The sequence below is a fragment of the Borostomias antarcticus genome (assembly GCF_949987555.1).
Source record: "Borostomias antarcticus genome assembly, chromosome: 10".
In the NCBI taxonomy this organism is placed as follows: domain Eukaryota; kingdom Metazoa; phylum Chordata; class Actinopteri; order Stomiiformes; family Stomiidae; genus Borostomias; species Borostomias antarcticus.
In genome coordinates, this window is record NC_140243.1 from 23,521,281 (window position 1) to 23,584,413 (window position 63,133).

At 43.6% G+C, this 63,133-nt stretch overlaps 2 protein-coding genes across 2 annotated transcripts; both read right to left on the bottom strand.

The window, feature by feature from the left end:
* Positions 1–8,020: 8,020 nt before the first annotated feature.
* On the bottom strand, positions 8,021–45,943 carry LOC311313620 (dispanin subfamily A member 2b). Its single transcript, XM_084443789.1, has 2 exons — positions 45,416–45,943; positions 8,021–8,878 (listed from the first exon to the last, which is right to left on the bottom strand). The coding sequence occupies exons 1-2, from the start codon at positions 45,755–45,757 to the stop codon at positions 8,723–8,725; spliced, it is 498 nt and encodes a 165-aa protein (XP_084299915.1). The 5' UTR covers positions 45,758–45,943; the 3' UTR covers positions 8,021–8,722.
* A 2,973-nt stretch (positions 45,944–48,916) lies between these two features.
* Positions 48,917–58,632, bottom strand: fxyd3 (FXYD domain containing ion transport regulator 3). The gene is made up of 7 exons (XM_084443791.1): positions 58,507–58,632; positions 51,396–51,445; positions 50,608–50,640; positions 50,363–50,386; positions 50,176–50,250; positions 49,954–50,034; positions 48,917–49,248 (listed from the first exon to the last, which is right to left on the bottom strand). The coding sequence occupies exons 2-7, from the start codon at positions 51,427–51,429 to the stop codon at positions 49,229–49,231; spliced, it is 267 nt and encodes an 88-aa protein (XP_084299917.1). The 5' UTR covers positions 51,430–51,445; positions 58,507–58,632; the 3' UTR covers positions 48,917–49,228.
* Positions 58,633–63,133: the final 4,501 nt, after the last annotated feature.

The window sequence follows — 63,133 nt, forward strand, 5'->3', positions numbered from 1 at the left end:
GAATCCCAGCTCTGACTGTCCACATGTCGAAGTGTCCTTGAGCAAGACACCTAACCCCAAATTGCTCCCAATGAGGTTAGCACCTTGCATGGCAGCTGCCGCCATTGGTGTGTGAATGTGTGTGTGAATGGGTGAATGAGAGGCCATTGTAAAGCGCTTTGAGTACCGCTAAGGTGGAAAAGCGCTATATAAGTGCAGTCCATTTACCATTTACAGTTACAAGTTACTTGGGTATCAGTATAGTATAGGCTACTAGCCTACTTCTTTTTTTTTTTTTAAGCTATTTTGTAAAACTGATGAGGAGGCGAGGGGTGATTGTAATCACGCCTGGAATCCCCGTTACTATGAAAATGTAACTGTAATCTAGATTACATATTTTAAATTGTACTGTAACGGATTACAGTTACAGTTTTTTTGTAATCTGATTACGTAACGGCGTTACATGTAATCCGTTACTCCCCAACCCTGCAAATAACCCACTGTGTCCTGGGTCTACTTATTCACCACCTAAAGGGAAGTGCAAAACAGCAAGTCATGACCTTTATCCAGAAACAAAAGTTGAACCCATTGCAGCAAAATAGCTAACATTACAGGAATCATCAGTATAACTGCTTTAGCCACTGACCGCTACCATTAATGTTATGGAAGTTGCTGCTAGTTGTTGTGAGCCCATGAGCTTACTGGATATCCCGCTCTCATTGTGCTGGATTAGCATTGGAAGCATTGGAACTGATGTGTCCAGGTGACAAGACCCATCTTTATTTATCAGACATTACCGTCCTACCAGTCCCGCACAGAAACAAGCCAGCCAACACACATAAGCCAGGCTTGACCTGGCCTGGTTCTTCTTCTTTCTCCAATGTCCAGCAGGGAGACGCCGATGGTGAAGAAGGGTCGCTAAATGGGTTGTAGTTTTAGAGTTTAGGATATCCGACGAGAGGAGTTGAAACCGTGTGGGCGGCTGCTATGCTTGAGCGTTGAAAAACTCTGTTTACCATAGTTTCATATCATGTCATGTTTGGGGAGGGGTAATCTTCTTTTTACAGTGTAATTTTGCTTATACTGTACTGTACCTATACAAACAACCCTGTCTAAACATTACCAGAACAATATCACAAAACACCAAAATATCACAAAGATAATGACTGTGTCTACTTTCAACACAATAATATCAGCTAAAACAATGTACTTTTCTTTTCCATTTAATGATTGCTTTTAATTCTCTCTTTTTCGCATGATCCTTAACTTATAAACCAGAATATCCAACGATCACACTATTATTTTTATATATATATATGAAAATAGAGTCTGTTTTATTCCTGGAAAGCACTTCACACATTTGGATTATTTATACAGTGATTCTTAGTAAGCCTTAGTTCACTTCACACACATTTGTATCAACCATACAGTGAATCTTAATAACATTCAAGGTAACATACTTCCAGGTCTCTACTAAACCTTGGTTTTGCTGGTGAGGATTGAGACTGGAGATTCCAGGATGATCAGTCGAGCAATTCCACTTCTGACATCAAATTGTGATGGTTATCTGAAAATCAACTTGCCAGCTGTAATAGGGAAATTAAAATATATCTTTATCATTTCATGTCTGACACCACTGTAACCAGAACGTATGAGGATATGTGGGTTTATGAGAACATTTTTACATGAACACCCTTTCTCTCCTTTCTGTAAACCTCTCTGGTTAGCTGTTGTTTGTAAGGAAGGGGGTTGCTCAACCATTTTTATGACTTTTCTACTGTATGTCCTTGCAGCTGTTTCTTCATAAACAATGGTCTGGGGTCTTCACATACAGGTCAGCTCTCAACCCTCAACCCTCTCATATAATCAGTTGGTGGAGTTTTACATATTCATGTATATATATGACTAGTCATTTGGACATTCTTGACTTAACGGGACCAGCTGAAGATATGGCTCTATGCCATGGTCTTGACTCATGTTTACTACTCAAATTTCTTTGAGGAGTAAATTTAGTGTTTTTCCAGCTCTGCAAGGTGCGTTCTCTGTTGAAATTCTAGCTCAGGCCCAAAATGAACTAGAATAACAGTTTGAGCTAACTAACCAAGGAAAAAAACAGGGTTAGGGAGAGGGACTGGGCACCCCTGACAGGCGGTGGCAAAATTGTGAAGTTCTGAGGGCACGTTAAAGACAAAATATAGTGCTGGGGAGAAGACTGAAGGCCCCCGTCTGATGAAGTATGAATTAACATATGGCTGTGTTACCATCAAGGTGGAACGTTGTCGCATGTAAGTATGTTGGCACACCTTAGCCAGTTGATGGATGGTGGGTGGGCATGATGCAGCAGCAGGCTATTAGGACTTGTCCCCCGGCGGCGGCAGGCAGTCGAAGAAGTGTGCCTGGCGAAGGCTCTTGATGCGTTCCATCAGGGCACAGAGCATTGTTGATGGAGTCGCAACCTCAGATATTCTGCAGGAGACTAGGCAGCGCTGGCTGAGGCACCCTGAGGGGCTCCGCCAGCTCCGGGGGGGGGGGGGGTCGTTCTTCTCACTTCAGTCGGCACAAGCTGAATGTTTCTAGAAGGAGTTCAGTGGTAGCTGGTCCCTTTTATAGTGGGGCAACTGTTCTGATTGGGCACAGGTGCGTGTATGCTTTTATTTTTTCAATCAACGTAGCTAGCTGCAATTGGATACGCCAATAAGGAGCTTGCGCTGTAGGGTGGAGCTACATGAAATATAACTTTTTGTAAGTTTTGCCAAATTTTCGATTTGCAGAAAAATCCATCATGGTGGACATTATGGGTTCAAATGACAAATTTGTTCCCCATGAGGATAGACATAAGTGTTCCAAGTTTCCTAAAATTTCTTCCGACGAGGTGGAAATGCCAACATCGGGTGCTGAATTGCTTATTATAGCGCCACCTACTGGCAAAGTCGTGGTGACTCATCCTACTCATCCTAAAGGACCCTGTAGTGGCGGTTGCGGCTATGTTTTATAGCATTTTTGGTCCGGAACTTCAAGAGTTATTCAAGCATTTCTGGGAAAACCGTAAGAATACCAAGAACGTGACGGCTAACTGCCTTGTTACTGAGGTGATGGATGGCTCCTCTCCTGTCTCCTTGTCTTCTTCACCGTGGAATTTCGAGGTGGGATGCAAGGAACCAAATACTTGTGAATTGAGAAATTGAGTCAAAACACAGGTTAAATAATCTTACTGTAATAATAATCAGATCTATTTAACACGATTCTAACAGGGACAGTCAAAGTACAGTAAAGAGGATTACTGTATATTTCAATGTACCTGCCCCCATAAAGAATAAATAATTGAAAAAAGTGGAATCTGAGATGCACAGATGAATGTTCAATCATTTATCAATCATTCATTTAACTTTACGCTGGCTTTCCAGTGGAGTCTCCGTTGTTGAACGAGTGGCCATTCACAGTCCATTTTGACCTTAGACCTTGGATTTCATCTCATGTCTCTGTCTCTGTCTGTCTTTCTGTCGGCATACTGTAGCTTCTAAATATGGTGCTTCCTGTAGAACTTTGCAGGGGGGGATTTTTCTTTTGCAAGTGAAGAAAGGTGTTAGTTTCATATACGCATGAAGCTGTTTCTTCATAAACAATGGTCTGTGGTCTTCACATACAGATCAGCTGTTGACCTGTAGAACTGCCTCTCTGTTAACCCTCTCATATAATCAGTTGGTGGAGTTTTACATATTCATGTATGACTAGTCATTTGGACATTCTTGACTTAACGGGACCAGCTGAAGATATGGCTCTATGCCATGGTCTTGACTCATGTTTACTACTCAAATTTCTTTGAGGAGTAAATTTAGTGTTTTTCCAGCTCTGCAAGGTGCGTTCTCTGTTGAAATTCTAGCTCAGGCACAAAATGAACTAGAATAACTGTTTGAGCTAACTAACCAAGGAAAAAAACAGGGTTAGGGAGAGGGACTGGGCACCCCTGACAGGCGGTGGCAAAATTGTGAAGTTCTGAGGGCACGTTAAAGACAAAATATAGTGCTGGGGAGAAGACTGAAGGCCCCCGTCTGATGAAGTATGAATTAACATATGGCTGTGTTACCATTGTTACCATCAAGGTGGAACGTTGTCGCATGTAAGTATGTTGGCACACCTTAGCCAGTTGATGGATGGTGGGTGGGCATGATGCAGCAGCAGGCTATTAGGACTTGTCCCCCGGCGGCGGCAGGCAGTCGAAGAAGTGTGCCTGGCGAAGGCTCTTGATGCGTTCCATCAGGGCACAGAGCATTGTTGATGGAGTCGCAACCTCAGATATTCTGCAGGAGACTAGGCAGCGCTGGCTGAGGCACCCTGAGGGGCTCCGCCAGCTCCAGGGGGGGGGGGGGGTCGTTCTTCTCACTTCAGTCGGCACAAGCTGAACGTTTCTAGAAGGAGTTCAGTGGTAGCTGGTCCCTTTTATAGTGGGGCAACTGTTCTGATTGGGCACAGGTGCGTGTATGCTTTTATTTTTTCAATCAACGTAGCTAGCTGCAATTGGATACGCCAATAAGGAGCTTGCGCTGTGGGGTGGAGCTCCATGAAATATAACTTTTTGTAAGTTTTGCCAAATTTTCGATCTGCAGAAAAATCCATCATGGTGGACATTATGGGTTCAAATGACAAATTTGTTCCCCATGAGGATAGACATAAGTGTTCCAAGTTTCCTAAAATTTCTTCTGACGAGGTGGAAATGCCAACATCGGGTGCTGAATTGCTTATTATAGCGCCACCTACTGGCAAAGTCGTGGTGACTCATCCTACTCATCCTAAAGGACCCTGTAGCGGCGGTTGCGGCTATGTTTTATAGCATTTTTGGTCCAGAACTTCAAGAGTTATTCAAGCATTTCTGGGAAAACAGTAAGAATACCAAGAACGTGATGGCTAACTGCCTTGTTACTGAGGTGATGGATGGCTCCTCTCCTGTCTCCTTGTCTTCTTCACCGTGGCATTTCGAGGTGGGATGCAAGGAACCAAATACTTGTGAATTGAGAAATTGAGTCAAAACACAGGTTAAATAATCTTACTGTAATAATAATCAGATCTATTTAACACGATTCTAACAGGGACAGTAAAGAGGATTACTGTATATATCAATGTACCTGCCCCCATAAAGAATAAATAATTGAAAAAAGTTGAATCTGAGATGCACAGATGAATGTTCAATCATTTATCAATCATTCACTTAACTTTACGCTGGCTTTCCAGTGGAGTCTCCGTCTAGATCAATCGTCGTCCAAACCCCACTGCTTCTTCCCCCTGAAATGTTGGAAGCGTTTTCTATCCACACCAGTAGGTTCCTTCCAGCACCTCTATCTCCTGCTCCAAAGATAAGGACGGCTCTGCCAGGCGGGGCTTATATACGACCCCACCCTCTCTATACCTGCTGTCTCCACCCCAACATGGCACTGACGCTTGAGGTGGCACCAATGTCACCCCTGCCCAGGTCACTCACACACACACACACACACACACACACACACACACACACACACACACACACACACACACACACACACACACACACACACACACACACACACACACACACACACCACCTGGAGGGGTGCAGGCCCTGCTGTGTAAAGGCCCTACCCTACCTATCTAATCTCTACCAGCACATTTCTTGTAACTGATAAACTGTAGAGCTACTGTGAAGGTATATGTCAGCACAATGTCAATGAACACTTGCTTCTTGGAAGGTTAATACTGTATCTCCAAAGTCACTCCTAAACTCTGTTGCTCTGTCTGTAGTTATGGCCCATGCTGGAGCTGCTCCTGTTAACTCACGCACTCTCTCCAGCATTTTTCCTGACATTTACACTTCCACTTCATGTAGCATACGTATACTTTATGATCATAAGAATAGAGTAAACATAGGCTCCTATGCTCTTAAGTCTATTGAGGAGTAGACCTGTGAATTCAGAGGGTGAGAAATGGGGACAAAGGGCTGGTCTCCTATTAGACCTGTATCAGGGACTGTTATATTGCAGATACTCAATCAATCAATCAATCAATCAAAGCTTTATTTGTGTAGGCGGACTCCACCCTCCAGCCTCCAGTCCGATAACTCACAAAAATATCAATTCCCAAGGCTTGGCCATGGGTGTTACTTGAATTAATTCTGGGGTTTCCTGTTTCATAAACAACAATAAACATATAGACCTATATTTGCAAATAATTTATTGTCGGTCTAAAAACCGACGGCTCTCAAAGCTGTTTGGGTCACATATGCTTATTTCAGTATCACCTGCTACCTGTTGTACCCCATGCAGCCTGTTGAGTTATCACGTTGACTGTGTGATGGACACACATACAAGCATTCGTTTGGACTAGAGGATTGATCTTATAGCCTGATATCAGACAGGATTTTCAACTTGTTAGTCGTTACACTCCGTTAATTCAAAGGTCTGGATCTTTGTGTGTTTTTCCAATGCTTCGTTACAGGAAGTATATATGCAATAATAACCCTAGACCCTAAAACAACTCCTATATCCGTCTTCAGGTCAGATCTCAATTGACTGCAGACGTGGAATGAGCCAATATTGCCCCTCCTGGACAACTGACTGTGTTCAGCAGCAGATGGCAGCAGGAGCACATGAACACATCCTTACAGTATATGGTTCCTCATTCCTCGTACTCCTTCCATAATAGGTTGTAGAACCCTCATAGGATTTTCACACAGCCCCTGGGTTAAGAGTTTACCCTGGGATAACTTAGGCCCTTTTCACACATGTAGGCTTACACATTGTTAACCTAGGGTTAACAACCTAAGCCCAGGGTGGAATAGTTCTACTAGCCCTGGGTGGAATAGTTGAGAATTTTGGACGTTTGGTCATTATGTTGTTGATCCATGGAGACCTTTTTCAGATAATTCCATACTGTCCTCTGTGGGCATAGACATTATGCTAATGCTAGCACAAACCAATGATAAACAGCTAGCATCTACTACCAAACTCATTTAAACACTCCACAGTGCCCCCAAAGCAAATAAAAATATGACAGTCTTAAATCCTTTACTTTGTGCAGACCAACAAGTTGTAATGGCCGCCATACTTCCACAGAGAACATACAAAGTAAAGGATTCAATGGTACTATGACTTAAAACAATAAAGGCATGAACGCTCAAATTAACCCTGATAAGACTGTCATCATATTATATTTGCTTTGGGTGCACCGTGGAGTGTGGTAATGTGTATGCCCACAGAGAAGGACAGCAATGACATACAGTAGCTGAAAAAGGTCTCCATGGATCAACAACATAATGCCCAATAAATAGATGTCCAAAATTCTCAACTATCCCTTTAAATGTCCATAGGAACATGCGACTAATGTTTACTTTAACCCCATTTAACACAGGCACCCTTAAGTCCCGTGTTTAGTCGATTTTCAGGGGATAACTCCGCAAACTCAGGGCTAACCCTACTCTGGGGAAGGGCCAACTAGCCCTAGGTTAAAATCGGGGTTTGCCCACTTTGGAATGTGCCAGGATATAGCCATTGTGAAAACTTTCTTAGCCTGAGGCTAACAGCTTGCTTAGCCTGCGGCTGCTTTTAGCCCTGGGCTAAGTGCAGTGTGAAAAGCCTATCAGTCATACACAGTGTCAGGTTAATGGTCTCAATCAGGGGTTCTCAAGCTTTCTTCCCCAGAGCCCCCCTAACTTACACCTGATGGAATTTGCGTCCTGGTCTGGAAATCTGGTCTAAATGAATGTCTGTTTAGACAACAAACATGTGCGCGCGCACACACACACACACACACACACACACACACACACACACACAGTACTGTACTGTACTTCTAGCTACTCAAAAAGCTGCACACAATATCCTCGCATGCATGCACACACAAATGCACACACCTTCTTGACTAACTGACATTGACAATATTGGCATGCTTACTGTACATGCTACTGCTTGTTCAAACAATTTTGGTTTCTAGTTGCTTAGAGTGTGTCACTTCCTTGATACTCTTTGAACTTTACTCAATAACAAATTTGGTTTAGATACATACTGTAGATAGATGCTTTATTTATTGCCAAGGGGAAACTGTTGGAAATTGTTGTTTACATACATGTATATACTGTAGCAGGCCTGGGTCAAACGCTATTTGAAATAATTTCAAATATTCATTTATGCTTGTTTTTTTATCTTGCCTGGCACAAAGGAACAAATTAAAGTATTTCAAATGCTGTTTGACTGTATCTGACTATAAATGACATTACACAAGGCATATGAACATCTTCCAGTAAATCTACAAATGTGCACATAAAGGGATAGAACGTGACATGGAGGTGAGAAACGCTTACTATATATATATCAAGAATAATAAAATAAAATCTACATTTCAACTCTACTATTTCATGATACAAAGTATATATATTTGAGTTTCATGCTAATATGTTTTGTATGTGTCATGGAATAAAGCTGATGCAATGCAGTAAGTATTGAAATGGAAACATTAAACTCCTGGTTAGTCAGTGTTCACTAAATATCTCTAAAGGCACCATTACTGTATGTCATAGATATGCATTAGTAAAAAAGCAGGACATTATTAACATTGATTCACACAACAGCAAGATGATGATTTTCTTTGGGAGGTGGGAGAGCACAGATGGTGAGCAGTGTGTGTGTGTGTGTGTGTGTGTGTGTGTGTGTGTGTGTGTGTGTGTGTGTGTGTGTGTGTGTGTGTGTGCGTGCGTGTGTATAGCCAACAGGATGTTAAATCAGTGTTTTCTGTAGTCTTCGAGGAGCACAGACAAGACAATCCAGATGATGGCGATGGTGATGCCGATTCCCACGGCAGCGTGGTTCAGGTTCCTGGCCCGACGAGAGCTCTTCTGGGCCGCCTCCAAGTTCCCTGTGTTGTTAGCATCTCTGGTCTGTGTGTAGAGGACAGGGAGGGAGAGGATAGAGATGGGGGAGGGGAAGGGGGAGAGAGGAGGAAGAGACAGTATCCAGAGACGGAGAGAGAAAGAGAGAGAGGCGGAAGAAAAGAAGGGAGGGGAGAGCAGGGCAGGAGAAATGGAGAGAATGAGTCAGCATCTGTTTAAATGTGATTGCAGTTCATGTAGGGGTGGGTCGCAAATCTCTGGGACAGAAGCTTGGCAGCAGGCCAGATCCAGAGACCCTCAGATGGGCTACTGTCTCTGCTCCACCCATTCAGTCTAGACAGCTCTCACAACAGCTACAGAACTTACAGGATCAATATTACTGTACCTAGGGTGTGTGTGTGTGTGTGTGTGATTGTAAAAATATATACAGTATAGTGTGTGCAGCACGACTATTGTCAAGGTCCACCCAGGAAAACCTAGAAATAAGTAATTAATGGTGGAGCAAGATGAGAAACGAGCCAGGGACATTGATTGGTCAAGTGTGCTCCCCAAAACCATTGGCTGTAAAACCTGCCACAGGACTGGAGGTGGTAGAAAGTGTGATCGAAATGGAGGAAGACATGCCCATACAAGGGCAGCATCTATTTGAAAGCAGTGAGCGAGAGACTGAGAAAAAATAGAGAAATCTATAATGAGGCTGAGAATGAGAAATGTCCCAGCAGCTCATCATTGAATTGTAGAAAATGTTGGTTTCTTAAAGTCAAACCAAATACTGAACCCCTAAATGGGATGCTTCTCAATCGGGGGAGTAAGAGTACAGTATGATGCAAAGAGTAAATATGGTGTGGAACAACTGACTACTTGACTTAGTGACAAACCTGTTAACCTAAATAAGGGAAAGAAAACAATAGATTTATTCTTCCTAACTAAGGAATACTTTTTTGTTGTATGGGATTACTTTCATTGCTGAGACCTTCACATTATATGTGTGGTAAGAACTGTAAATTGATATTTTTAAGTATACTCAGATACTGCAGGAATCATGTGGATAATACTTAGTACTTAGGGAACTGTCTAATAAGCAGTGTTATGTCTAATGAGCAGTGTTTCTCAAACCTTTCAGCCCACAACCCCCAAAATGATGTTGCCAGACACTCGCGACCCACACACACACCAATATAGGCCCCACAAATAGCATACATCCCCTAGATAATAACATAAAAAACGAATAGGTTTCTGAAGGAAATATGTGTGCTTGCTGAAAGCAGGATAGCTTAGATAACTTAAATAGTACTAATACTACTATTAATGCAAGTATATCAAAATTAGATAAAGCATGAAGGGCATCTAAATGAGTATAAAGCATGACAAGTAAATTTTTAAAGCATCAATAAGCTTGTCATTATGAATGTTTCAATGTTTGAATCTAGTTTCTAACTTAATAGAGAGAAAGAATGGAAGGTAAAATGGTATCTATGACTATAAAGCATCAATAAGCTTGTCATTGTGAATGTTTCAAAATGTGTATATCGTAGCTGGCTGAAAAATTATGGATTAGGGACTGAAAGTACAGTATATAGCCTTAATAGTACTAAATAATATTAAGAGTTGAAACGTATATGAGTAGTTAAGGCTAGACAAAACACATTGAGATCGAGAAAGACAGAAAATTATAAATGGTATCTGCCAGTAAAATGCGCTATGTGGACACAGCCCCTAAGAGGAGATATATGGCAAAAAAAAGTGTGCGGGAGAGGAATAATATTGTAAGTAGGCGGCCTTAGCAAGAGATGGAGGAAAACATGCAGACTTATAGTGATAGATCGACTACCAGCCAAAGGGTAAAGTCAGTTGAGGGCCTGTCTGTGCTAAGAGTAACCCTTTGTTAGCTCTTAAACTCAAGTCACTGAGAGCAGGGGGCCAGGCTAATGTTAGCAGCACAGAGACAGAGAAAGTGAGGAAATACTTTGACTCACTCAGGCACAATTCCAGTTACTTGATTGTATTTATAAATGGCACACAGCCCTGTGTGACGCCCCACCCTTCACCCTGGACTTCTTGGCTCCATGTTTTTTATTGTCTTTTCGTGTCGTTTCTTGTTTATGTTCCCCTGCTCCAGTCCCAGTCCTCCCAGCTCACTCCTGCACCCTAGTCCCCCTCTAGTACTCTCACTCCTGTACCCTAGTCCCACTCTAGTACTCTCACTCCTGCACCCTAGTCCCCCTCTAGTACTCTCACTCCTGCACCCTAGTCCCCCTCTAGTTCTCTCAGTCCTGCACCCTAGTACCCCTCTAGTACTCTCACTCCTGCACCCTAGTCCCCCTCTAGTACTCTCACTCCTGCACCCTAGTCCCCCTCTAGTTCTCTCAGTCCTGCACCCTAGTACCCCTCTAGTACTCTCACTCCTGCACCCTAGTACCCCTCTAGTTCTCTCACTCCTGCACCCTAGTCCCCCTCTAGTTCTCTCACTCCTGCACCCTAGTCCCCCTCTAGTTCTCTCAATCCTGCACCCTAGTCCCCCTCTAGTTCTCTCAGTCCTGCACCCTAGTCCACCTCTAGTTCTCTCACTCCTGCAGCCTAGTTTCCCTCAGTCCCTCTCTGCGTAGTTCCCCTCTGGCTCCCATGTGTTTTCCCTTCCCTGCCAGCGTCTCTGTTTGCGCTTGTTCTTTCAGTTAACCCTTCACTGTCTTCCCCCTCTTGTGTGATTGTTTGCACCTGTGTCTCATTATGTTTGCACTACCTGCACCTTTTTTTCCCTTCATTAGCTTCTCCTTTGCCTCAGTTTGTTTATTTCTGGTCAGTCCATTGTTTTATTCTGTGTGTATTCTTGCTGTTTACTGTTTTTTTCTCTGATGGATTTACGTTTTGTTTTCTGGATTAAACCTACATGTAACTTTCTTCACATGCCTCGAGCGTCCTGCATTTGGGTCCTGCCTCTGCTGCTACACACATCTAGTCATGACGCTGATGAACATGTATAGAGCTGGCTGTATCAAGAAATGTTCATCTGAATATGTGTAAGCCTGGGTCTAATTAGTTGTATGCGTGCGTGACTCCTCTTTGACCGTACGAGGTACGAAGGGGTTCGGGAGGATCTAGGGAGAGGACGTGTCTCCACCGGACAGATTTACATGTGACCTAGGTCAAGGGTGACATTCTCACATGTGGTGTACCAACACCGACTGTTTAGATACTGGGGCGTCAGGCGCCTCATCCTATCTTCAGTGCAAGGCCGTATTACGAGAAGCGAGAGAGAGAGCTTTGTCTAGAAGGAAGGAGGGGGGTGAGACCCCCCCCCCCCTTCTCCAAAGGTTAAAACCACTATTCAGTTTGCATGTGCTTCGATTTGGGTTCAGCCAGCATCCAGACAGGTCATCTGTACATTAGACATCGCCATGCTCTTTTGTATGTTATACCTTCTGGAATAAACCGCTTTTGCTTATACTCAAATCCCGTGTTGGAGAGATTCATTTGGAACACCTCACAAAGGAGACACTGGACTGTGTGGTATATTAGAGATTGGGGGTCAGTCTTTTATTGGAAACGAGAAAACACAACGCAGAGCTAATCAAGGACAATAATAAAAGACAAAGAGATTCAACAACGCCATGGGGTGTTTCTTACACATCAAATTCAAACACTTCACGCAGCAATCACGGCATAGTAATTAGTTAATATCAGGCGATATTAGCGACTGCAAATACATTTTTCTATTTTATTTCTTTATTATTTGAAGATCTCTTGAAACTCATTCCATGCTCTAGGAGCAAAATAACTAAAAGCTGTTTTTCCCAGCTCGGTTTTGACTCGAGGGACCTCAACTATGTTTCTCCCACAGAGTTGAAGGGCCCATATTGCATGGAGTACTCAGTTCCTTTAAACTCCCATAAACCCTTTCAATGGAGCTTTCGGTCACTAGGACAATGACTTCTTGGTCCAAGTAAACTGCACTATAAACTGTGGTGTTATTGTTTGAGGGAGGAAGAGAAAGAAGGAAATGTATGTTGGAAATGGATTTTGGTGCAAGGTGTGCCTAGTGACACAACAGTAGGCCACTGACAACTGATGTGGTCGCTTGCTCAGAAAGGACGTTTGAGGCACTGGTGAACAGCCAGCAAGCATCTACAGTATATAGAAATAGCTGCAAGGGGCAATGAGACTGCACTTAGAAGTGCTAACTTTGTCATGCCACAAATCACCCAATTTCAAACGATTTCTCCTTATCACCCCTGATGTAGAGAACACCCAAGAGTAAATGTGTGCGATGACGACTGAATTGGGTAAAGGGTTCATGAGAAGATGAGTACTATATTAGCATTAGCAATTAGCTTCGTGCCATAATGGTTAAACTCCAAATGTCTGTAATTTTCTTGTTTTGAGATATCTGCAAACGCATGGTTTCAAGTCCCAGTCCGTTTCAAATCTCTAGATCATTGTCGTACAAGGTTATAAGCACTTGAATTTTGTGGCCTTTTTTCTTTTGTGCAAAAATACCTCTCCATCTTAGATTTCCTAGCTGTTAACACTGTATAGGGAGACATACACCACACACATAGGCTATACATGTGGAATTTAAGACTGATCAGACTTTTATGAGAATACACTTTTTGTAGGTTTTGCCAAGTTTTCAACCTGCAAAAAAAATCCACCATGGCGGAGATGATGGGTTCCTGAGGCAAATTTGTTCCCCATGAGGAAAGACATACGTGTAAGTTCCATAAATGTTTTTCCAATGGGGTGGAAATGCCAGCATTGTGTACTAAATTGCTTATTATAGCTCCACCTATGAGAGAATCATGGTGACCCTTTGGTCTGTAGTTTGGACCTGGTGATTTATAGCATTTATGGTCCAGGACTTCCAGGAGCATTTCCAGGAAAAACAATAAAACCGAGAAGAACAGTAGGGCTCCTACGATGTAAGCCAAGACATGCACCTGTGAGACACACCCCCCCAGTCAACATGCATGGTATTGTAGAGAAGAATATGTCTTGTCTTTGATGTTTCTGAATGTATTTCAAAGCATCCTCTCAATACATTGAGTTTTACATGTGAACCTCAGAAGGGTGTGTTGATGACTTATTGACTTCACATAAGAAGGGGGGAGCAGAGAACACCAACAGACTGCAAAATGCACAGCTATAATAATAATAATAATAATAATAATAATAATAATAACTTTCATTTATATAGCGCCTTTAGTTGTCATGGTGGAATGTGGGGCTCTGGAGAGAGCAGATAGAGACAGAGAGCTAGCCAACGTCTGCCTATCTGCCTGTCTGCCAATCAATCTGTCACCCAGCCAGTGGATCTGACTGCGGTTCGGTCACGTGGCCTTGATACAGTTAGCTAAATTGGGATCTGGACATCTTAAGAAGAGTGAAAGAGAAAAGAAGAGAGTGTTTGAGCCTGTGTTTGTATGTGCCTGGGTATTTAGTGTGCCTTCCTGTGTGTGTTCTTTGATGTGTTTGTGTGTGTGCCCTTGTGAACTGTATGTGTGTATTGAATCAATCAATCAATCAATCAATCAATCATCAATCAACCAATCAACCAATCAATCAATCAATCAATCAATCAATCAATCAATCAATCAAACAAACAAACAAACAAACAAACTGAATTTATATAGATAAAAAAGGTGGTAGGTTCAAGGTCATTGGTTCCAGACCAGACAGAGCTACTGAACCTACCCTCTCCAGGGCTGCCAGATGGGGCAGACCCTGTGCTTCATAGCTGTGAAAGACAGCAGAGCAAAAATCTAAGAATTTCTAATCTAAGAATTTCACTCGCTGATGTGACAAGCTATCACAATTATTATATTACTATTATAAATGCAACTCCAAGTGCTGAACATAAAAAGTAGCAATAAGAGTAAGTTATATGAAAATAATTATTTAAAAATAAATAAAAACATGAACATGAATGAAAATAGCTGAAGCCTGTGTTGGGGTGGCATGGTCGCGGGAGAGGGCCCAGACTGCTATTATAAACTTCAGGATTACTGGCATCTGTTGGGTTCTTTTGTGTGTGTTTAGTGTGTGTGTGTGTGTGTGTGTGTGTGTGGGTCTGTGTGTGTGGAAGGTCAAGTTAAAACACTGCTAGCTAGAGCGGGACAGGGAGTACAGCCTCCCTCCCACAGCACTGGGCTGCATTCCATTCTAGAAAATTGCTCCCCTGCTGCCCTCGGTCACTCACCCTTCAAATAAGACCTGAGAAGACTAGAATTGTTGTTCCTTGTTCCCACCATCTTGTTCCCACATTTGTTCCCAATCCTACCAGCTCTGTGATGGGTGGTGGGTGAGGGCACATGGGAGGGAACAGCTTTCCAAATGGCACACGTCTCTGGGGTGTTTTCATTATTTTCTTAAAGGGCACCGCACATGCTAAATCAATTTTGTAATGTGTTACATGTGTTGTAATCATATACATGTTGGTCTCTGGTGGTCCTACCAATGTACAAAAGTTGATATCAAACAACCCAGTCGTTTGTTTATGGTTCGCACACTTTCTCCTGTCCTGGAAGCTCCACCCTTCAACAAGCCATTCGGATTTTCAGAGTTTTCCGTCCAGAGTCTTGTCGTTTCAGAGTCTTGTCCCAACTCTTTGTGAAGAAATTGGCACCCCTCCCTCGCCCCTCCCCCTCCATCTCATTTGTCAATGGGGCTTTCACAGGAATCCATTCAGACAGATGAAATAAGATAGCTCAGGGGTGAAATGTGATTTTTTTTTCTGCATAGGACATTAAAATTCACTTTTCTGAGACCCCATAAACCGATTTTAGATAGGTAAAAACAGCATATGCGATGCCCTTTAATAATGGAATTAATCATTTTCTTTCGTACACATCAAATAAAACAAAGTTTAATTATGTTATCTTCAAAGTAGGGTTAATCATCTTTTTAACACTATACTGTAGATATTTATACTTGGCACCTGTAGGACCTACAGTGTGCTATTTAGAGATTATGTAAAACAATAGCATATATCATAAATGGAAATAAATCACGGTAATATTATTCCAAAAAGCAATAACTAAAATGATGCCATTTCCTGTAGAACGTTCACAAACTTTTACAAGTTCACAAAGATTTTAAAGGCCCATGGAAGCCCTTTACTGCCCTCCCTAGTTGCCCCTGACGCAGTCCTGGCAGCTCAGTGGAGGCTGGTGGATGACGGAACATGGGAGGGACCAGCTTACTGGAATGCGACGTCAGGGTGCCCAGGGGTGCTCACATAACTGCTTTGTTCACTGTGGGCCCGTTGTTTTCCTATCCTCGGTTTGGTCTGCTAGTGTTCTCCTACACATCCCTCTGTAGTCAGCTAAACATTTTGTACCGCTCCGTGTAGAATTGCCATTGAGGGGTTTTATATTTGCCTGATATCAGACAGAATTGTCAACTCATTACACTCAATTTCCAGAATCAGTCAACTCGGTGTAGTGGGCAGATTCAAAGGTCTGGTTCAATATGACAGCGCTTGAATGCATTTTCGGACAAAGTGGGCCAAAGTGCACACGCACGCACACACACACACACACACACACACACACACACACACACACACAATATTGTACCATACTTTAGTAAACCATACTGTATCATATCTTAGTAGTAAAGTACAGTATAGTATAGTATACAGTAGTATAGTATAGTATAGTATAGTATAGTATAGTGTAGTATAGTATAGTATAGTATAGTGTGGTCTAGTGATAGTCAGTCAGTGTACATTACAGTCATCAATCAGTCAGGGTTTACAGGCAGCTGGACCAATGACACACTAATTGATTTGTATTGAAATAACGCTTGTAGGCTGTAGATTGTGAACTAGAGAAGTGATAGAGAGGTGAATGGAGAGGAGACACTATGTGAAGGTAAATTCTGAGATCAAGTTGGTATGTGGGGATCTGTGCGTCTCCGTGAAGCTTGTCCCTGACTGAGTGAGTATTCAGTTTCAGCTGGACCTGTCTCTGAGAAAGCTCAGCTCTAGGGAGTAACATGAAGAGGCCAAGTATGTGTGTGTGTGTGTGTGTGTGTGTGTACTGTATGTGTAATTGTGTGTGAATGTCTATGGCGTGTAAAACCCCTTTTTATACTGGACAAAAAACTCACCAACACCTAACACCTAGCTTTTGTCTTCATTGTGAAAGGGTACACTCGGCATTCAGTCCCATGACTAATGACTCTGCAAAGCCTTTTTTTCATATCAAAATTACCCAGATAGCAAGCAGATCTGGGCCATATACAGGCCAGATCTGGCCCTTGTGGCTTAGTTCCGGCCCATATATGGCCCAGAATCATTACACATCCGCTTGCTATCTGGGTAGTGCCTTTAAACAGGCTTTTAAAACTCAGGACTACCGGTAAGAACCACGCGACAAATACATGATTGACACCTTTCACTTTTCCAGTGGACAAATATGCCTTTCTGTTGTGTAACGTTTGACAGCAGACAGAACTAATACTAGGCCTATCTTTGAGATATTATTTGATAGATATATCAGAAAGAATGAATACTAGGCCTAGGATCTTTGAGATAGTATGGCATACATACTGTACTCTAGTAAAACACAAAAACAAATACTATCTTTGAAAAAAAAAAAATCTCAAACGAAACTAATACTATCTTTGGAGAGAAAAAAAACATCTTAAACTTCTCTCACATTTCCTCCACTGTTCTCTACCGATACAACAAAGCAACAAAGCAGTTTTCCTTCCTGGATCCGCTGACCTGTTTATCTGTAGCAGCATCTATGACCTGATCTGACACACCACATGGCTGAGCTCTATGTGATCCTGGATATCCTTTCATAACTTTGACTCTGCTTCGGTGCCCTGCCCTTCCGTCTCCTACTCTCATGCTCCTGTATCTGCTATCCAGATGGTACAGTACGCAGGGCTTTTGCTGAGCTCCGGGAAGCCCAGCAGTGAACCATCAGGACACAGTGTACTAGATACAACTCAAGACTCACAATCATTTATTAATGTTCTATTATCCATTCTATACAATATAACTAACTAACCAATATGTTGGTGTGATCTTCAAACTCGTTAAGTGTATATTCAAATAAATGTTATTGTGCTTTGTAGTAGAACTTGATAAGTGTAATCAACGAGTGCACAGATGAATGAACAGAACACATCTACAGCCTACTTTTTTCCGATATCGCAAATCCATTTGGTATTTGTTAAAGAGCACTGTGACCTTGGATAGTTTAATTTATGACTTTTCAACTAACTGATGGTAGGTGTGATTAGGTGTGTCAGTGCACAACTACATAATACATTAGTTTAATGTTGCCACCATACAAATGAGATGACTCATTTGAAATTACCCATTTAAAATTACACAGATTCACTTACCACAGCTGCTGTACACGGCACTTGTGACATGATCACATGGTTGGTTTTGCATTGCAATCATAACTAAATTACATGTTATTACAGTACAACAGGCCACAAGCAATATTTGGTGTGGCACTGTATGTAAAGCTACTGTAGCTGCAGTAACTAATGAACTATCTTTGTAGCAACATAAACTAGTAGCCTACCAGTACATGGGATTTTATGTTCTAATTAGGGCTGTCAATCGATGAAAAGTGTAATTGAATTAATTACATGATCTAGATATTTCAAGATATTTCAATTAAAATACATTACATTATTGTGGCAGACAAGTAAGTCATTGAATATACATTACAAAAGGTGGCTTTAGAAGTCAATATATTGTTTTATTAAATTATTTTTTTCAATATCTTGTTATGTCTTCTCTGTGTAAGGGTATCAATCAATCTGAGTAACATATTCGGCTTACGCCAATACATCATTCATTTTCTTTTCATCGTGATACAGCTGGTGGATTTTTTGAGGTGATAAGTCACATAAAGTAGAATTGCTCTGATAGTACACACAATCTTTCTTGCAGAGTATGTATATCCCTATTTTATATATATATATATATATATATATATATATATATATATATATATATATATATATATATATATATATATATATATATATTTCCATTAAGTGTTCCATCTGGGCCTTTTTTGCATGTAAACTTTCCATTCAGATGGTCAAGTAAAGTTTGTTCATCAGCTTCCATGTGTTCCATCGTGTCTGTTAAGGTAATAACACATTGTGCGATGTACAACGTAGCCTACGGGGTGTGGTGAAATCGATTAATTTGTGTTAAACTTGTAACATTATTTTTTCTTGTAATTATTTGATTATTTAACGTGTTAAATTGAGAGTTCTAGTTCTAATAATGACATGGGGCTGCAACACAATTTTCCTCCAGACAACTACCAGAGACTGATGACAATATTTGTGAGATCATCTCCAGACAGAGGACAACTGGAGGAGGCTGTTGATGAGCTGATGTCATCACGGTCGGAGATAGAGTGTGCTTTCAGACGTCCTATCAAGGGCACAGCTCACAGCTCCCATGCAGCCTGTCTCAATCACACTGACATACTATGGACATCTTAGACACTTACACAATCCCCATCCCCATGGAAATTACATTTATCCGGCCAGATAACCATAAAGATAATGTCCAGATAATGGTTATTTATAGCACCTATTTCAGAAGCGACAGCTTCCTCTATCCTGAACTAAGATTCCTAGATTTCTAATGAAAATACATGAATGGCTTCGTTCTATATGCTTCCTAGACCGGTGATATCATGCAATGACAGTCTTACTGAACCAGTATCAAATGACTGACTATTTTATTTAATCATTTTACCATCACTTCCTGCTTATGTTCAGGACACTACGGATGTGCTCAACAAGATCAAGCAGCTGGAAAACCAAGGCACAGAGACTTTTCTAGCCACTCTGGGTGATGAATCATTGTACACAACCAAACACAAACAGGGCCTAGCAGCACTGAAATACTTTTTAAATGCTCGGCCAGAATGCTGCCCAATAATTTCCTATAGTAACTAACAGAATGGACTTTGACAACATTTTTATTTTTCAAGTGTTTAAACAGACCAAATGGTGTGGGGGCTTGCTATAGTTCTTCTTATGCAGCACTATACCTGAGTAAATGGGAACATGTCTTTGTGTTTAACCATGAAAGAAATAGTTTTCTTAAGCACTTATTTGGTGGGGACAGTACGGTGTCTGTTTGTTTTGGTCTGGATCAGAGGCAGAGCTACAAGCTTTACATAACTTCTTTGAATGATATTAACCCTAACGTCAAGCTACTGTATAGATTACTGCAAGGAGAGCATAGCCTACATTTTTTTTAGATCGTACAATCTCTAAAGAAAATCAAGTGACTTGGCATACCTCTATATTTAGGAAACAAGACAGAAACACCATACTACATGCGAGGAGCTTTCATCTTACGTGGCTCAAAGAGAATGTGCCTTATGCGGGTGTGGAGAACGTATGGCCAAGAAAAGGAGTTTCATTGTTGTTCGTTATTTCATTATTTGTTCAATGTGTATGTAGAACCCTCAAGTTAAGGAAGGCTACTGGGTCTACTGTACTGTTTTCCTCTTCTGTAACACAAGAGGAACAGATTTACAAACAGGGGTTACTTTCTCGCCTGAAAAAATATTACATGTGACATATTAACAGTCAGGAGAGGCAAGATTATATTTAGCCTGCTTTGAAATACCTGTTATCACTACCAGCTGGTGAGAAATGCCTTCTGGGATACTTTGCTGGAAGTAGTATAAATTGTATGTATACTACATGTAAAGTATGTACTTTGTAAGAGCAGCTGTAGTACGTACTAATAGTAAAAAGAGAAAGTATGCACCAGTCTGCTTTATAAAGCAATGCAGATAAAGCATGCTCAAAGGCACAAAGTAAACCCAGAAACTCCTTAGTTCAAAGCGCACACATTAGTTGGCCCGGCTAATTATTCCTTCTGGTACATACAGTACCGTCCAATGTGGCAATGTACAAATTGACCTACAGTACATCTAACCCTATTGCCTAGGGACAACAGACTTACTGCCCACTAGGACCAATCAACTACTGGTTAACTAGAATGAACTACCCAACAAAGGTTTTTCCTTAGAGTAGAAGTGGAGTACTTAAAGCAGTTCCTATGAAAGAAAGCATATGCATTCCCTGGATCAGAGCCATATATCTAAATATCCACGTTGACTGAGATCTAGGCTTCTATCAGACAAGTGAATATTCTCCACTCAATGTCAAGGGACACTCCATGACACCTCATGCACACCTTATCATATAATGCCTCCTCTCAGTTATCTGCCTCTCTCATTGGTCAACAGAGACCATTCAGGCATGTTCCCATGGGTCAAGAGACCTACCAGGTCCAGTGGCCTGTTAGACTTTAGAACAGACTGGAATGTAACAATGTTAACCACTAATGAATCGTGAAAAAAATGGTAAACGTATAAGTCCAAAATAAGCATAAGACACTACATGTACCAACAATACAAACTAAGGGAATTGATAGTGCAGATAACTCTCTCAGAGAAAACCACGGCTTCCAGGAAATTCTGCATACCAAACGCCTGACTAATTCAACTGGTCACTGGCCATGGGGCCCACGCAGGGTGCCGGACAAGAGTATTCGAGCAACTCTCTCTTTCTACTAACACTAACAGAGAGTTATTAGAAACAGAGAGAGAGAGAGAGAGAGAGAGAGAGAGAGAGATAATGCCACCACAATATAAGTTATGTCAATAGCAGCTGTTGGTAGTACGTGTGGGAAGCCTATGAATGTGACCGATGATCCATATATAGAAACTAACTAGCCTATATGAATGTGACCGATGATCCACATGAAATCCCACCAGGACAACCGTATTGAATCTGGGTGCCTTGAACTCTTTGGATACTCTCTCTCCCTCTCCGTTTCTCTCTCTCTCTCTCTCTCTCGCACACACACACGTGCACGCACACATGCGCGTGCGCACACACACACACACACACACACATCTGTAAATAACCTCTTTCTCTCTCTGACTTGGGCCTCTTGTCCGCTGTGCTAAAAAGGCCTCTCTGTTTATGTGAAAGTGAAGATTCCAGTTACTGCCCCCGCCCCTACCCATTTCCTCTCACTCCCTCCCTCTAGTCTAGCTCCAAACTCCTAGGCCTGGGTTACACGATGTCAACACAAGAACGAGAATGGCAATGAGAACGACAATGACCTCCAAGTTACACGTAACATTTTATCAGCGTTGCCAGAAGTTATCGGGTCACATGGAAACGGGTATCACAGCACCATTCGCAACACTGGGCATGCGCATACCTGTTGTAAACAGACCCTGACAGTTATCTATGCTCTATCTATACTTTGTTCCTAAATAAACTTTTCGAATGCATTTATTTAGGGCTGCCTGTCTTCAACCAAAGAAAACCTTGGTCAGCCTGTTCTCAGGCCTTAATTTCCTTAGTTAGTAATTAACTAGGCCTGAATTGTTATTCAGGATACTTTGTATTAGTTCCTCTGCAATAATACAAATCCTGAGACGGATTTCGTACACGGTAATGTACCAGTCTAGCAATGCGTTGGCCCGGGTTCGGCTTTTGATAGAAAATTTTTTTTTGCTGTTTTTGCTGCTTTCTTATCTATTAATTTTTTATCAACTTACACATTCAAGCGTGGAAACCTCTCTGAAAACACTTTAGTCTTTGCTTCTTCTTCTAGGCAACATTCATTTTTATCGCGGGTTCGAGCCACGAGGAAGATGTTGATTTTTCTTTAGAGCAGGGCTTAAATATGAAATTATTTTTCAATCGGTTCGCTCTGAGCAGAACCAGAATATTTAACGTTTCCGTTCTCGTGTTCTGCCACCAACATAGCGTTCCTGAACTGGTTAATAGGTCGGAGCCTTGCTTTAGACAACGTTGGCTCTTTGTTACAATGAGGAATCAAGTAAGCTTTTGATATCAGCTTAGATATCAACTTTATTTATTTGCGTTGCAACCAATATTATCTTATGTTTCTATGCATGTTAAACAAAATAATATCTGAGGATTACACAAAAATTATCAGAATGATTTTCACGAAACTTGATGGAGGGGTGTAGCATAAGCCAATTTAGAACCCATCCCAGAGACAGGGACACTGGGCTAGTGCCCCTCTACCCCTCCCAGAGGCATGGACACTGGACTAGTGCCCCTCTACCCCTCCCAGAGGCATGGACACTAGGCTAGTGCCCCTCTACCCCTCCCAGAGGCATGGACACTGAGCTAGTGCCCCTCTACCCCTCCCAGAGGCATGGACACTGGGCTAGTGCCCCTCTACCCCTCCCAGAGGCATGGACACTGGGCTAGTGCCCCTCTACCCCTCCCAGAGGCATGGACACTGGGCTAGTGCCCCTCTACCCCTCCCAGAGGCATGGACACTGGGCTAGTGCCCCTCTACCCCTCCCAGAGGCATGGACACTGGGCTAGTGCCCCTCTACCTCTCCCAGAGGCATGGACACTGGGCTAGTGCCTGTCCTTTTTACCCTCCAGAGGAATGAACACACAACTTCCAACCTTTACCCCTTGCCTTATAGGTCAGATCCTGTCCCAACCCCAACCCCTATTCGAACCCCAACCCACATAGGGACTGGAAGAAGGACACCAAAACCAACCCGCCAATCTCCACTGCACAAGTAGAGTAGTGGTCAGATCCTGTCCCAGCCTTATAGGTCAGATCCTGTCCCAACCCTTATTCTAACCCCAATTAATGTTATGGAAGCTGCTGCTAGTTGTTGTGAGCTCATGTGCTAACTGGTGATCCCACTCTTATTTTGCTGTATTAACATTGGAAGCATTGGAACTGATGTGTCCAGGCGACAAGACCTATCTTAATTTATCAGACATTATTTTATGTCATTTCAATTTACAGCTATTTCAGTGGTATGACTAGCTTCCGTCCTACCAGTCCTGAACAGAAACAAGCCAGCCACGCACATAAGCCACGCTGGACCTGGCCTGGTTAAATCTGAGATAATGATATTAGTTACTCATACTAGCCCATATGATGCTGTGTCAATAGCCAATGCATTATTGCAATAGGGTGTGTCAAACGTTATGTGCTCATACTGTAGTAGCAGGCTATAATGTTACATGTGCTCAGAGGCTTGCGGTCTGACATAATTATATGGGGTGAACTTCACTCGATATGCAGTAGAGTAGAAAATAATACAGGTCTGAAAGGGCTCATAGTGTGTAGCCTACACTGTACAACCAGTTCAAATTATTGTTGTCAATGAGAGGTTATTCTCCATGGTTATATAACGACACTAATCAACTCCAAACTGATCAAAAGCAGTTAGCTAGATTCTGTAGGCCAAGATAAATCCAATGATGTCCACCTCTTGATATTTGGTGAATTTTATTTTAATAATTTTATTCAACAACTGTACATGATTAGGGTAAACACTGATAATAATAATTTAATAACAACAACAATAATCATCATCATAATAAGAAAATGGTCATAATATCATCATGAGTTGTGCATGTATCTTATTTTGTTTGCTTGTAAGTTAAGGGGAGAGGGGAGACCAGCAGGGCAAGCGTCGGGCAGGGGAGAGGGGAGACCAGCAGGGCAAGCGTCGGGCAGGGGAGAGGGGAGACCAGCAGGGCAAGCGTCGGGCAGGGGAGAGGGGAGACCAGCAGGGCAAGCGTCGGGCAGGGGAGAGGGGAGACCAGCAGGGCAAGCGTCGGGCAGGGGAGACCAGCAGGGCAAGCGTCGGGCAGGGGAGAGGGGAGACCAGCAGGGCAAGCGTCGGGCAGGGGAGACCAGCAGGGCAAGCGTCGGGCAGGGGAGAGGGGAGACCAGCAGGGCAAGCGTCGGGCAGGGGAGAGGGGAGACCAGCAGGGCAAGCGTCGGGCAGGGGAGAGGGGAGACCAGCAGGGCAAGCGTCGGGCAGGGGAGACCAGCAGGGCAAGCGTCGGGCAGGGGAGAGGGGAGACCAGCAGGGCAAGCGTCGGGCAGGGGAGAGGGGAGACCAGCAGGGCAAGCGTCGGGCAGGGGAGAGGGGAGACCAGCAGGGCAAGCGTCGGGCAGGGGAGAGGGGAACTTGGGAGTGGAACTCAACAACAGGAGAGAGCTGTAGCTGTTAGTATCCCCTAAGTCACAGAAAAACAGCCAGAGCAGGTGGAGACTTTAATATAAATTGCAGTTTTTGGAAAGAATATCGGTCAAAAATATTGGTAATCGGTGGACTAGGACCAAAAATCGGAATCGGATCCAAAATCTGGTATCGGTCGGGCTCTACTTTACATGTGCAGTTAGACTCCATGATTTTGTCCTAATGAATTTCAATCTGGAGTTTGTGAGGCGTCCGAGCCTTCCGCATAGATTGCCAACACCTACAACAATCAACTAGCATGTTGTCATCTGCTCCGTCCTTGTGTAAAATAGTTCAGGCCTTTATGTAGAACTATCTTAGACAAAGCAGTGGCATTTGGCAAATAACATACAGCAATATTGTCAGGAATCCTTGAGAGAATCATCAGGTACAGTATCTCCTGTTCAGTGGACATTTTATGAACTTGCTCCAAAGCTTGTGGGACATAGCAACAGTAACTGGGGGGGAGGGGAGGGGGACTTGCTGCCTGAATAGGGAAGGTCTATTAGGAAACATGTAGTCTATTAGTAGAATAGTAGAATCTTGGTCAGACAAGAGTAATTCGACCAAGCAATCACATTAAATCCAACTATCACATTCTGGTCTTTAAAATGATGTTGTGTTTTAATGTAACTGTACAATAGCCGAACAGGCATCATCGTTATCAAACCGAGATCGCCTACGCCTGCTTAAAGAGCTATATATCTATCTTACACGAGGGATCCTGGAAAATGAGAATGAAAACACACATCGCAGCGTCCTCGAAACTTCACAGGTTTTCCCCCAGTGTCTGAATGTAAGAACCCTTCCTGGCAGTTCCCTCTCTCCTTATAATAAAAGGTTAATTTGATTTGAAAATGTATTATTAGCCATGTTCAGCAGCTTCAATTTCCAATGCAGGCTGCCACCGGCTCCAGTTGACTGGTTGTGGGCGGTGCATTGTGGTCACAAAATTAGCAAATTTTGTGACAGCTTGACACTAGCAAAAAGCACTAACAAAAGATCACCACCCTCTTGACTATTGAAAGTGCTAAGGTACCAGAAAAAACGCTTTTGAAACCTCAGGTTCATGCTAGTTTCTTTAATACAAAGCCAAGCTTTCAGTCACGAGACCTTCATCAGAACAAAGCCTTAAGATTCCAACTGCGTTTTCAAGCAGACATAACAAAACATGCCGCCCTTGATGCGAGATCAGCTGCTCAGCTCAACACTTGCCGTCCATGAGTGCTGCTCTGCCCTCCTCCACTGGGGTTGCTTCTATGTGTCATGCGCGTCGCTAAAGCGGCACTTTTGTCCGACTTGGGACTGCTTGAGGTGAAATGTGGTACCTTTAGAAAAGTCTTTAGAAACGGAATAAAGGGTGCGTTAAGTAGCTGAGTGCTCAGTGAGCGATCAGTGATCAGAATTCACTTCACGCCAATACAGATTTTGGTACCACCTACCTAAGGTGACCAAAGAATATTGGTATTTCTGTTTTCCAACATGTCTGTAGTTTATATTTTGGTATGATAACCATGCCTATCTAGTAGCTTAATGCTGGATCAAAATACATTATCTCAACACACCCACACCCCAGTATCCCACCTTCACTACAATAGGCACTAGCACTAAAAACCTACCTCATGGAATTTAATTTCAAACCTTTATTTATACTCAGAAAGCACTGAGGTTTCCCTCATTTACAGGGTTGATGAGTTCACACAGATACACAAATATCAACAGAGCAAAATACAATATAGAATAATCAATGTTTAATCCACTGGAATTAGGAGTAATGTGAACTACAGTAACCTAAACATGCTAACAGAAGCCCTATATATGAGGAATGTAACAAACTGGACCAACTGGTAAAAGCAGCAGTGGGAGGAGTTGAGGTTAGATATGATCATTATGATCAAATGCAGTTCCTCATATCTAACATTGTGTCATACCTAAAAGTACCTCATGAGACATTCCGAAACCCAAAGGAATGAAAGGTCACAACAGGTGATGACAAGATCAAAAAGGAAGTAGAGAGGCTGGTATCTGGTTTCTATCTTCAGAAGTGTTTGTTTGAAAGCGAACCCATAGATACAGTATCTCCAACATAAAAAAAGAGAACAGGGGAATGGAGTTAAAATGATGAATCCTTCGTTTTATTGACACATAAGACAGACAGACAGGCACACAGTGCTTTGAAACGGGTTGCTCAGTTACGCTCAGACTGATCTGCTCAGAGCACAAGTCAGCAGTTTTGAACTATGATCTGTTTGAGCCAGACACCACATCATAATCATCATCATCACCTGAGCAAAAAAAAACAGGGGGCGCGTTTTGGCTTGGGAATCGTTGGGACGATTCACACATAATTGACAACAGGTGAAAAGTTCTTGTCTCCTAGCAACTCAGCGCTCGGTTAGAGCAGACCGTTAAGTGGTTTTAAAAACCGCTCAGCGCTCAGAGTGAGCATTCGCTCACTGAGTGCTCAGCTACTAAACGCACCCAAAGCTTCCCCACCATGTGGGCTGGAGCAAGTGGGGAAGCTTTATTTCGTTTCTAAAGACGTTCCTAGAGATCATATTACAGAGGCATGTGAAAACCACAACAATCCCTCGCTCTATGGAAGCACAACTAGCGATTCATTAAAATAGATTGATGAAAACAACCATTTCACGGCAGAAAATAATTTTTTTAAAAGCTGCATTCTCGGTGCCCCGTCCGCCGCCATTATATATATACTTGGCTCGCGCTGGATTTGAAATTTCCCCTACAGGCCTCCGAATTACACCAAAGTTATCTCGGTGAGTCAAACGTCTTATAATATGCCGTAAATAAGGTCCAGGTTGTCGAACCAGGCCAGGTCCAGCCTGGCTTATGTGTGTTGGCTGAATTGTTTCTGTGCGGGACTGGTAGGACGGTAATGTTTGATAAATAAAGATGGGTCTTGTCACCTGGACACATCAGTTCCAATGCTTCCAATGCTAATCCAGCACAATAAGAGCGGGATAGCCAGTTAGCTCATGGGCTCACAACAACTAGCAGCAGCTTCCATAACATTAATGGTAGCGGTCAGTGGCTAAAGCAGTTACACTGATGATAACATAAAGTCATCCCCACCAGGAACCCCGGTCTCATGGGTGGGAGTCCAATGCTCTCACCGCTACTCTACTTGTGCAGTGGAGATCGGCGGGTGGGTTTTGGTGTCCTTCTTCCAGTCCCTAGTGTGGGTTGGGGTTAGAATATGGGTTGGGGTTGGGACAGAATCTGATCTATAAGGCAAGGGGTAAAGGTTGGAGTGAAAGGATGAACATGTGGAGGTTTGGGGTATAGTCCCATAAAGTCATCCCCACCGGGTCTTCAACCCCAGTCTCCAGGGTGGGAGTCCAATGCTCTCACCACTACTCTACTTGTGCAGTGGAGATCCCCTTCTTGATTTTGTTGTGCTGGGACTACTGCCTCTTGTGGTGCCAACAGAGAAATGCAGGCCAACATTGTCCGCAGTAACGGAGGGAGGGAGTGATAACCGGACGAACGCTATACTAGGTGAGCTGGCTAACAGCCACGCACAAAAAAGCATCAATACATTCCTCCATCACCACCTAAAGCTGTGCCAGTCAACAGTCAGTCTAATCACTGAAAATACACCACATAGGCGTAGAGAGACTGGTGCATCACATCCTATACAAAAATGAATTACTATAGGATTTGAAGTGTCCTACTCCTATTGTGATGAGGACTGTCTGTCTATAATGCAGTAGCGTACCGTGGGGTCTTGCACAGGGTCTTCTCCGACATTATTACTCCCAATAACCCCCAACCCCCCCCCCCCCGCCCGCACACACCGTACACACACACGCAGATAGGGAGAGAAACTACGCACTAGGGGTCAGTAGAATCTGGTGGGTCCTAGAACCGGGTAAGCCAGGACAAACGAAGCACGCGCGCACAATTTTTTGGGGGGTGCGCTTTCAAAGCATGCCCTGATGTTGCCCTTTTCAGTCCTGTTGTCGCATGCTCGCTCATGCCAGACAACAGTCCTAACGCGTCTACGCGTTTCGCAACCCAGTTTAGCGATAGCACCATTGAGTTTAGGGTTAAGGAAGACCCTAACCCCTAACCTTAACCCTAACCTTAACCTTAAACCTACCCCCAACCCTAACCCTAACCCTAACCCTACACCTGACCCTCACCCTAACCCTAACCTTAACCCTAAACTCTATGGTGTTCTTGCGAAAAGTAATCTCGCCAACAGGACTGAGAAGGGCTAGCCCTGATGGGTTTCACAACACCAGAAGGGTGCTGAGCATTGGCATTTATATGTAAAAATATACAGGAAAACTATAGCCTGAGCTACTGATGTTTTTTTTAAACACATCAACAAAAGCCAATAATTTGAGAGCGAGCGAATGAGAGGGCAATATTTAGGCCGAAACAACCAAGCTTTTAGGGACACACTAAATAAACTACAGAGCCATTATATAACAACAATGGCCAAGCACCACGAAGAGAATGACAGGACGATAAAATACACCCCCTTAGGGCATAGCACTCAATAGCCTACTCCCCACTTCACTAATCAGTGTTTAGGCTACTAGCATACTAGGCGTATTAGCCCACCGCTCCAGGTCTTGATTTGGTCTTGATTTGATTTGGTCTTGACTTCCGTAAGCTAGAATCATTTTACCTGGCCTACAATGTTAAGTGAATAACGAGCTAGTAAGACCGGTGTCAACGGACCGTAACGTGGACTGTATTTTCATGAGGACTGTAGGGGGCGACGAGCACTACCAAAATGCTAAACACGGATGAAAATGAAGCGATGGCAGAATACAAGACGCATTTAAGTCAAAAACAGTCTGAAAGTCGATTTCAGGCTTCCCCTTATGGTGTCAGAACGATGGCTTATGATCAGGTTTTCAAATCAGGTTTTATTTGGATTTGTAGGCTATTTATCAAACTGAAATAGCCCTGCCAGTGCTAACCATCTCTGGGCTACTCTATTTAACATAATAACATTGCATTCTTAAGCCATCGTTCTGACACCATAAGGGGAAGCTTGTCAACGACATGCGACAACAGGTCCTTATCTCTCACATAGCAGCAAATTCACACACATTGGCAACATGATCAATCTGAAATGCATACGGTTGCGTGTCCACCAACAAGCTGTATTTTAGGGCACTATAGGGACGAGAAAATAACTTACCTGATATAAAATGGGCACCGCAAACGTGGCCATTTCTGATTATGTCCTCAGTCCCGTCCGTAGGCTAGGCTTAATGGCTTGTAGCCAAAGGCGACTCCAGTTCTGAAAAGGCCGGTTTCCACTTGAAACGAATAAAGTTTGCCACTAGAGCGTCGATTTGTATGGAGGGTGATTCGTGCCAAAATTAAATACACAGCGTATTGCTATTGCTTTTTCGACATGAGGTTTTGCACACCTCTCGAAATACAATATGGTTGTATTGTTTTTATTTTGGCACAAATATTCCTGACCGATATTAAAATACAAAGCATTTTTGTATTGTATTTATTATGACGTGTATTGTATTTCAATGTGCGTATTGTATTTCATTTTGGCACATATATATGGGGGTGATTCGTGCCAAAATGAAATACAATACACACTTTGAAATACAATACACACCTCGAAATACAATACGGTTGTATTGTTTTTATTTTGGCACAAATATTCCTGACCGACATTGAAATACAAAGCATTTTTGTATTGTACTCATGTTACATGTGTATTGTATTTCAATATCGTGTATTGTATTTCAATATGTGTATTGTATTTCATTTTGGCACGAATCACCCTCCATAGATTTGTAGCCTACACCCGTAGACGCAACAGCCAGACATATTGATGGTATATAAAATACTAGTCTTTGCACTAAAATACGGCTCGCTCTGAACTCGTCTGTCTCCCCCCGCTTCTGATTCAAGAATGCGCGTGCATACATAGCTGGGTCTATAATGAACAAATATGACCCACGGTCTATTTTAACAAGCCTCGGCGCTACCAATAAATAACTTATTTAGACGCGTTCTGTCCGAGTGAAATTATTTTTCCGAGGTAGTCTTCTTCTGTGGTGGTGGCGGTGCTTTGAAGCTTCAACCCAGCATTTGTTAAAATAGACCCTTTTGCTTAGGTAAGTGAAGGTTCATGTTTATCTGACACTTGTAAATATGAGCGCCTCTCCTAACTAGGCCGACACCGATTTATTTTGACGGCAAAGTGAATGGACCAGCAAAGGACTGTTGTCTGGCATGAGCGAGCTGAATGCGACAACTGGACTGAGAAGGGCTACATTTCAACCAGACATTCCAGTGAAACCAGGTAGTCAAAATAACTTACCTGATATAAAATGGGGACCGCAAACGCGGGTTTTTCTGATGATTTCCTCAGTCCAGTCCGTACGCTTAATAATAGCGATTTTGTCCGTCTTCCTCTGCTACTGTTTCAAGAATGCGCACGCATACTTGTGCTGACTAGGCTGTAAAAGGGTCTATAATTAACAAATATGACCCACGCTCGTTACATAACTTCTACAAGATCCAGTGACAAAATATGTCATGGTACCTTGGTATGTCCACACCAAGGATTGAACTCACAACCTTCTCGGTAATAGGCAGCGCACTATCCACTCTATCCACTCGGCCACCGCTGACCTGGGAAATCTGTGGAGTCTTTTTGTTTTGATGTTCTAGGACCACTGCCTCTTGTGGTAGCAAGGTAATAATAACAATTAAACGTTATTTGTATAGCACCTTTCATACAGATACATTCAGCTCAAAGTGCTTTACAACAGAGCATTTAAATTAAAGAATGTGAAATTTAATGATGCTTCATTCATAGACTATAGGAGAAAAACACTGAGCCCAGCCTGCTAAATCTGCTCAAAGACGCCACCTGGCGGTGGTGCATCACTAAAACGAAATAACACCAAAATCCCGCAAGATTTCCAACAGGATTTCCCTGGCAAATACCGCGAAGGTGAAATGCTGTAGGATGGAAAATGTCTTTACATTGTTACAGTAGTTGTACAATGTAAGAAGAAACAATCTGTCAGATAATGTCCGTGTAGTGATAATTCTTTCTTTCTCTCTTTCTCTTTATTCTTAAATTTTTAGTTAGCCTTTCTAACGATTCCAAATCAATTTAAATTCTCAATACTATTTAAGACAATTTGGTACCATTCTAAACTAAATAGTTTGACTGCTTCCATTAAGCACACAGGAAATGTACCTTTTCTCACTGGTCTAAAAAGCTGGGCAGATTCTTGACAGTGTGTATGCGTGCGTGTGTGTGTGAGTGTGCGCGCACATGCTTGGATATGCTGTGTGAGTGTGTCTGGTGTGTCGCCTGGTTGGGATAGAAGAGATAGAACACTATTTGCTAAAGTGGGATTGGATTCTGGACAGTGAGTGAGAATAGGCTTTCTGATCCTATGCCAGGCAGCCATTGTGGGACAAAGGTAGCTGACCTATGCCAGCTGACATGGGCGATTTTATAGGGGGGGCAGGGGGGGCAAGTGCCCCCCCTGATTGGCCAGCCCAACTCTGCTCAAATTCTAAAAAAAATATATATATATATATTCTTTTTTTTAACTAATTAACACAATTATTAAATACATAATTGTGGTTTGTACCAGTTTGTGTTAGGTCATCATTCATTTTAAAAGTGTATTTATTACTTAAACTAGGCTACCTTAATAAAAAAAAAAATCATAATCCACCAATGGCACAACTCGTCCGTCGACCTCAACTATTTCCAGTTTGATCTGTTACCGCAAAAAAATGAGATCTGACTGTACTGCTCAGTGCTCAACAAGCTACAACTAGACAACCTGCTCACAATGGCGAAAAGAGCTATAAAAACAATTGACCACTTCTTCATAAAAAAATAGAATAAAACTGGCAATGCTAATGAAGAAGCTACCACTCGAAATGACACCGCAGCAGGTGCAATCGAATGCAGAAGTGCTCCAGAGTCTATCGAAGCTAGCACTAGCAACGTCACCACATGGATGTATTAATAGAACGGCGAGGAAGCTAGGACCAGCAGGCAGTTGCAGTTTGATGTTGTGATGTTGGGTATGGCCTAGTGCTCGGTCATAAAGTCATATTGACATGCTTGTGGTGTCTAGATGAAGTTTGAAACTTTGTGCATATTGAATTGTCATACGGATTTCTTATTAGCATACTGTTCACAACTGGCATTCTTTGTAAATAGATGGGATGGGATGGCAGAACAGTTGTTTTTTTTTCTCACGTCAAAATGTTGCCCCCCCTACTCTCAGAGGGTAAAATCGCCTATGCCAGCTGAGACAGAGACAGAGGGAAAGAACGACAAAGGGATGAGAGAAACAGAGAGAGAGAGGATGAGAGAAAGACAGAGGACTGCCTGCGTGTGCAGAGCTGGGTCCACAGATATCCCAATCACATCTTTTCTATCCTGAGCTAGAACCAATCACATTGCTCCTCTCCTGATCTATAACCAATCACATTTCTCCTCTCCTGAGCTATAACCAATCACATATATCCTAGCCTGAGCTAGAACCAATCACATCTCTCCTCTCCTGAGCTAGAACCAATCACATCTCTCCTCTTCTGAGCTAGAACCAATCACATCTCTCCTTCCCTGAGCTAGAACCAATCACATCTCTCCTTCCCTGAGCTAAAACCAATTGATCATATCTCTTCTCTCTTGTGCCAGAGCCCAGGCGGCTGACAGATATAGCAACAACAGAAAGCTTTCAGGAGGCTCCATGCAACCTCTGGCCATGGCATTCCTTCCTTTATCATGATTAGCTGCAGAGCACTGTGAGATTAACCACCGCTAGCTTGTACATTAAGACCACTAACCACTGTGCATTAAGACCACTCATCTAATAGAATTAATGTGGAAAAATAGGTGATGGTAGAAAAAAAAAGCTTAGAACTAGTACATTTAAAATGAAATATGACATCTGACTTTACTCGGACAGGACTTTACTGTACATAGACGGATGTCTTTGTGATGCATTCCATTTCTCAATAGGCTCTGTGCACCAGCTCCACTACTTCCTGAAAGCCACTTGGCATCTTTATTTCCTGTCCTATATGATTGGATTAAGTGATTAATCAGGTGTGCGGCAGACCCAGCGCACACCTGATTGATCACTTAATCCAATTATATTGGACAGGAAATAAAGATGCCAAGTGACTTTCAGGAAGTAGTGGAGCTGGTGCACAGAGCCTATTGCTCTCACATGAGGTACAACATGTTCAGGGTCTCAGAAAGGATATGCCAACAGAAAAATGACTGTGTCAACATTGGACATTACGAAAAGGCATATCTACACAGGTGGTTTTCTGTAGTGAGGGGAGTGACCAGGTCACGTGCACCATTCACTCCCATGGCCTGCTCTGTCTGAGATCATTCCCATATAAGTACTTTGATCTCAGAGTTTTTTGGCTTTGGCCAGCAGAAATAGGATTGGCTTTGGTAACGCTTTATATTAACCTCCTTGTAATAAGCGTTAGTTAATAGATAACTAGAATGGCACTCGGAGAGCGCATTATCGTGGGCGGTGCCCTCAACTGTTGTAATCTTGGCTCTACTCTTAATGTCACTTTATTAAGTTTTACTATTTTTTCAGGTGAGAAAGTAGTGCAGATTCCCAATGAGGGAATTGCGGTGGCACGTAGCTCAGGAGGTAGAGCGGCTGGCTGGGGATCGCAAGGTCCCCAGTTCGATCCCAGCTTCCGGAGTGTGCCGTGAGTGAGCATGACACTGAATCCCAAAATCGCTCATGTGCGGCACGGTGGCACAGTACCTAGTACTGTCGCCTCACAGCAAGAACGTCTCCGGGTCTTTCTGTGCGGAGTTTGCATGTTCTCCCCGTGTTCGCAAGGGTTACCCTCATAAAAGAACCCAATATGAAAAATATGCAGAAGTACAGATCACTAACAGATTAACGCTGTCCGTCCCTGGCGAAAATGGACAAGAGCACTCGGTTGGCCCCCAGGCGCATCCCCTGCAGTCTGCCCAGTCTGCTCCGGGCTGCCCTTGGGGGTAGGACGACAGGATGGGTGAAGAGCAGAGAAAAACTTCATTGGTGGACACTTCTGTCACTGTGTGTGTGTGTGCCTCATCGCCGTGTGATAAAATAAACACTGTATGGCAAATAACGTTGTTTGTACGGTGAGTTTTTTGGAGATCGCTGGCCGTGTTTGCACAACAAACAAGCAGAGCAGTATCCTTCATGGTTAGCTGCTATTGAAACAGATGTTATCTAAGGACTAGGTGTAACCGATGTCAACTCATCTGCATTGTGTTTTCTAGGGCACCCTACTTTGCCCACACTTGGTCTTTATTAAGTTGATACAAATGCTGCTTTTGTTGTGTATTTTCATTGTCTACTGGCTAGCCATGGTCTAGAGATCAACGTCAGTCACTCACAAAGTCATTTACAGGCCGTGGGGGCTATTACAGGCCCTAAAGAGTGCACCAAAGCCCTGTGGTCTCTTATGCATTTATAATTTGGCTACCACATCATAATTTGGTGAATGGGCAAAATTCATACTAAAATGACACCTAGTTATACAACCCAACCTATTCATTCAAAATGCATTATCTATAATTAAAACCAGAGGCACCTGTTGTTGGTAAAAATAAAAAATAAAAATAAAATAAAAAACTTTACTTAAGTATTTAACATTCTCTCCACTTCTTGGGTCACTGAAAGTACACACAATAAGGACAGACAAAGACACACATGAGATAATGCTACCTGTGGGTGTCTGTTCTCCTCCTCTCTGCCCTGTGGGTGTCTGTTCTCCTCCTCCCTGCCCTGTCTGTTCTCCTCCTCTCTGCCCTGTCTGTTCTCCTCCTCCCTGCCCTGTCTGTTCTCCTCCTCTCTGCCCTGTCTGTTCTCCTCCTCTCTGCCCTGTCTGTTCTCCTCCTCTCTGTCCTGTCTGTTCTCCTCCTCTCTGTCCTTTGGGTGTCTGTTCTCCTCCTCTCTGTCCTGTGGGTGTCTGTTCTCCTCTCTGTCCTGTGGGTGTCTGTTCTCCTCCTCTCTGTCCTGTGGGTGTCTGTTCTCCTCCTCTCTGCCCTGTGGGTGTCTGTTCTCTTCCTCTGTCCTGTGGGTGTCTGTTATCCTCCTCTATGCCCTGTGGGTGTCTGTTCTCTTCCTCTGTCCTGTGGGTGTCTGTTCTCCTCCTCTCTGTCCTGTGGGTGTCTGTTCTCCTCCTCTCTGCCCTGTGGGTGTCTGTTCTCTTCCTCTGTCCTGTGGGTGTCTGTTATCCTCCTCTATGCCCTGTGGGTGTCTGTTCTCTTCCTCTGTCCTGTGGGTGTCTGTTATCCTCCTCTATGCCCTGTCTGTTCTCCTCCTCTGTCCTGTGAGTGTTTGTTCTCCTCCTCTCTGTCCTGTGGATGTCTGTTCTCCTTTCTGTCCTCATGGTCTCATTTTTCTTTTTACATAAAAGTCAAGGGTTTTCTGCCACAATCTTTTTGGCATCTTCGGCGCTACTGCCTGTCTGTTCTGTGAGAGGAGAGATTATAGAGAGAATAATCATACCTTATTCATCATTATATCACACTAGTATGTTGCTTGAAAATAATTTTGAATTAATTCAAGAATGCAGTTAATATGAAAGCAGGCTATGCAAAATGGTTGTGCATTAAAATCTTAATTGGTAATTTTCACTTCTTTCCAATTTAAAGGTGTCCAAGACATATTTAAGAACACATTAATTGTCCATTAAACTAGCAATCATATTACCTTCTAGTCTACATTTCAGCATGTAAAAGTTTGCAACCATCTGTCTGTTTAGAATGATACGTCAGCTCGCGCCTCCCGCTAAAACACCCCAGGCCCGACTGCCGAATGCCGAACTCAGCAGGCAAGGGAAATCGTTCATATAACAGTTTCAGCGAAACAACCGAACTAGAAACGTTACTATAAGAAATTATAATTCCGCAAAATTGTAGCATCTATCAAATGGATAATGTAAGAGTTAGAATAATAGAACAAATCGGAGATAGCCTCGCGTCACCAGTCTCTCCTCGGGGAGGAGAGCCTGGTATCTATTTACTTCACTGCCTTAAGCCCGCCCCATCATCCGGCTCAAGCCTGTAGAGCCCGCCTCCAACATCCGCTTGCTTTATTTTTCCTTAACCGGTAGTTCTCCTCGCATCTCCATTGCGAATGTTATCTACTCGAAACTTCACCATGTGCAGCCTACAGTAAAAACATTACAACAATTGTTCGTCATCCGGTCCAGACTGGATGATGATACGATGCGTCATCGCGCTTCCGCTCCAGACCAGCGGAACAACACCGAACGAGAAAGGCCCCAGACTAAATCTGAGATGAATAAATTCCCACTTGTCACATTTAGGCTACGTGTCAAAACGGTAGCTAAGCTAGCTAGCTAGCTATCATGGCATCCAGCCAGCTAGCCTCGAGTCTGGCACTGCAAATTATGCCTCTTTTGCGCTAGGGTTAATTTAACGTTACTAGCTTGCTAGCTACTTAGCTAGCACCAGAGTGTTTGGCTATCTTAGACTCAAGCCAGCAAGTCATGAAACTCTTCAATTAAGGAAACTGTTGTAACAACAATGCTGTAGTTAATGTTGTTCATGAAGCTTGATTTTCAGCAATAACTTCGTAAATTTCTTACCTCACGGCGGCACAGGCTCATCACTGCTGTTCTGTCACCAGGCTAGCGCACGCATCATGCTTTGAACAAGTAACATCAAACGTAAGTTCAAAGCAAAGCCGCCTGTACGTCCATGGGCAGAAGCGACTAAGTACTGTATGCAGGGGGGGGTAGGCTACCTTTGCCAAACATCAGACACTACTACCGGACATTTTCAACTCCCGACTGTACATTTATATTGTGACCTTTCTATGTATAAAAACATTTTGTTTTGCCAGAATAATTACCGAGGTCCGGACCTCGGTGACCTCATAGCTGGCTACGGCCCTGATTCTGGTCTACATAGCACCGGACTCCACCTGTCATATTTAGCAGCGTCAATAAAATGCATGGGACGATATTTGCCTGCTCATTCAGGGAACGCTGTATCCGGAGAAGGGCACACAGTTAGACCCGGCTTATCTGGGACAGCACTCTCGCTTATAAACCATTATTATATGATAAATTATACAAATATTATAGTATTGCAATCCTATAATGTTATACAACTGTAGATGTGAAGTAAATGATCTAATACAATGTTCTTAGTGCATCACATCCTGCCTGCTGCTGCGTCCCTCCACTCTCTTTCTCTCTCGGTTGCTGCTGCGTCCCTCCACTCTCTCTCTCTCTCTCTCTCTCGACTGCTGCTGTGTTTCATATATAAAAATAATTTGATGAAAAATTTAGATTTTCATTGGATTTTTAGACTGACATTCAACTCATAAATTGATATATCTGTCCATTAGGGGAGTCACAAAATACCAGACATTTAGTAGGCAATACTAATTGAGAAATTCCACAATCCTGGATACCCAATTCGATACCATAGTTGGAAAAAATAAATCCCATGTACATCAACAAACACTACTTTATTTAAAACACCCTCCAGCCAATATAGTGAGAGGAAAATTATGAGATTCCAGTTAGAAAGTATACGTTAGCTTATAACTGTAAAAAAACGGGCTGGCTAACCTCTAGATAACGTTACCTTATGAGTATTCAGTTTCTCCTATAATTGTAACAAGAACCCCTGTCAGGCTAAAACAATGTATTTATTTTTAAATCAAAACTTAGGACTTTAATATCACTGACGTTTTGTAGCATAAGTTAATGGGAATTTAATATGGTGAAAATTAGCACCACGTCTAGCACAGACTGGGTTTGACAAAGCTATAGCTAATAGCCCATCGGCTAGTATGCTGACACTAACGGTCGTTAGTTGTGAGGACGCCGTGATGTCCCATTCAATTAAATCTCTGGTGGGCAGCTAATGTATAATAATGTAATGACTGCTGCTATCCTAATGTTACAGGATGATAGAAACCGTCTTAACAGTTTGCTAGCTAGCTAGCTTATATCACCAGTTGATAATTTGCCACAATGGACAGACAAGTGATGTTAGCTAGGGTAACGTTAGCTAGCACCAACCTAGCTGGTTTTCATGTGGCTAATGCCTAATGTTAGCTACTTAGTTTACCAGTTACTAGCTAACCTAGCTAACGCTAACGTTACTTACAGTTGCGGAGAAAGAGCTCCTGATATCCCTCATCCTCTTCAGAGGGGGAGGCGACATTGTGGTGGATGTACCACTGTGATGCTGTCAGAATCACAACTGTATGGCTTGCTGTCACCGTCTGTCTGTAAGGCTGTTGGTCTTCATATCCAGTGAAAATGCAACAATCTATCTCAGCCAAATGAGCCAATCAAACGTGAGTTTAAAAAATATTTTAAAAATACTGGGATGGCACATTCACAGTGGAGGAAAGGGGTAGGCTAACGGTCTAATGTAACCACAAACATAATGCAAACTAACTCACTCAATGGTATGGCCAATTCTGTCCTTGCAAAGTATGGGAAGGCCATCTAAATGATCTAATATAACTGCACTCCAAAGATAATGCGAACAAGGTTGCTTAAAAGTTGGTAGGGACAATTTGGGCCTCCCAAAATGTTGGTAGGGACATGTCCCGACCGTCCATACGCAAACCTACGCCCTTGTATGAACCATCCAGACCCCTCAGGTCGTCTGGCACAGGTCTGCTTTCTGTCCCCAGAGTTAAAACAAAACATGGAGAAGCAGCGTTCAGTTTTTATGCCCCACATATCTGGAACAAACTTCCAGAAAACTGCAGGTCTTCTGCAACTCTTGGTTCTTTTAAAACAAGCCTGAAGACTTTTCTTTTTGCCACTGCTTTCTAAGAGGAGTTATGTTTATCTGTATACTGCACTGTAACTTTTATTCCTGTACTCTATTTGTCCTGCTTTTTGTTTTAAATTTCTATAATGACTTGCTTTTTGTTTTAAATCTTTTAATTTGTCCTGCCTTTTGTTTTAAATGTCTATAATGTCTTTTTGTTTTAATGCTTTTAATGTCTCATGTAAAGCACCTTGAATTGCCCTGTGGCTGAAATGTGCTATATAAATAAACTTGCCTTGCCTTGCCTTGGCGCTCGTTGATTAGTGGAAGGCAATGTGGCTGTTTGGGAGTGTCACTAGTTGGCCCGTTTGAGTGAAGAGAGAGAGAGATAATATAGAGCTAATATCCTCTCTCAGAGAGAGATTGTGTGTATGGATGTATGAGTGTGTGTGTCTGTGTGTGTGTGTGTGTGTGTGTGTGTGTGTGTGTGTGTGTGTGTGTGTGTGTGTGAGTAGGTGGTTTGGTGGATGAATAAATGTGTGTTTGTGTGGACAGGTGGTTGTGTATGTCTGTATGGGTAGGTGGTTGTGTGTGTGTGCGTGCATGTGTGTTTGTGTGTGTGAGTAGGTGGTTGTGTGTACGTCTATGTGTAGGTGGTTGCTTGTGTATCTGTGTGAGGTGGTTGTGTGTGTGCGTGCGTGTGTGTGTGTGTGAGGGTGTATGTGCATGTGTGTGTCTGTGTGAGTATGGTTGTGTGTGTCTGTGTGAGTAGGTGGTTGTGTGTGTGGGTAGGTAGTTGTGTGTGTGTGTGTGTGTGTGTGTGTGTGTGTGTGTGTGTGTGTAAGTACAGTAAGTGGTTGTGTGCATGTCTGTGTGTGAGTAGATGGTTGTGTGCGTGTGTCTGTGTGGTTGTGTGTGTGTGTGCCTGTGTGAGTAGGTGGTTGTGTGTGTGTGTGTGTGTGTGTGTGTGTGTGTGTGTGTGTGTGTGTGTGTGTGTGTGTGTGTGCGTGTGTGTCTGTGAGTAGGTGGTTCTGTGTATGGGGGGGTAGGTGGTTGTGCTTGTGTGTGGATAGGTGGCTGTGTGTGTGTGTGTGCGTGTGTGTGTGGATAAGTGGCTGTGTGTGTCTGTGTGAGTACTGTGGTTGTGTGCGTTTGTGTGCGTGTGTGTCTATGTGAGTAGATGGTTGTGTGTGTGTGTGTGTCTATGTGAGCAGATGGTTGTGTGCGTGTGTGTCTGTGTGAGTAGGTGTTTGTGTGTGTGTGCGTCTATGTGAGTAGGTGGTTGTGTGCGTGTGTGTCTGTGTGAGTAGGTGGTTGTGTGCATGTGTGTTTGTGTGCGTGTGTCTGTGAGTAGGTGGTTGTGTGTGTTTGTGTTTGTGTGCGTGTGTCTGTGTGAGTAGGTGGTTGTGTGCCTGTGTGTTTGTGTGCGTGTGTGTCTGTGTGAGTAGGTGGTTGTGTGTGTGTGTGTTTGTGTGCGTGTGTGTCTGTGTGAGTAGGTGGTTGTGTGCGTGTGTGAGTAGGTGGTTGTGTGCGTGTGTGTTTGTGTGCGTGTGTGTCTGTGTGAGTAGGTGGTTGTGTGCGTGTGTGTTTGTGTGCGTGTGTGTCTGTGTTAGTAGGTGGTTGTGTGTCTGTGTGAGTAGGTGGTTGTGTGCATGTTTGTCTGTGTGAGTAGGTGGTTGTGTGCGTGTGTGTCTGTGTGAGTAGGTGGTTGTGTGCGTGTGTCTGTGTGAGTAGGTGGTTGTGTGCGTGTGTGTTTGTGTGTGTGTGTGTCTGTGTGAGTAGGTGGTTGTGTGCGTGTGTGTCTGTGTGAGTAGGTGGTTGTGTGCGTGTGTGTCTGTGTGAGTAGGTGGTTGTGTGTCTGTGTGAGTAGGTGGTTGTGTGCGTGTGTAAGTAGGTGGTTGTGTGCGTGTGTGTTTGTGTGTGTGTGTGTCTGTGTGAGTAGGTGGTTGTGTGCGTGTGTGAGTAGGTGGTTGTGTGCGTGTGTGTTTGTGTGTGTGTGTGTCTGTGTGAGTAAGTGGTTGTGTGTGTTTGTGTGCGTGTGTGTCTGTGTGAGTAGGTGTTTGTGTGTGTGTGTGTCTATGTGAGTAGGTGGTTGTGTGCGTGTATGCTAAACAAACGTAGCCTAAACGCACTACCACCATTAAATGAAAGGAGCGCCAATCCAGAGCGCCGGACCCAATGTGAATCCAGCCTCTTACTGCCACCAATTACCATGTAAAATCTAAGGGATGAGGAACCTTTCATTTGAGCTGTTTTTTGGATGTTAGGCTTTTTAAAATTATTATTAGTATTTACATTTTATTTTTATACATTTATCTTATTTATATTTTATATAAACAATAGCCTACCTCACCTCAAAACCTTTTGAAAAGGTTTGAATACCTTACAGTTATTTGCGAAATTTATTAAAAGAAATGCTCAAAATGTAACTGTGTGTCTTTTCAGAATTTCAACCAACTTGATTATTCAACTTGGAGGCAAGTAACTCAATTACTTGTAACAGGTTGAGACGATTTCATTCGTTTTTCTGAAAGTTAAAAAATACATTGTATTCATACAACATGTTACTTTCAAGTTGTGTAAGATTTTGGCTCAAGCCAGGTTGAAAATATGAATTAATGCAAAATTGCAAGTAGAAATTATGATTTCATTATATCTGAAAACTTTCATTTGTTTTAATTCACTTTTTGATTTAACATTACTACATTATTTGCTTTGTTCAAACTGATTTTTTAATTTGAGAAAAAAAAAACTGTTAAAGCTGGCTAAAGATTCCCCAGGCAGAGCTGGTTGATGCTGCCAGGGAAAGGGATGTCTGGGGCCACCTGCTGGAACTGCTGCCTCCGCGACCCAAACCCGGATAAGCGGATGAAGATGGATGCAGTGTTTCCGCTGGTAAGGTTTTGCGCAAAATCCTTGCCGCCACAGCATACTGTACATTTGCTATACAAAAAATAATAACACAAATTGGGCTGTATACTGTATATTAAAGTCTTAAATAAAAAATCGTAAACTTTCTAAGTATTTCTGCCTAAATGCTCTTTCAAAACCATGATAATGTCGTGCACGCATTTTTTTTTTCAACAATAGCTTGGGCCGCGCGCTCTGCGAATGCTGCTTTCTGTGCTCAACTCAAAAGATTTGCGCGTGAAGGGATGTTTTCTTCAGCGAGCCTATTACAAAATAATATAGGCTAGTGTTTAACCAGTGTTTGAATTGGACCAAAATGTGCTGGTAGGCTATCTAGCCTACTCCTCAGTAGGGTACATAGCAGTTAAAAATATATTCATGTTTGTAATCAATAAGTGGACTCATACAGCGTAGAGCTAGATAACGTTCCAGTAAGAAAAGTCTGGACAGGTCCTGCCCATCTCTGGCCTATTTGGTCTTATCATTCGCTGATGACAACTGGCGGATCCTAAAGCATAGCCTAAAGCCTACATTTTACAATAATACAAATTAGGCTATATATAAATAAAACTTTCTAAATATTTCTGCCTAAATGCGCTTTCAAAACCACTGTCGCGACCACATTAGGACTATTTATTTTCAATAAAGAGCCTATAGGCCGCACGCTCTGTGCCGCTCCATGCTGCTCCTTTCTGAGGTGATCGGAAGACTCGAAGGGATTTTTTCTTCGGTGAGCGGCATGAGGTTACAACGAAAGATAGGTAGGCTATTGACGCTCAAATAGTGTTAACCAGTATTTGAATTGGGCCAAACACTGGTGCTGGCACCTAGACCTACTCCTCAAAATGCCTAGCCTACTGTCTAAAATACATTTATGTTAGTAATCTAAGTGCCATTATAGCTACAGTTAGACGTGCCGACAGCTCCTCCCCATCTCAAGCACGTTGGTAAAGCCTTTGGTTTTATAATTCCCTGATGACAACTAGTGGATCCTATAACCTAATATATCAATACAATTTTCCAGATGGGCATACGACGATTTTTGAAAAGGAAGAGAGAGGAGAATGATGAGACCAGTCAGGTAGGCTAGGTTATTGCCGGCTAGCCATGATTCACACCGGGGGATTAAGGAACAAGGCAAGCTACCTGTAGTAGGCTAACAGTTTTGCCCGCTTCCCAGGGACCAGTAAACTCTGTTCGGCAAGAGGAATGCCACATGCAGTTGTCTGATCGGACAAGTAAAAAATGAATATGATAAATTGGCCTTGTGTTGCTTACGTTACGTAACGTTATCTGAAAATACAGTTTGAGCCGAAGCGGAGCCTGCTCCATTTGAGCTACGTGCTGCTGTCTGTCCGTCCGTCAGTCAGCCCTTCAAGCGAGCGTTGTCAAGGAGACATACACCACAAGCGCGAGTAGGTTCTGCAACTTTCGTGCGAGTCAGGTGCAGCGCTGCCTGATGGATTGTGCGACAGTCTTTTTGGCTGGCTGAACTAACACTAGCTTGCGTTAATGTTCCTCCAGCATCCTAAAAAGTGCCAATCAAAATAACAGAAAACAGCAGCTGTTACCATTATAACAGCTGCTGTTATAATGGTAACCTACAATACATCTGATTAAAATATGTCTATAAACCATATGATTTATTAAGTGCCTGTGTGGTTACTGTTTTATCCCGTCCAGTTACATGTAATTAATTACATTTTAAGCTCTAGGACTTTACCAGCCTTACGAGATAGGTTAGGCCATCTTTATAGGCCTACTTATAGGAAGGGGACAGGAGAGAGGAACAAGGGAGGAAGAAGGGCGGTCTCCGATCCCCTGCTTTAGTTTCGAAATCGGGCTCTTTTTTCCACACACCACCACACCAAGAGATCAGTTCCACAGGAAACACTGCGGAAGCATTGAAACTGATGTGTCCAGGCGACAAGACCTACTGTATCTTAATTTATCAGACAATATTTCATGTCATTTCAATTCACAGCTATTTCAGGGCATGACTAACTTCCGTTCTACCAGTCCTGAACAGAAACAAGCCAGCCACGCACATAAGCCAGGCTGGACCTGGCCTGGTTTATCTAAAGACCCCCTTTTGGAAGATTGGGCTCATGTAGGGTTCTTTGTAAGGTAAAGGGATCCATCTAGAACAATAAATGACTCCCTTATGGTCCTAGTTAGCACCCCTGTTGCTAAGAGTGTAGTCTACATCGTTTATTTTTATTTTTACGTAGGACATAAAAATAATAAACACTTAATACAAAACACACACGTGAACCGCAATATTCAGAAGGGCGCTATTAGGCAATTCGGTGACATTATAGCCTACGTGTTGACTAATTTGATTGTAGTAGGCTACTATAGACATCGTGGCTGAATAGGCCTACTCTCATTATACTATTATGCCACTTCATTATGAATGCCATTATAGCCCTAAATGAACATAGGCTATGAATATAATTTTCTAAACAGAATTGCCACTTTTCCTCTAAACCGAGCTGCTGTCATCATACTCCCCCATAGCCCCTCTAAAATCTCTCTCTTTCTTTCTCTCACACTCATACGCGCGCGCACATACACGCACGCACGCACGCACACACACACACACACACACACACACACACACACACACACACACACACACACACACACACACACGGCCGCCAGAAGCACACTCGAGCCCAACAACATAGGCTACAACTTTTCAATGATATACCACAATCTCACAGTCTAGTCAACCCGTCTCAAAGGCTACTACCATATCAAGTTATGTTTTCATAATAACCAAAAAGTGATTCGACTTACCGAGATGGAGGAAACCAGCGCGGCGATTCCAATCGGCAAGCAGCAGCAAACCATGGTGAAGATGGAGTACCCCAGGTAATCTTTTACAGGGTTGGCTAGCGGGCCGCGGGTCACGTATACAGTCGTCGGCTGCACTGCAACGGTGTCCTGAGGCCCGGGCGACTGCCCTGGGAAATACTGCCCATACGGCGGCCCCGGGGCCCCATGGGGCGGAGGTGCGAAGCCTTGCACGCCAGCGTTGGGGTACTGGGGGTATTCTTGGTAGGAGGGAGGAGGGGGCTGCATCATCCCGGACTTCTCTCCGGAGTTCCAGCCTGGCGGGGGGGGGGCGCTTGGGTCCATAACGGTTATTACTGTTGTCTTCTTTATTAAAATAGAAAAGTAGACCTAAAGGCTAGATTTCTTTTCAGCTGGCGAGATTTCTTTGGATCCACTTGGTTTAGAAAGGTTTCTTTCTTGTTTTGCGTTTCCCTTTGACTCTGTTCACCGTAACGTCCCGTTTTCTGACTGTGTACCGCTCGCAGTGATTCTTGCTATGCCACTCTCTTCCTCTCTCCCTCTCTCTCTCGCTCTCTCTCCTCTCTCCCTCTCTCTCTCTCTCTCTCTCCTCTCTCCCTCTCTCTCTCGCTCTCTCTCTCCGCCGTCCGTCAGAAGTTGGGTGTGGTTTGGGTAGGGCGGAGTGAAATGAGAGCCCAACATCGGCCGGATATGAATAACAGTCTGGCGCCTCCGCACGGTGGCTCTAATAACCTACACTCATCATTGAATGGACATACAGTGTCATCCGTTATTATTGTTTTGTTTTTGTTTTTTAGCACGTAGGCCTACAATGAAACGCTTATCGTGAGAAGGTCTCAAGTAAGCATTAGCCTAAATAAAAATGATGGATGCTTGAATGCTTTATAGCCACTGCCAACTATCTAAACCCAATAGTGCTGCAGGTTAACAATTGTGCATTTTATGACTAAAGCGTGAAACTTTCAGCATAGGCCTATGATCTATACACCCCAAGGATTAATTTCAGACGTAGAACCACTTCAGGAGGGACCTTTTACGGCTGTTGGGGCCATTTTCCAAAATGGCCATCAAAATGGTGGGCGCTTCAGTCTATTTTGACTGACCCAAATGTGTTCGACTTCTGACAAGTTCCAGAAGTCCCTCTAGAAGTGGTTTCACATCTGAAAACAGACTTCATAGTGTGTAGAAACATGGTGTATAGAAACACTGGAGAAAGTTTCATGCTTTAGTCATAAAATGCACAATTAATATTATTAATGCACAATACCTTACATATGAGCGTATCTGCCGCACTATAACTGCTCCACTAAGGTGGCTTGAAAAATGGTCGCCATCTTGAAATTTCAAGTGGTGTCTTGTCAAGTGACCCATGGAGACAGCTCATCCCAATTTTCATGCTTGTATCACCACAGCACCAGCCATAAAAGGTCCCTCCTGAAGTGGTTCTATGTCTGAAATTAATCCTTGGGGTGTATAGATCATATGCTGAAAGCTTCATGCTTTAGTCATAAAATGCACAATACCTTCCATATATGAGCTTATCTGCAGCACTACAACCCCACTTCAAAGAACTGTCTATATGAGCTTGAACAGAAAGATTGTGGCTGACTCCTCCCACCCCGGTCACAATCTTTCCTCTGGCAGGAGGTTGCTGTCCATCAGGGCCAAGAACTCTTGCCACAAAAACAACTTCTTCCCCAAGGCAATCAGCCTCATCAAAAAGGCTCAACACCCCCCCCTCCCCCCTCCCTCGCTGCATGACTCTGTCCCCTTTGCACTAGTTGCATATAACAGCTGACTGTACTGTGCAGACTGTAAACCCACACTGAACACACACATCACAACGGCAAACACATTGTATATAACATCGTACATACCTGTACATTACACTCTGCACACACACTGTATACACACCACACTCCATTCTGCGTATAGTGTATTTTGCATACTTTATTGTATATATTGTGTTTTGTATTTGCACTGTCCTGTCTTTGCACTGCCTTGTCCTGCATCCTCTCTAATGTTGTCTCCATCAATGTATGCACCATCAACCTAAACAAACTCCTAGTATGTGTAAACTACCATAGCAATAAACAGATTTAACAGTAAATGGAAAAAATTATATTACATTACAGTCATTTAACTTTTATCCAAAGTGACTAATAATAATAGCATTTAACGTAGGAAAAGCCAATGTACTACTTCTTGCCAGAACTCACAAGTGCATCTCCTTTCTAAAACAGAAAATATGAATATGAATGAAATGTCCCGCTGTTGTCAGTACCACTGGATGTTGTTGCGTGCTGCCATTCTCTTGCATAGGCTACTGTTGTGATAAAAGCTGCATTACCTTTGCTCTTTCAAGATTCAAGAACACCCTCCAAATTATGTTTACTCATTGAGAGGAAGACATTTTGTTTCTTGATATTAGTTATTCAATCTGGTGATTGTTATTGGCTATAACTTCCAATTCAAAATGTGTGCACTATTCGGCCCTGTAGGCCTAGGCTAACCATGTTCACGTTTTTTCTTAGCTATCCATCCATTGAGGTGGGACATCATGAGTGGGTGATGTTCATTTTCATCATTATAGACATCAGATAAATGTCAGGCTTATTAGACCTGGTTACAGAAATAGAAGTGTCCCCTGTCTGTGTAACCCTCTTCACCCCAGTATACCTGGCTCTGCTCAGAGCTACACAGATGTGACGAGCCATATGCTTCAGATAACACCTGGCCAGGCCACTGACTGAGAGTGTGAGTGTGTGTACTGGGCCCTGGTTGGATAGGAAAACAGGTTGCAGACAGAACTGCATGATTGTGTTGTAGTCAAGACCAACTAAACCGAGACCAAATCATGTCCAAAGACCAAAGTGTATCGAGGCTGAGACAAGACCAAGACCTTGAGGGGTTGAGACCGAGTCAAGACCAGAACCAGACCAGTGCGAGTCCCACACTGCATGACACACTTACGATAAAACGTGGAACATGCAAACCATATAGGCACTCCTCAAATTGATCTGACAAGTTATTGGTTGCATTTGAAGCGGAAAGTTTTGCATAGACAACAAATAAATTAGACAATGCATAACCAATTGAGTGATATTCCTAATTCTGAGTATGAGTAAAATTTCGGTCAATTCCGAGACGAGACCTTTAAAAAGTGGTGTTGAGACCGTCCGACTACAACACTACTGCATGAAGAGCCATGTAGAAGATGAGGTTCTGACACACAGTAAGGAATGACACTGACAGATGGATTTATAGAAACACTTACTTTATCAAACAATGGTAGACACCACACACCAGCGACATTATCAATATTATTCTATGAAGCTCCCAATTGACAAGATGAGACTCATTAGTTTATAGTGTATATTCTTCTATAGTAACATGAGGGAGAGCATACTGCAGTCTAATAGCTACGACATCATGTATCCACTAGGTGGAGACAGAGAAGCTCATAAACATTGAAATGTAGTCATGGGTGAGTTGACACACTTTTTTTTTTTCTTTTTGGTTAACTTAAATACAAAGAACATCGAAACAAACATGTACTGGTTTGTGTGTGTGTGTGTGTGTGTGTGTGTGTGTGTGTGTGTGTGTGTGTGTGTGTGTGTGCTTGGCCAGGGCAAGTGATTGTGTTCAGGTAACCAAGTAAAGCAGTACAATACAGTGGAAGACAGCTCTTCTTCCTTATAATCAACAGCTTCCATTGGACCAAAGAAATCCAGCTCCGACCATTCAAGCTGCATAGGTTCTAGTCGAGTCGGGACGTCAGTTCAAGTTGGGCTTCTAACACTCACTTGCGCGGGCTGGGGACAGAGAGAGCAACAGGGGGTCATCAGACCTATAGGTCAAAATACTATTTGAATTACTTTTTAATACTTCAGCGTTTGCTTGAGCCTGTCTGGAGTGTCAGGTGGGTGGAGTTTATTAGTGAAATTTAGCCAATTGTTTCCATTGTGCCATATAAGAACGATCAAACACAGATGGCCAACCTGGACCTCATATTAGGACTGATTACAGATGGATAATCTGGACCTCATATTAGGACTGATTACAGATGGATAATCTGGACCTCATATTAGGACTGATTACAGATGGATAATCTGGATCTCATATTAGGACTGATTACAGATGGATAATCTGGATCTCATATTAGGACTGATTACAGATGGATAATCTGGACCTCATATTAGGACTGATTACAGATGGATAATCTGGATCTCATATTAGGACTGATTACAGATGGTTAACTGCCTTGACAGAACCTGGATGTCCCCTTGAGAAGAATGCACCGAGGCATTTCGCGTTGGGATGCAAGGAACCAGGGAAATTAACTGAGACCCATCTGACCAATCACCCAGATAGTTCAGAGGAACTGTAACTCATTCTACTCAATCTGTCATGCAATCTGCATCCTGATTGGCTTAGTGCCCAGTGCAAGGCAATCTAATTTGAGCTGTCTGAACTATCTGAGTGCGAGCCAATTTTGAGTTTATTGGGAGCTGACATACCCTGGTCGTTGAGCATCTGCTGGGCGTTGCTTCCTGTTCTCCTCCTCTTGTCCTGGTTGAACTTGCACCTGCAGTGGCCACCTGGGAGAGGAGGGAAACGCACCTATCAGTCCACATCAAGAGTATGCTGATGTGTATGTGTGTGTGGTGTGTGTGTGTGTGTGTGTGTGTGTGTGTGTGTGTGTGTGTGTGTGTGTGCGATAAAACCATAGAGTGTCTTACTGAAAAGGATGGTGATGCCAATCAGACAGAGAACTGCTGCAAGGATCAGACCTCCGACACGAAGCCGGTGGTAGTCTGGAAAGAGGGGGAGAGAGAGAGAGGTTCATTTCTAGCAAGTGACCATCTCTTAACACGCATAGGCCAGGAAATGTATGAAAGGTGAACAAGGCTGAACGTCTCGACTTACCAAAGGTGAATGGGTCGTCCTCAGCTGCAGGGGAAAGCGTGGCGCAAGGTCAGTATCTACAAACAGCCCCCACAAGTCCACTAGTCCGGATAAAACAAACACCCCTAACATGCGCAAACAGCCAAGCGCCTACTTTGATTCCCAATCAATGGGTTTTCTGAGAACCATACCAGTCCATGATGTCAACATCTCCATGCAAACACTCAGAACTAAACTACTATCTTGTGGAATGGCTTGTTACTTACGGTTTTGCTCCTCTGCGAAAACCAGGGACACAACTACAAACAACAGAAATACATGGTAAGGTTGATGAGACAATGGCCGTGTGAAATGGCAACTGAAGTGTAGAACTAACAACTGTTGTGTCGTATTAAGCGGATTGTCTATAAATAGCACTCTAGTAGGTCACTGGATTTGATCTACTTTCATTCCCTATACGTTCTGTGGAGTTGGTTGGGAGTGTACCAGATATAAACTTCACTAAATCTAATTTGTCATGTTACATAAACAGGCCGTCTCTCTGTCTCTCGCTCTCTTCAGACATCAGTCAATCCCGGAGTGAGCTCTGGGTCGGTCAGGAGAGACAGCGCTGTGTCCTAATACGCCCCCTTTTCCTTGAAGTACTCACTGTTGGTGTAAGATTACAACATTCCCTGGTCCCTCCCTATTCCGTTAAAGCTAGGTAGAGTACTGTAGATGAGACAGCGAGATGTAACTATCATAACTGATGAGGGCCTGATTGGTCATGAATATGTAAGGTTGAGGTCCGCACACAGCTACTCCACAGGGCTATTGATTAGGTAAAAGGTGACAACGTTTCGACCCGTGTGGGTCTTTGTCAGGTGATGTTTGTCACTGCCCCCACACGGGTCGAAACGTTGTCACCTTTTACCTAATAAATAGCCCTGTGGAGTAGCTGTGTGCAGACCTCAACCTTACTTTATCAGATGTCATTTTGTCCTGCACCAGCATGGTGGATGTGCTTGGCATACATTTTATTGTATTTCATTGGTCATGAATATGTGTCACTCACATGTCACCAGCACCCAGGCAGACATGACGGCCATCTTGGAGTTGTTTCACCTGAAGGAAGAAGAAAGAGAGAGAGATAGATAGGTAGAGAGAGAGAGTACAGTCATGTGAGAGTAGTAACATAGTTATAGCCATGGCATACTAGCCTTGCCACAGAATGAACCACACAGGTCATAGCACAGCTATAATAGCCTTTCGACAAGATGTTAGAACACCTGATACGATGATGAAACTAAACACCAGTTGAAGTCGATGTACTGCAAGCCTCCTTCCACCTCCACAGAGATCACTCAAAGCTTGAAGGCAGGATCTCATTGGTCCGTGTTTCAGCTAATGCAGTTACACAGTGGGATCTACTGTAAAAGGGAACCTGTCTATCTGAGCCAGGCTCAAGTTGTATTGGAGAACATAGTGGAATGAAATTATCCCCTGTCCCTCCTGATTAGATTAAGCTGAGCACCGGTTTGGGAAGGCAGATAGATATAGGCCTTGCTAGAGAGCCAGAACCGGCTTGCACCGGCTCCAAAAGTAAACAGAGACCTGACGCAACCCAGAGCAGTTCCCCCTGGGTCTGACATATGATCTGAATAAGATTGGTACAAAATGGCCCTGATAGGGCCCTGCTAGACGCATGCGGTCAGAATGTTGGGCAGAGCGCGCTAGCTTCCAGCTCTCAGCTCTAGGCCTTGCCGCCACAAATGACCAGCAAACGACGTCAGTGGGCGTATAATGTCTCGATCGAACCCTAAAAATGTACCTGTGTGGTCAGAAAGCCTTGCAATACATCGATCAGAAACTAATACTATGAGTGCTATCCTATAGAGCAAACTACCAAAGGTCACTAGATTAGATTAAACGTCAGTTCTATCTATGTATTTCTGACTGTTAGTCTCAATTTCTGATGCTATGTACTTCTGCTCATCTGTTATTGTACTTTTTGTTGCTTTTATTGCTGTTAGCAGGCTCCACTGTTAAAGAGACACTGGTCTCAGTGGGACCTCTATGCATATAAAATGGTTGAATATAAGTAAGATATTTAGAGAGTAACTCTACAGTAGGTACATGCTAGCACATGGCAAAATGGCCACACCGGCAGACCAGTGATTTTCCAGAGCACAAAGCCAAATACATTCAGAGTAAAGAAAACGCCCACACACTCCCTCCCCCATTGAAACATGCATTCAGACACAAGCCCTTCAGGGCTGTTGCTACACAACGGTATGGACTTTAGAAGTGCGTTGGCCACAAGGTTGAGTTGGTAAGAGGTGATATACATACATTGACACAATAAACCACAAATATATAGAATTATGGTGTCTCAAGTCCTTACAGTTGATTATCTTGTTTAAATCATTTGTTTTCAGTTCAGTCATATTGGAGAGAGAACCCTCTGACGGCAGGTTGTTTTGAGTGATTAACTCAACACTCCCAGCTTTCCCCATCTGCATATGCAAATGCAGTCAAATCAGCCCTTGTCGTTGGACATGCCCAGTGATGAGGAGGGAGGGGATAAAAACATACAACTGAGCCAATGAACATACAAAGAAGGCCTCGTTGAGACGACGTATCTTCTATCCAGAACTGCGCTGGCAGCCAAGCGGAGCTCACAAGCCATGTGTGTGACGTAACCGAGGATTCCTTCTTTATAGCTACTTGGACTGAAACGGGATGTTCTCTGCGTCCTATAGGAGCGTGGAGCTATGGCGTGACAAGTCTGACAGTTGGCAGGAGACACAGCTGCTGTTTAAGGCCCAGACTCTCCCTGGTAACGAGGACCAGACGAGGGGAATGCAACAAGCAGGAACCACTCCAGAAACTAGTGCTGCGTGTTTTAAAATCCCAGCCACAGGGAGACGGGGAAAGAGAGAGCAGAGGAAAGAGACGATTTCCTTACTGCTCTCTGAAGTGAGAGTCGTTTCGCAAAGTAAATGTTAGTGAAGGGCGTGGACGAGAGAGGAGGCGGGGTTTAGGGCGCGGTGGGGGTGAGCGAGGGTATTTGTGGACATGAGAGGCGGGGTTGAGGGTGCCGTGGGGCGTGGCGTATTTTCACGTGTCTCCGTTTGGGGACGATGCCACAAAAGACATCAGGCAGCATTGCGGGGACCTCTAGACACTCATCCACTGTTCCCCTCCCATCACCCCGGTAGGCAGGCCGGGAGACAGGCAGGGAGGCAGGCAGGCTCATCCCGGGTATAAAGACACCAGTGTTTTGTGTTCCTCATGGGTCACGCTGCCCTTCCTCACAGCGGTGGTCTGCCTGTTTCTGGTTATGCAAGCTGCAGGAAGAATCAGACTTTTGTATGGAGATTTGTAGGGTAGATTCACTGCTCTGTCCTGCTGTTCTCGTCTCCCCTCTTCCACACTCACACACTCTTACCTTCTCCTCCTCTCTCGCCCTGTCGGTGAGAGCTTGTTCTTGTCTTAACTCGGGACAAACACTGCTGTGGTTGAAGGCCCAGGCAACCTCCTCTCTCACTTACGCTCCCTGCCTCTCTCCCTCTCTCCAACCAGTCTCCCTCTCTCACCTGTCCTGTCCTCTCACTCACACCACACACACACACACACACACACACACACACACACACACCAGCAGGTCTAGATCCTTGCGTCTGCAGCATCTTTTAGAGTGAGGGACTGGAGGCCTAGAGGCCAGGAGGTACTTAAAGAGGCCAGGGTGAGGGACTTTATTTCCAATCACCCACAGGGATAAAAGGAGTGGAGGCTGATGAGCCCTGCCTACGAAGGCCTCTCATTCCTTCTGCAATGGAGGCTGGCTGGATCCTCTCAGTAGGTATTCTGACTCGAGCAACTGGGGGTTTATGATCAGGAAATGAGAGGGCGTTCCAGATCAAAGACATTCTATTACACACACATACTGTAGACATGTGTGTACACACACTCATACACACACACACACACGCACACACACGTGCACGCGAGGGACACAGCCCCTCACACAGCCTTACAGAGAGATTATCAGGCTGAGTCAACAACAGCTGGGTATGTGTGTGTCGCCAAACTGTACGACAGTCATCTCCCGTCTGTATACTGTAGTACTGTATGTTTATTAGGGCTGGGTATCGATTTGAATTTCAAGAATCGATTCGATTCCGATTCACAAGGTTCAGAATCGATTATCACGATTCAATTCGATTCGTTTCGATTCAATATCGATTCGGCTAGTGTTACTAAAACCTTTTAGTAACCCTTTTTTTTTAGCTGTAAGCTTAAAGGACAATGCTCGTTTTTGACAACCTGGACCTTATTTACGATATATTATAAGACGTTTGACTCACCGAGATCACTTTGGTGTAATTCGGAGGCATGTAGAAGAAATTTAAAATCCAGCGCGAGACAGTATATCCATGTAATGGCGGTGGTGGGGGCACTGAGAATGCAGTTTCTAAAAATCTATTTTCTGCCGCGAAACGGTTGTTTTCATCAATCTGTCTTGATGAATCGCTAGTTGTGCTTACATAGAGCATAGGCCTGTTCTGGTATTTCTGGTGTTTTAATTACATGACTGCCAAGTTATGCAACACATCAATACTAGATATTTGATCGATACTGATTTCCAAAAATGAATGAATCATTGAATGAATTAATTAACTATTCATTCCTTAATTTATTCATTAAATAAAAGATCGATTTTGGGATTCATTAATCGATTCAGAATCATTTGATTCAGAATCGATGAATCGATTTTTTAAACCCAGCCCTAATGTTTATGTTAGCAAAAGTCTACACAAAAGTGTGTCATGTTTGCATGCACGTGAGTGTGTGTGTGAGATATTGTCTAATAAAACATAACCCATGCTGCCCTCCTCCTCCAAGTTCTCTCTCCCTGTGTGTGTGTACGTGTGTACGTGCGTGTGTGTGCGTGAGCTGCGTGTGTGTGTGTTTGGCAGCCTCATAAAGGATGTGGAGCCTGGACACAGGAATCCAACACGCTGCTAATTTAGGAACAAATCAGACCGCTGAGAATAGGCAGCGCCCTTTGTAATGTAACAAGAGAACACACACACGCACACACACACACACACACACACACGAAAGTACTTCTCCGGTGATAAAGTAGTCAGTATTAAGCTATACAGTACAGTCACTATCTAATGTACAAATGGAGTACTGTTATTGCTGTCACCTACAGTGTAGTGTCTGTCTGATGGCATAAGAAAAGAACAGTAGTTCTGATGAATTTCTTCCATAGCCAGAGGAGAAGGGAAGGAATTATGTGTAGCATACTATGACCATGAGTCATCTGTGCTCACCACAAGGTTAGCGGTTCGCAACAGAGCTAGGAACAATCTCACTGGTCTGAAAAGCTCCCTGCTGGCTGTCTTTCAGATGAGATAAAGGTGGCTGGAAGCTAATCAGTCCTGCTTCAAAGACAAGGCCACGGAAAGATGCCTTATAGGTTATAGAAGCTGTCACATCCTAAGAGGTGTAGACAGGGGCGGACTGGGGAAATAATTCAGGTTGAGGGGGCTGATGAGCGAGAAAGGGGGGGTGCTGGGCGATTTGTTGAGCAGGGGGGTGTGGCCCACGCCGGCCCACTTGAGGGCCGGCCCATCGGGATTCCTCCCGAACGTTCCGATGGCCAGTCCGCCATTGGGTGTAGATTGAAAATCGCTAAGCGCCTGGTCTGGTGTGAGTTTTGGCGTTGCATGCGAGTCTGGAGAGCAAGGAGATAAGCAGAGGGCAAACTGGAATTTTCACCTCGGGAAAGTGAGACGCCTCGGTGGGAGGGTGCGACCGTGAGAAGCCATGTATCTCTCACCACTAAGCAGGCCGCTCCTCGACAGGCTCTCTACCTCCCCACTGACGCTTCGCTCCCTCCCTCCCTCCCTCCCTCCCTCCCTCCCTCTCTACCTCCCCACTGACGCATCGCTCCCTCCCTCCCTCTCTACCTCCCCACTGACGCCTCGCTCCCTCCCTCTCTACCTCCCCACTGACGCCTCGCTCCCTCCCTCTCTACCTCCCCACTGACGCCTCCCGCCCTCCCTCCCTCCCTACCTCCCCACTGACGCCTGCTCCCTCCCTCCCTCTCGTCAAGACTCTGGATGATATTTCATCTTGAGGTCAGAAGTTGATCTTGGCTTGTTGTGAAAAGTAATTTGATAAGGGATAATAGTAAGGGTGAGTACGACAGCGGGAGAGAGAACGGTCATTGTGAGGCTACTTCCACATGGGTTAGGGGATGTTTGACATTCAGCATCCCACTCACTTGTTCTTCAGTTTCCATTGGGCTGAATTGTAACAGCGGAAGGTCGAATTCGAAGATCACGCACTGACGCACAGACACATAGCAGAAGGAGACAGACTTGGAAAACAACAGGTAGCCCTGAAGTTAAAACAATATTTTCCAAGTCTAGGTAACCCTGAAGTCGTGGTTATTCAGGTCTAGATTTGCTGCATACTGTGCATGTTTGTACTGTCCTATTGTAGACTACATTTCTCTACCTATTGTGCCTTTTTGTCATGTGTTTTGTATTGTTGTGTGTATTTGCTGCAACAAAATAATTTCCCTTTGGGGATAAATAAAGTATCTGTCAATCTATCTATCTTTCTGTCTGTCCATCTATCTATCACATAGCTTGGGAGGTACAGTAGGGTTCGATCCCAGCTCAAGTGTCCTTGAGCAAGACACTGAACCTCAAAATTGCTCATGTGTGGCACGGTGGTCGCAGTACTGTCGCCTCACAGCAAGAAGGTCTCCGGGCCTTCCTGTGAGGAGTTTGCATGTTCTCCCCGTGTTCACAAGGGTTTCCTCCCAAAAGAACCCAATATGAAAAATATGCAGAAGAACAGATGCTCTTTAATCCGGTCCTGTCCAGACCTGGACTGAGGACTCGGACTTGGTCCCCGGGTGCCATGAACGATGGCTGCTCACTGCTCCTGGCTGCCCCCAGTGGAGGACAGCTTGGATGGGAGAACCCCGAAAATTGCATGTGTGTGTGCTGTGTTGCCACTCACTATGTGTGCAATGTGTGTGTCACTGTGTGGCACAATAACCCCCGCCCCCCTCCCGCCCCCTCGGTCCTGTAATTTATTTTATCCATCCATCCGTTCACCCTTTTCAAGTCTGTCTCTCCTTCTGCCATACCTCTGTCTGCAGTTGCACAAGCCAAATTGCCACAACACTTTGACTCCTGTAGGCTACAATGTTGACTATCTAGATATATAAAATGACAACATTTCAAGTTAATAGCATTTATTTCTCGTCGCTAATTAATGCCAATCAGAAGAACATAAAAATAAACGTCATAAATTGAAAAGAACTAAACACAGTATAATAGTTCATACCTTGGAGACAAATCAAGATTTATAACCGCATATTTGTTTGACATGTAGCCTACACATCGACAGATTTTTGTCACAAAACCTTTACTGATTAAATATGACGGTGGGCTCATTTATATTCTGCCTCTAATGTGAACGAGGACTTCACTTATCACTCGATACAGTCGCCATATCAGGAATTGACCAGCAGATGTCATTTCGAATTCGAAAGAGCCCCGACACGTCTCACTGCGATTCACTGCCATCACTATAGGATTCAACAGGGTTTGATCGTCAAAGGTTCTCCATGCCGCAAAATCACACACGCTCTTTGGCCGTGCGGTGGCATCCCGTGTTTGAGCGCCCTCTGTCTAAAACTGTCTCCCGAAACATTGTAGGCCTACAAAATGATTGCAAAATGGTAGTCTACACAGAAGCGGAGGACGGTATGAAAACTATCGTATTCAGTTGAACGGCACATTATTTTTTCTAGCTTACAGAAATAGGTCTATGTAGGCTATCCCGAATAAAAGGTCAGTTTAGGTTTCCCTGGAAGAAAATAGGCACGAGCGGTTTTCTCCATAAGAAAAACCCAAATAAAGTTGTATATCACCATACTGGTGAAAAACTGGCAATTACAAATTATGAAAATGTGTTTTTTTCAGTGCTGATTACAAAAAATAGCCTCGATTTCTTAAATTCGAGGCATATGAATTAACCTAGGTATCCCGTGAAGTTATATTATAGGCTGTTTAACAACGACATGTCAATCATTTCTATAGTTCTACAGAATAGGCTATAACACTTTTGACAGAGATTGTGAAACTTACCTCCGACGCGCGTTATACGGAAATGGAGTGTGTTGGGGTAAAAGATCGGGAAATCTTAGGTTTGCAGCGAGACGCACACAATGGAATGGGAGGACAGCGCCAACACCCTTCTTCAATGACGCTCAACAGGTTTTCTGGGTTTGGAAATGGGCTGAGTTTAAAGCCAGGTCGTATCGAGCTCCCGGAAGGGGGAGGCTATTCTTTGTTTGCCGGGCACGCTGTTGAGGTATAAGCTAATTAGGGTGCTGTTGTCTACCTGTCTTTGCCACAACAAAACCTCTATAGAAACCGAGCTAAGTGAAGACGCGTCCAGAATTACAATATCAATACATCTGTGTCCAATGTAAATGAGCAGTGTTTACAGGCGCAAGAGGGAAACTGAGGACCCTCCCTGAAATGTAGTAATAGCCTACCTAATACAGTATACAGTATGAAGACAATTGTACCTTTTAATATAGCCTAGGCTATAATAAAAATAAAAATAAATCCCACAATTTTAGAGCCTTGAAATAAGACAATGTTTCTTTCATACTAATCATTTTCAAAACATGGACATTTATTTGGTATAACCTAATGTAGCCACAAACATTAGAAAGTTAGATGTGATAGTTGTTGTTTTTCTTCAGAGCCTCCATAAGGAAGAATTGTTTGACCACCACAGCACTAAACTCTCAGGATGCTCGTTTGTTGGATTTCAAATACACATATGAGCGAAACAGTGTAGGAACCGCTTCACCCACCCCAGAATCCTCTCCTAGAATCTACTACCCCTCCCCCCCTCCCCCCTCCCCCCACCCTCCCTCTTCAGATCAGAAGAATCAGTTTGGTTGGTTGATTCTGTCCCTCCATCCATGCTCACAGTTCGCTGGTGTCATCCTCCGCTTTTCTTTAGGTGTTCAAAGAGGAACAAGAGAAGGGGGGGGGGGGGGGGCAAGACAGGATACTTTTAATTTAATTCTGTCAAAACAGACATTTAAAGACAATGCAATAGAACTATATCTGGAAAGTATGTTAGATGTAAGTGTGTGTGTGTGTGTGTGTGTGTGTGTGTGTGTGTGTGTGTGTGTGTGTGTGTGTGTGTGTGTGTGTGTGTGTGTGTGTGTGCAAGAGGGTGTTCCTACTTGTTCCTCTCAGTGCACTTGGTGTCTGTGGAATAAACCAGGAAGTGTTACCATGGACACTGAGTTGAACATGCCCACCACCACCTGTTCACCCCAGTCTCTACCACCACACAGCACTTTGTCTATACCCTTCAGTAGATTCTGATGGAATGACAATGAGTGATAATTTAGAGCTTGGCAATGAAACTCTTACTTAGGTAATAACATGTATTTAAGAATACAGTAACTCAGATTAGTTTTGTACTTACACAGTAGGACCCCCATTCCTCCTACTACCAGCATGGCGGCAACGACGAGGCCTCCGATTCGTAATCTGTCATAGTCTGGGGAAGGGGGGAGGGGCTCAGCGTCATTCATGTACAGCTATCGATTCACACTGGATTTGGTTTCATTCACATTAGCCTACAGACTCACACTGGGTTCTGATGCTAATTCATATGATCACTGACTCACAGTTGAGGTCGTTAGAGTGAGTGGAGATAAGGGAAGTGTGACTTACTGTAAACAAATGGATCTGCCGATGAGGGAGGGAGGGAGAGAGAGAGAGGGAGGGAAAAATAGAGAGTAGAGGAGAAACAGAGGGGAGAGAGGAGGGAGGGAGGGAAGGACAGACAGGGGAGGAAGCAGGAGGAGGAGGGAAGGTAGGCGGACAAAGTGAGGAAGGGAAGAGAAAAGAAGAACAATGAGCCTCAAGTTAACAACGGGTCAAACTACTGACCAGAGGCTTCTCATCCACACAGTCACATGATGGAGTCATCTGATCAACCGCTGAACCAGACTGTCCCAGGACTTCCCAGAGAGAAATGAGTTCACATTTTGGGATCATAGCACACTATACAATGTGGCCCTTCTACGTCCATCTATATAAAAATACACACAACACATGATCTACAGTACATAGATGAATCCACAGGAAACAAGAACAGGTTCCTTACTGGCTTCAGCCTGGCTGAAGACTGCGCAGAAAACTAGAGGAGACAGAGTGAAAAATAACAGTTAGTTACTCCTAGAGATATGTGTGTGAGGTGTGGTTTTTTAAATAGGCCACAGGGCTTAAAGTCTTTGCTCAAGGTCACACCTATAGACAATGATCAGAGGTTAGAATCAAGGTCGGAAATATGATGCTGAACAAAATCTGCCAGTTGGTGTGAAGCGTTTGTCTGTGGCCTGGCTTTGGGACCCTTTTAAACCTAATAGTCTCAAAACATAACATACGTCACAGGTTTTTGTCAGTCTAGTCAACCTGACCAACTGCAGCCCACTCTTCCTCTCTTACTCTTCCATTCAGGAAGTGAAACAAATTGTGAGCTGAGATGAGGCTGATCCATCCGGCTCGGTATTTAAGGTATTAATGAACCTGGCCTGATGAAGACCTAACGGGTCCAAATGGTGTATAATGAAGAATGAGGAAGCATTGTTTCAATGTGCAGGTGCTGCATTCCCATTTCTTATTTCACAGGATAAACCAAAACTGAATCTTCATCAGAAACATTGTATTTACCTGCCAGAAGAACTAGGGTAGATAATTGGCCCATGTTAAAACACAACCTGATTGAGCAAACAAGAGACAGTGTTAGTCACCCTTGATCCCCCAAATAACATCAGCACTCACTCCTTTATTGATCACCATCTGCATTATATTTGTGTAGCCAAAATATTTGCTTATTCAACATATCAAGCTCTCAACATTGTCATGTAGACACATGTCAGTGTGTGCGTGCACACGTGTGCTTGTGTGTGTGTGTGTGTGTGTGTGCGTGTGAGGGTGTGTGTGCGTGTGAAGGCTGCTTCGCAGCAGGAATGCATTCTGGGTGTTTGGAGAGTAAACACAGCATCAGCGCATCGTGGGACTGAGCTCTTCAACTCTGCGGGTGTGAGGGTGACCTTTTGGCGCCATTGGTGTGGTACAGGGGAAATATGACCGTGTTTTGGAAATATGATGACCCGCTCACCTCTCAAACATTCTGGCTGAAACTAGTTCTTCCCTTGACCCTTTGAATGTCAATGATCTCAAACACACTCGAAAATAAACGCTTCCTTCACCACCTCTCAAATCAAATGATAATGAAGATCACCAGGAAATCATCTTCATACCATATATAAAAACGCCTGTGTCTGTAATAGCTTACAATATGTGAGAGTAGGATGCACAGACCTTGTGGTTCACACAACTGTACTTTTTTCTCAAAAGAATACAGACTCAAAATTGAACTGAAAAAGGAAAGCACAATATTCCTCTCATTCCTGTTCCTGCTAGGCCTCCATCTTTGTAGTCATCTCAGCTGTGCTTTGCTACTCATTAAACAATAGAAGCAAAGGTCATCATGAGGATATGCATGAGGTCATCACCCAAGGTCAAGGTCCCCTGGATCAACTGTCTTCATCACTCTCATGTGAATGAGATTCAACCCTGGGTCCAACACATGAAAGCCCATCGCATTAGCTCACTACAAACTATGGCCTAGGACATTGGCTTGGGGAGACTCAGGACTCAGACCAGATTGCAGGACATGCAATCATGGTCACCAAACCACCTCTGCTACACTACTGCCGGTCCTGTCAAATGCCCTAATGAACAGCTAAGTCATACATACAGTAGCACAGCAGACAATATAACATTTTCAACCCTCTTCCTGATTCAAACTAAATTGCTTAACACTAATTTCTTCGTTTCAGTGCTCTCTACATCAAACAAAAGACCAGACCATCGCCCCCAGACCATCGCCCCTCCAGCCCTCCTCCCCCCCCCAGCTCTTACCGGTCAGTTCTGGGTCTGTCTCTGCGAGGGGTCCAGGGTGTCTGCCTGGACAAAACTCTGTCTTTGTTCCTTTTACCTGGAAGGATGCTGAAGCCACTCCCTTTTGTTTTAATGATAAACACGCGTCATGAGGATCCAGATCATTTTGTGTGTGTGTCTGTGCGTGTGTGTGTGTGTGTGTGTGCGTGCGTATATACATAACATAATCTGTGGCCCTGTTGCTCCACAAACAGGTTGTGTGTGTGTGTGTGCGCGCGTGCTTGTGTGTGTCTGTCTTTTTAGGGGTCAAAGGCTTTGACCATATGATATTGCGTGCCAGGTCTGTGAGCGTTATAGAATAATAGATGTCGGAGAGCTATTCAGTATACAGAAATATCACTCATCCAGCTGACCTACAGTATGTATGTATGTACATGGGAGTCGGATAGACCTACAGTATGTGAGCATGTAACACATAATATTATACCACTTGGTAACGGCTCTCCGAGACGAAACTCCCAAGGACGATCTGTAACAGGAAACGCCTGGCCCACACTTCCTCTAAGAATCACTTCAACATGAACTGTGGAAACTTGAGAGAGCTAAATGAATCTCTATAACACAATTTAGTTTAGTTTATTAGACAGTAGTTCAAATACATGATAGAGCAAGTCATCATCATAAAAAATGTCAAGGATGGCAGAGTCTGTTGTGGTCCTCTCGGAACATAACACTAAACAGTACAGTACATAAACATTAATAGCATTAC

What these genes read in the sequence shown, in the direction of transcription:
- LOC311313620 (XM_084443789.1), bottom strand. Translation starts at nt 45,757, where the DNA reads ATGGACCCAAGCGCCCCCCCCCCGCCAGGCTGGAACTCCGGAGAGAAG. An exon ending in CGCTGGTTTCCTCCATCTCG is followed by an intron (nt 8,879 to 45,415) that starts GTAAGTCGAATC and finishes CTCTACACACAG; the next exon opens with ACCAGAGATGCTAACAACAC.
- fxyd3 (XM_084443791.1), bottom strand. Translation starts at nt 51,429, where the DNA reads ATGGCCGTCATGTCTGCCTGGGTGCTGGTGACAT. An exon ending in TGCCTGGGTGCTGGTGACAT is followed by an intron (nt 50,641 to 51,395) that starts GTGAGTGACACA and finishes TGTTGTTTGTAG; the next exon opens with TTGTGTCCCTGGTTTTCGCA. An exon ending in TGGCATCACCATCCTTTTCA is followed by an intron (nt 50,035 to 50,175) that starts GTAAGACACTCT and finishes CTCCTCTCCCAG; the next exon opens with GTGGCCACTGCAGGTGCAAG.